This window comes from Callithrix jacchus, chromosome 21, assembly GCF_049354715.1.
Source record: "Callithrix jacchus isolate 240 chromosome 21, calJac240_pri, whole genome shotgun sequence".
NCBI lineage: Eukaryota > Metazoa > Chordata > Mammalia > Primates > Cebidae > Callithrix > Callithrix jacchus.
Window position 1 is genome coordinate 14,256,564 of NC_133522.1, and position 72,089 is coordinate 14,328,652.

The following is a 72,089-nucleotide window of genomic DNA, read 5'->3' on the forward strand; positions in this document are numbered from 1 at the left end:
GAAGAAAAAGAAGAAAGACATAGAGAGAGACAGAATGGAAGAGAGACAGAATGAGAGAAAGAATGAGAGAGAGAGAATGAAAAGAGAAGGAGAAAGAGAAAGACAGAGAGAGAGAGAGGAGAGAGAGCCTGTGCCTGTGTTTAAGTCTGAACAGTAAGCATTTCCTTGCTGCCTTATCATGCCTACTCAGAGCAGAGAAGATTGTTATTTCCACAAAGAACTTCCAGGGGGAACAATCAGATTATCACTGAAAGAGAGGAAGTAAGTTATTGCAGCAAATGGAACAGGAAAAAAAAATGATAGAACAGTGTTTTTTTTTTTTTTTTTTTTTTTTTTTTTGTGAGAGTGAGCACTTAAGTCATGAGCAAAAAGAATATAACAACAACAAAAAAATAAAGAAAATGCTTCAAAATCATAATAAAATTATCTTATTTGAATAATTTCAAAAGGCATTCCATGTGTCAATGATTATAGTATTTGAAGCCTCATACTAGGGTCAAATGCATTGATTCTTAACAAAAATTATCACTGCCTAATCTAAACCTTACTCACAAAGCTAACAGTAGACCAGATGTTTTATTAAAAAAAAATTCCAAGTTTCTTAGAATTTGACAATAATTGAAAACGTTCTTCATTGTACGTTTTTTCATCAAAATTACTACATACTTATAGGTAAAAGTCAAATAGTAGTAAAAGGGTAATAAGTTATATCATCTACTGTTACTGGTTACAAGGTAAAACACACAAATCTGGCTAATATAGGCAAAACGAAAACGCATGAGAAGGGTTTTAGGAAATTCACTGCATTATTGTGAAAGCTGGTGAACTGAGATTAAAAGAAATGCTGGAATCTAAGTACGACGGAAAAATGAACTACAGACAAGGTCATGAAGCCAAGAAAAGTCAATTTAAACCAACCTCATTTCCTTCTAACACCAAGGACATTGCCCTTGGTGAACAGAACTGTTGCTACTGATGGAAGCTGCTTTCATGAATAAATCCTAACCCATTTTGAGTTTAATTCCCATGCATGCACTCTCGAAGCCAAAAGACAGAAAAAGAAGAAAGTTCTAGCCCCTCAACCTCAGTCTCCTGGCATGCTTTGCCCCTTCTTTTTCTTTTCCTTCTTTTTGGAACTACTATTAGACTATTTTTATACTGTATTTTTTTTATCATCCTTCCCTCTATCTGCTTTATTTTGGGGAATATTTCGCTTTGAATTATAGCAAGTTTTTAAAACTTTTAAAGATATTTTATAATTTAAAAAAAAATTCTAAAACATTTTGTTGTTGTTGTCTTTGGCTGGCCCTTTTTGGAGCACTTTGTTCTTATTAGTGTCTCTCCATCATCTAACATGAACTGACCAATGATGTAGAGTGTTGTTTATCACCTGGTTACCTTTCTGTAGGTGATTGGCTAATGAGAAGGCCAATTAATTAAAGAATCCCCAAAATGTCAGCATATGCAGATCTTTTACTAGGTATGTTATTTTACTTCCAGTATGGATTCTACAGTCTTCAACACTGGGGATTCTACTTCTACCTGCTAGAATTCTAGGAGCAGGGCAAGCTAGTTGGCTGGGTAACACTATTGTGTGAAAGGACAGGTTTACAGCCTTATTCCATGACCATCTACCTTTTCACATGCCCAGAAATTCATATTCTTTTCATTCAATGTCTCCAGAAAAAAAAAAAAAAGCCATTATTCTGCCTGAATTTTTTTGTGCAGAAATGTATTCAAAACTCCTGTGTCTAAATGTTTCATCTCATCCTCATCTTTTGCAGTCCCTGGTGCCTGGATGCCCTGATTTTCTCAGGAATTCTTCAAGAGTATTTGGTAGTTTCATATGGTTGTTTCATGCTGCAGGTCCTTTAGTTTTCTGCTTACTTCTGGTACAGTTGAGCAATTCCATATTCATTCATTCGCTCATAAAATATTTGTATAATTCCTTTTTCACTGATATCCCTTTCCATTATATGTTCATCTTTCTTTGTCTGTGAGTAGCCTTGCATAAGCAAAATAGGTTGTTTAAAGATATTATGTTCATACATGTGCCGGGAAGTTTATAGGAAACATCAAGTGTCTCAGGGCTACCAACAGCCAGGAAAGTGTATCACTCAAAAGTAGTGCTGACTAGATTAATGGAGCTCAAAAGAGGTGCACATCCTAATCCCTGGAACATTTTGCCTTGCAGGGTAAAATGGATATTGCAGGTGCAATTAATTTAAAGACCTTAGAACAGGGGAGATTATCCTGGATTACCCAGTGTCCAATCTAATTACATAGGGCTTTAACAGCAGACAAGTTTTCTGGCCCACAGTCAGAGGGAGAGGTAACTATGGAAGAATGTTTATAGAGACAAAACATTGCAGGTTTTGGAGATGGAAAAGGGAGGCATGAGACTCTAGAAGCTAAAATAGGAAGGAAAATGCAATAATGCACAGAACCTCTAGAAGAGAATGCAACGCTCTTGATACCTTGATCCTGGTACAGTAAGATGTCAGGAATCTGATCTACAGGATTATATGCCAACACATTTGTGTCATTTAAAGCCACTATATTTGTGGTTGTTTGTTACAGAAGCAAAAGAAAACTAACACAAGAACAGAATGGGCAAAGAGAAAGAGAAATTGGTGAGAGCTGTGGCTCACACCTGTAATCCCAGCACTTTAGGAGGCCAAGGCGGAAGGATCACGAGGTCAGGTGATCGAGACAATCCTGGCTAACATGGTGAAACACCGTCTCTACTAAAAATACAAAAAATTAGCTGGGTGTGGTGGCGCGTGCCTGTAATCCCAGCTACTAAGGAGGCTGAGGCACAAGAATCGCTTGAACCCAGGAGGTGGAAGTTGCGGTGAACCAAGATAGCGACACTATACTCCAGCCTGGCGAGAAAGCGAGACTCTATCTCAAAAAGAAAGAAAGAAAGAATAGAAAAAGAGAAATTGTTAGAATCCAGAGAACTGTCTGTGTCTCTAATGAGAATTTCCCAACAGAATCTGCCACATTCAGTGAACTTGCTAACTCACAGACACATAACATATATGAGGTTTGGGAAATAATACCCAACTTCGCTCTTCCTTATTACAATTTATTTATGTTTCTCCAATGGTTAGAAAAAAACAACAACAACAAAAAAGAAAATCAAAAGGCAAAAGAAGTAATTCACAAATGGTATAGAGAAAAGTGGAATGTAGATATAGAAAAGTAAATGGAAAATATCTGGCATACATTTGTGCTTGTTTTCTTTACTATTATTTTTAGTGCTGTCTCACAAAGCAGGAAAGATGAATGTGTTTTCAGTACTACATTCAGTATTATAAACAGTACTTATATCTTGAAAACATAAACAAATGTATTCATCTATATGTTATGTTATTAGATATATTATTTAATATCTAGATATATTATTTAATAATCTCTAATAATAGATACAATGTTATTTAATAACAATATTGAATAATCATACCTAATAATACATCTACAGAACACTTTGGCTTGCCAGACATACTGGCAAGTGCTTCCTATTTATCCATTTACTTAATGTTCAACACAGACTTTAAAGGGAGTTACTAACCTTACTATTCCTCTTGGGTTGCTTTTTTTTGGTTTTAGAAGAAGAAATTCAGACAAAGAAAGTAAAATAACTGTAAGTGGTACAGTCAAGTTTTAAACCCAGGTAATCTGGTCCCAGAGTTCTTGCACGTGGCAGTGTTTCATGCTGAAATGCTATATCGATAATCTATATTAAATAAATTATATGTGATGATGCACAGAAAGTATTCCATGTTTCATAAATGAAAACAAAAAGAAAATTAAAGATCTTTTCTAGAGACAATAAATGTTACAGAAAAGTTTCTCCTAGCCTTGTTTGCCTTGACTACTTTTTTTCTCCTATCCTTTAGCATTTGTTTTGTGTGGGTGTGTTTCTAATTACCAAAGGGTAATTATTTTACCTAAAGCTCTTAAGTAGAGAGAGTCAGCCAGGAAAGCTTATTGACTTCCCCGGGTGTAAAGCACTGTTCCAGAAACTAACAGATTAGTGAAAGAGAAGAGTCTTCACAATAAGTAAACAAACAATTGCAAGGCAAAGTGGTGAGTGTAATGAGTGCAGAGTTAGAAGAAGGGCACTTTACTTATTTGGAAGCCTGGGATAGTCCAGGTGGACGTGCAGGAGATGGTGACCACAGGAGTGAGGGTTTTGATGACTTTCCAAGGACAAAGTGACTAAGGCAAATGGTTCGGGAAAGGTTTTCCAGGAAGGGAAAATACCATGTCAAAAGAGAAGGGGATGAAGGACACCACTATGTACCTAGAGGCTAATAATACTTCCATTTGATTGAAGCATGGAGACGTTGAAATAGCATTCAATAATTTCCAAAACCTCTCAAAGTCTGAACAAAAAGCCTGATATTTCCAATAATAAACAGTAGAAACTTAGACTGAATCTATACAAGCATTATGCTGAGCAAGATGTATATTCTTTGCCTATCTCTATTTCATGTCCTCAATTTAGTCTTTGCCATTTCCTCTTCTCTTCTCCCTGACTATCATTTGACCATCTATCAAAGAGAAACAGATAACAGACAGCAGTGATAGCAGCTTTTTTTTAAGAACTTTCATTTTTCTAGAATTGAGCTAAATTAGAGCATACATAAGCTTTCTGTGCCTATTAAGCTTTCTTTCTGTGTGCTTGTAGCATTAGTGTCCATAATATCCATGATAAAAGCAAGCAGTTAACAACTGACATGTAATGGAGAATTAGATGTATAGGCTCCTTTCTGTTCTTTCCTTTTAGCATTTTCAGTTATTTACTCGCAGTCACACTTGCCCTGTGAGCAGGGATGTCAGCAGCTTGCTCTCCCTTCTAGTCTTTGCTTGAACTGCTTAACATCCTAGGGGCTTCTTCGTTACCAAGATGGCAATGCTCACGCTTGGCTTAGGGGAAATTCAGTAAGAGCAGTCCATTTGTATTGCTGCTGGTGCCAAATGGCATCACACCTTTAAGTCTGCCCATGCAGAGCCGCTTTTCCTGAGCTGCAGGGATATTCTTGTTAGTTTGCATTATGCCAGCCAGCATATGATCCAGTCACTTTAAAACATCCCTTGGCTAAAGTAGAGAAACATATTCACCCATTTCCAAAGCGCAACCATTGTATTAGTGTGAGTAGGTCCAACAGCTTTCCTCCCCACAAATTTCCTAAATTCCAACCCTGTTTATGGGTTATTAGTCCAGCAAGCCTTAATAAAGAATAACGGGACCATTCAAATTGGTACAGTTATTTTACTGCAGATAGGTGTAGATGGTGACTGTGGGACACATGTATGTTAGCCATTGTGATAACTCTCTAAGCTAGGGTTTGTCAAACACAGCGCTGTCAATGTTTTGGACTAGATAATTCTTTGTCATGTGGGACTGTTCTGGGCACTAGATGCTTAGTAGCATTCTTGCCCTCTATGGAGTAGATGCCAATAATAACATGGTAAAGAGAAATTATTCTTAAACACTATATTTTTAAAAATTCACTGGTCCATGCTCTGTGCCTCACACTTGTAATCTCAGCACTTTAGGATGCCAAGGTGGGTGGATCACTTGAGGTTAGGAGTTTCAGAAAAGTCTGACCCATGGTGAAATCCCATCTCTACTAAAAAATACAAAAATTAGCCAAGCATGTTGGCAGGCCTCTGTAATCCCAGCTACTCAGGAAGCTAAGGCAAGATAATTGCTTGAACCCAGGAGATGGAGGTTGCAGTGAGCTGAGATTGTGCCATTGCACTCTATCCTGGATGACATAGAAAACTCCATCTCAAAAGAAAAGAAAAGAAAAGAAAGAGAGAGAAAGAAAGAAAGAAAGAAAAAGGGAAAGAAAGAAAGAAGGAAGGAAGGAAGGAAGGAAGGAAGGAAGGAAGGAAGGAAGGAAGGAAGGAAGGAAGGAAGGAAGGGAAGAAATTAAATGCTTGTTAAAAACAGCAATAAAAATGTTATCTAAGGATATTATAATAGAGGCTAAGACTATTACAATGGAGAAGAGAGATTGAACTAAACTCTGAATATTCTGAAGATAGCTCGAGATTTATAGCTAAGGATCAGAGTGAGGAGATCAGTAGATAGAAATGTACTAATAATCAATCACTTGATTAGATATCAAAGATAGTGGATATCTAATTTTTGTCAAAGAGACTCAACTAACAGGCCAAGCACATAGAACACCAAGGTGAAGTCCTAGTTGAAAAGAAAGCTCAGGGGAGCCTGACTAATGTTTGCTCAAGAAGGGAGTCTGTCAATCCACTTAACAGAAAATGGTGACAATAACAGAATTTCCAGACACCCCCAAATGTTTCTTGTGAAGGACAAGATTACCTGCCATTGAAAACAATAGTTCTAAAAGATTGTGTTAGATGTTTTTGTGCCCATAATTTCACGACCCTAGAGCTAGGCTTTATTTATTTCTTTAGGCAAAACATGAACATAGACTTTCAAAATTATACAGAGAAACTAAAGGCAGTGAATGCCAGCGGTGTGACATGCCCCCGCTCTCATTTCATAGGAGAGTTTTTGGGATCATAACCTTCTATTGTTGTTTTTGGTAATTTTATATTGAAAATCAATATTACTCGATATTTGCCATTGATTATTTTGGTGAGTTTTACTTGTTTGCTCTTCCAATAGTGTCCAAAACTTAATAGAATTTTAAAGGAGAAAAGAAAATGATAAATATAATTTATAAATTATTGTGTTAAAACTATTTCCTTTACAAGGAGACATTATATTTATGCCCTTGATATCTCTCTGGTGGACTTGTTGAAGAATTCTCAGGAAGTACAATAAGAGGAAACAATTTGATTTGACTGTTGAAATTTTCACATTTTAATTGCTTATGTGTGTTATTTACTTTAACAATCTACATACATGTGGCTGCGTTCTAATATATATTTTTCATTTTTTCAGAGAATATTAAGACTTAGCAATTCTAATAGGATAGGGACCAATGCTATAACTTCTACAATTACTATTTCTAGGAAAAAAAAATCATAAAATATACTTCAATTAACACTATACTTAGATATTGAATATACTAGAAAACATATATCATTTAAACAGATTTATCAGCAGGATAATTAAATAATTAATTTAAAAGCAGAAGCATTCAGCAGTTATAACAAACTATAAATTTATTAATATATTCTTTCAGTCTTCATTTAACTTCTCATATTTAATAAAATGCTTAATCTGGAAACCATCATTCTCAGGAAACTGACACAAGAACAGAAAATCAAACACCACGTTTATGAGGGACTGTGTTAACTTCTCTTTCCTGATTCACAAGGGATGTGGTTTCAAAAGCAAGAACTTTCCAGAGCCATGTCTTCATCCACCTCCCCATCACGGAACCTGGAGTTCTTTGTCTCACTTTCCCCAGCGTGGGCTAGGTAAAATTCCAAGTGAACTTCCTTTGTTCAGAAAGCCCACAAAACTCCTGGAAGGAGGGGCTCTGTTGCAGGCCAAGCAGCCAATCCAATACCAGAGTCAAAGATCAATCACTCCAGAGGAAGTTTGAAGGAACTCCTCTCAGTGGAGGAGAACATGAATGGGGAGGGAATAACTTCAAAGTTAAAACACCACTGCACCTTACCCATGTGGACTCCTTCTCCAGATCCCCTCCCAAGGCAACATGGGAGCTTTCTCTCCCTCTCCACCTGTACGAATTTCCCTCTCTGGGATCACCTCCAACAACAGCATGGGAGCTCTCTCTACTTCTCTCTCTCTCTCTCTCTCTCTCTCTGCCTAATAAATCGCTTTCTGCAAAACTCTTTGGGTCTGTGATATTTATAGGAACAGAAAGCCACCACACCTCCAGGGCTTCTTTCCCCATTCCTGGATCAGGGGAGGCCTAGAACCTAGGACACCACGTTATATCCGTGGCAAGCCAGCCAGGGGAAACGTCATGAGTGGCTGTGTTACTTCGGAGTGGTTAGTGCCTTGGACCCCTTTGGCTTGCTGGAGTCTGTCCTATTTACTTTTCTTGAATCTGCCGTGGGGAGAGCACTGGGCATGCCTGTCCTGCGTGGGACTGCACACAGTCCTGGAGGTGGGACCAGGCAGATGCCTCTGCAGAAAGCAAGTGGCTGGGCCTGCACTGGGCCCACACACAGCATCGGCTGGGCTGGATGGGCATGCTCTGAGCAGCCACGGCTGGGTCAGGCTGGCGTGGTCTCTGATAAGGCTCTGCCCAGCCTCTAAATAGTGCAGGCCAGCCAAATTTTAAAGGCACAGCACCCGGCCTTCTCCAAGCCAGCTTCCTTTTCTGGCTGTACTGTGTCTGATTTCAGATGGTGATACTTTTCCCAAGGCAAAAGCTCCTTTAAAATGTATCCTGGACAACTGGGACCAATTCTACACACAATCTTTAAAGAAGAAGCAGCTCATATTTCTCTGCAAAACAGCATGGCCATTGCAATAACCTCTGCTGAGTGGAGAAACCTGGCCTCCTAAGGGAAGTATAAATTACACCACCATTGTACAATTAATTCCATTCTGTAAAAGTTAAGTAAATGGTTTAAGGTCTCCTATGTGCAAGTTTTCTTCTCTCTAAGGAATAATCCTCAGCTATGTAAGGTCTGTACGCCACTCTCTACCGGCCCCTCCTCAGGACTACTCCCACATTTAGGACTCCCTATACCTCCTCTCTCCACTGAAGCTAACCAGGTCCCCTCAGCTCCTGCCACCCAAGAGGAATCACTGAAGGCCAAAGCTGCCCAGACACCTCAACTACTGGGGTGCCCCACCCTGCCCCCTTCAGGCAGTAGGAGAATTTGGCCCGACCAAGGTACATAGTCCCTTTTCACTTTTTGACTTGTAGCAAATCAAGGTGACCTTAGGAAAATTTTCAGATGACCTGGACAAGAATGTAGATGTTCTGCAGGGCCTGAGTCAGTCCTTTGAATTAGATTGGAAAGATATCATGTCACTGCTTAGTCAGACCCTAACCAGCAATGAGAGAGAGACTGGTCTGGCAGTGGCTCAAGAGTTTGGGGACATGTGGTACCTTAGTCAATTACATGACCAAATCACGCCAGAGGAAAAGGATAGATTTCCTAAAGGTAAACAAGTAGTCACTAGCATGGACCCTGGCTGGGATCCTGACTCAGACAGGGGACTGGAGTCATAGGCACCTATTAACCTGCATACTTGAGGAATTAAGGTGAACTAGGAAGAAGTCCATGAACTATGCAATGTTATCCACCATAACTCAGGGAAAGGATGAAAACCCAACCACCTTTCTTAAGTGATTATGGGAGGCCTTAAGAAATATACTCCCCTCTTTTCAGACTCCATCAAGGGTCAGTTAATGCTAAAAGACAAACTTATTATGCAATCAGCAGCAGACATTAGAAAGCTCCAGAAGCTGGCCCTGGGGCCAGAACTGAACCCAGAATCATTACTGAGTCAGCGACTTCAGCGTTCTATAATAGAGACCAGGAGGAACAGGCTGGGAGCAACAGGAGAGACTGAAGAAAAGCCGCAGGCCTAGTCATGGCCTTCAGGCAAGCAGACCCACCGGGCTCAGAGGAGCGAAAGGCTTGGGTTAGCCGCCAATCTGGCAAAGCTTGCTACCACTGTTGTCTAACGGGACACTTTATAAGAAATTGTCCCCAGATAAATGAATCACCACCTTGTCCTTGTCCACTGTGCCAAGGGGGTCACTGGAAGGCACATTGTCCCAGGGGATGAAGGTTCTCAGGGCCTGAGGTGACTAACCAGATAACCCAACAGCAGGACTAAGGGTGCCTAGGGCAAGAGCCGGCACAAGCCATCACCTCACTGAGCCCCTGGGTAAAGATAGCCATAGAGGGCCAGGAGATTGATCTTCTCCTGGACACTGGAGTGGCCTTCTTAGTTTTAATTTCCTGTCCTGTATGGCTGTCCTCCAAGTGTAACTGTTCGAGGAGTCCTAGGACAAGCAGTCTCCTGATATTTCTCCCAGCCCCTAAGCTGTAACTGGGGAGATATACTCTTCTCCCACGACTTCCTCATTGTGCCAGAAAGTCCCACTCCCTAACTAGGGTGGGACCGGTTACCCAGAGCAGGAGCCATTATCTATATGAGTATCATCAGGGAGGAAATCCCTCTCTCCTGTGCATTATTTCAAGAAGAGTTTAATCCTAAGGTTTGGGCAATGGACGGACAATTTGGATGGGCAAAAAAGGCATGACCAATTCAAATAAGGCTAAAGGATACCACCTCTTTTCCTTACTAAAGACAGTACCACCTAGGACCAGAAACCAAAAAGGGGCTACAGGATATTGTAAAGAACTGAACAGCTCAGGGTCTAGTAAAGTCCTGTAACAGCCCTTGCAATACTCCAATTTTAGAAGTACAGAAACCCAATGGACAATGAGGACTGGTGCAAGATCTCAGGCCTGTTAATGAAGCTGTGATCCCTTTGTACTCAACTGTATGCAATATTTACACTTTGCTCTCTCAAATACCAGGAAAGGAGCCATGGTTTACAGTCTTGGATCTTGAGGATGCCTTTTGCTGTGTTCCATTACATCCTGACTCCCAGTTTCTTTTTACATTTGACAACCCTTTAGTCCAGAATTCTCAGCTCACTTGGACAGTGTTATCACAGGGCTTTCAAGATAGCCCTGACTTGTTTAGCCAGGCTGTAGCTCAGAGCCTTAGTCATTTTTCACATCCAGGTACCCTGGTTCTTCAATATATAAATAACTTACTTTTAACTGCAAACTCAACAACCCACTGTCAGCAGGCTACCCAGGACTACCAACTTTCTTGTCACTTGCAGATGTAAGGTTTCCAAACTGAAAACCCAACTTTGTAGGCAAGAGCTAAAATACCTAGGACTTGTCTTGTCTAAGGGCACTCGGGCCCTTGATAGAAACCTTCTCCAACCCACATTGGCCTTTGCTCATCCAAAGACCTTAAAACAATTGTGGGGATTCTTCGAAATAATAGGTTTCTGCAGATTGTGGATTCCCAGATATGGTGAAATAGCAAAACCCCTCTATGCTCTGATTAAGGAAACCCAAAAAGCTAACATGCATCCAATACAATGGAACCCTACAGCTGAGGCAGCTTTTCAGATCCTAAAGCAGGCACTACGGCAGGCTCCAGCTCTAAGCCTTCAGACAGGTAGTGACTTCTACCTCTCCTATATGTTACAGGAGAGTCTTGGGTGGCAATGGGGGTTCTCGGGTGAGAGCACCGTAACCAGTGGCTTACCTAAGTAAAGAAACTGATGCAGTAGCAAAAGGCTGGCCACACTGCTTGTGAGTCATAGCTGTGGTGGTTATACTGGTGTCAGAGCTGTTAAAATAGTGCAAGGGAAAGATCTAATTGTATGGACTTCACATAATGTAGCTGGAATTCTGGCTTCTAAAGGAGGCTTGCGGCTATTCAACAACCACTTACTCAAATATCAGGCCTCAGTGCTCAAAGGGCCTGTACTTCAGCTGCACACATGTGAAGCCCTCAATCCAGCTACTTTTCTTCCTGAGGAAGGAGTAAACATAGAACATGACTGTCAGCAAGTTTTAGCCCAGAACTATGCAGCTCAAGAGGATCTCTTAGAAACTTCTCTAGCCAATCCTGATCTTAACCTATACACTAACAGAAATTCATTTATGAAAAATGGAGTTTGAAAGGCAGGATATGCAGTAGTCAGTGATCAAGCAGTGCCTGAAAGGAATTTCCTTCCTCCTGGAACTGGTGGCCAGCTGGCAGAACTAGTAGCCCTCACTCGACCTCTAAAGTTAGGAAAAGGAAAGAGAATAAACATGTACACAGATTCCACATATGCTGACCTGGTTCTGCAGGCCCATGCTGTCATATGGAAGGAAAGAGAGTTCCTACCCTCAGCAGGAGCTCCCATTAAATAGCATAAGGAAATTTTAGACTTATGACAAGCTGTCCAAGAAACCAAAGAGGTAGGAGTCTTACAGTGCTGAGGTCACCAGAAAGGAGGTGAGAAGTCAGCAGAGGGCAATCGCCGAGCTGCCTAGAGGCAAAAAGGGCAGCTAGACAAGAATTTACAGAAGGACCTTTAATATGGGGGAACCCTCTGCAGGGAACTAGACCTCAATAGTCATCAGAAGAGGTAGAGTGGGCAATTTCCCAGGGACATAATCTTCTTCCTTCAGGATGGCTAGCTACTGAGGAGGGAAAAGTACTCCTACCTGCTGCCAGTTGGTGGAAAGTACTTAAAACCCTACATCAAACTTTCCATCTGGGTATAGAGAATACACATCGGATGGCCAAATCTGTATTTATGGAAAACGATCTCTTCAAGGCCATCCGACAAATAGTCAAACATGTGAAATATGTCAGAAAAATCATCCTTTGGCACATCACAAAGCTCCTCCTGGGGAACAGTGAGCAGGTCATTTTCCAGATTCAGACTCCCTCGCTGTCTTCAAAACGATAATGGCCCTACCTTCAAAGTTGCTGTGACCCAAGGAATTTTCATGGTGTTAGGAATACAGTATCCTCTCCACTGTGCTTGGAGGCCTCAGTCCTCAGGGAAAGTGGAAAAGATGAATGAATTCTTAAAAGACACTGGCACAGAAAACCCACCTCCTGTGGACTTCGCTATTACCAATAGCACTCTTAAGGGCTCAAAACCCTCCTCAGAAAACAGGACTCAGCCCCTGTGAGATGCTTTATGGATGACCCTTTCTTACTAATGATCTTGCATTAGACAAGGAAACAGCAGACCAAACAAAAGATTAACCTCCTTGGCTAAGTAAAAATAGGCTCTTAGGAGACCTTACCTGAAGTACACCCTAGGGAAACAGGGAAAGAGTTGTTCTTCCCTGGAGACTTGGTGCTTGTTAAGTCTCTCCCCTCAGACTCTCTCTCTAAGCCCATCGTGGGAAGGACCACTTTCAGTTCTTCTGTCTACCCCAATGGCAGTTAAGGTGGTGAGAATTGACTCGTGGATTCATCACACTCGGCTGAAGCCTTGGACACCTCCTGAAGAAAATCACAGGCCCCCCACCCCATAGCCTGAAGTTCCCAGAGACAACCCTTCACATACCTGTGAGCCTTTAGAGGATCTAGGTTTGCTCTTCCAACGAGATCTCCAGGTAAGTAACTATTCATAAGTCTAACGTACATCCTGGCATTAACAGGATATCACTCTTAACTTTGCTATCTACAACTGAACTCTCCAACCCCAGTTATCCCTTTCATAGTGGAAGGGAGGCCTGGAAAAGTAGGACAAATTGGCACCAGCATTAGAAAAGTTACTATCTCTAGTCAGTTACTATAAGCTGTATCAGGAGTTAAATAACATGAAAAGGTTGCTGATTCGCTCTGCAAAGGCAGAAACAGCTTAACTCTTTAGCTGCCGTAGCTCTTCAAAGTAGAAGGGCCCTAAATCTGCGAACAGCAGAGAAAGAAGGACCCTGTCTCTTTTTAGGGAAAGAATGCTGCTACTTTATAAACCAATTGAGTGTTGCCTTAAACAAAGTTAAAAAAAAAAAAAAAAAAAAAAACTCAGGGACCAAATGAAACACTGGGTTAAAGTCCTTCAAGAAACAGAATCATGGGGCTTGTTTAACAACTGGCTGTCATGGCTCTACCCTCTTCTAGGCTCATTTATAAACATTTTATTATTGCTGGCCTTAGGGCCTCTCATCTTTAACCTTCCTGTCAAATTGGTTTCTTCTAGAATTGATGCCATAAGGACACAAAAGATCCTGCAAAGGGAACCCTGGATGTCTTTAGCTCATGAGTTCTATCGTGGACTTCTGAATCAACCTGCACCTCTGGAAGACCCCCTCTGGAGGAAACCTCAACTTCAGGGCCCCTTCTATGCCCCAATTCAGCAGGAAGTAGATAAAGAGTGATGGACGCCCGTGTCCTAACAGTTGTTGGACTTTCCTGTTCACAGTGGGAACTGAGGGACTGTGTTGCATTCTCTTCCACGGTCCACAAGGGGTGTGGTTTCAAAGGCAAGAACTTCCCAGCACCATGCCTCCATTTACCTCCCCATCCGGGAACCCAGAGTTCTTTGTCTAACTTTCCCACCTGCAGGCTAGGTAAAATTGCAGGTGAGATTCCTTTGTTCAGAAAGCCCACCGGAAGCCCTGAAAGGAGGGGCTCTATTTTGGGCAAAGCAGCCAATCCAATATCAAAGTCAAAGATCAATCACTCCAGAGGAAGTTTGAAAGAACTCCTCTCACTGGATGAGAACATGAATGTAGTGGGAATAACTGCAAAGTTAAAACTCCACTGCACCTCACCTGTGTGGCCTCCTTCTCTGGACCCCCTTCCGTGGCAATGTGGGAGCTGTCTTTCCCTCTCTACCTGTGTGGATTTCTGTCGCTGGAATATTCTCCCACAACAGAGCGGGAACTCTGTCTACTTCTGTGTCTTTCTGTGCCTAATAAATCACTATCTGCGAAACGCTTTGGGTCCATGATATTCATAGGAACAGTAAGCCCACCTCACCTCCAGGGCCTCTTCCCTCATTCTTGGGTCAGAGAAGGTCAAGAACTCGGGACACCTGGCTACAATTTCACTCATAAGTGGGTGTTGAACAGCGAGAGCACATGGGCACAGAGAAGGGAACATCACACAACAGGGGTTGGGGGAGGAATAGCATGGGGTAGGGGTATTGGGGAGGGGTAGCATTAGGAGAAATTCCTAATGTAGATGTCAGGATGACAGATGCAGCAAACCAACATGGCACATGTATACCTATGTAACAAACCCGCACGTTCTGCACATGTACCCCAGAACATAAAGTATAAGAAATAAATAAATAAATGCTTTGTAGCTTTTTTTTTTTCTTTGGTCTAAATGGGTGTTTTGGGTTTATATTTTCACCAAGGTAAACTTAAGATACATTAAATTGGAAAGCCTGATTTAACTTACTTTACAATATGTACTGCAATTCGGAGTGCTATATGACAGTAACTTGCACAACTTGCTCCACACATAATCTTATCCCAGTTAACTATTATACATTTGCATGGAGAATGTACAATCACTATAGATATTAATTAAAAGATGAGTTAAGATAAAAACCAGAAGAAACAAAACTCATCATTTGACTTTACAAATGTCTTTCAAAGTAGTATTTTCTAGTATTAGTTAATTAATTGCACTGCAGAGGGATGGGAAAAGTGACTCAAAAAACTGTTTTTAAAATAAAATGCAAAATGGATTTTGAAATAGACTATTTGTGAGCAAATGCTGCAACTGATTAAAATGAATTAAAATCGTATTAAACAGGCAACATTATTGTCATTTTAAGGTATCTAGTCATCGTGTATGCATCTTAGTAATGTTAATTTGATTTTTCATTAGATTTTTTTGTACACTTTAATTTCCTATTTGGAAGTAATAAAAAAAAAGTCCAGAATGAGGGTGGCATTATATTACTGAAGAGTTAACAATGTACTTCCACCAATAGTGACTGGATGGTAGCAGAATCACTAGGAATTTCTCTTTTAAAGCTGTCCAGAGGTAATATTTTATTTATATATTATGGGCAATATCATAAAATAAAACAAAACATAATTGCATCTGCTCATTAAACTTGCTGAAGTAGCAATTTGGTATTTCCGTCCTCTCATCTAGTAATTCAGGAGTACACAAGTAACACAGGATGTTACCAAGTTGCTCATTAAAGAATGTGTTATTTTGAGAGGGAGAGTCACTGGGTATGCAATGGAGAATGACAGGTCAATATTGATTTATTTTTCTTTTTAAATGACAAAGATCATCTAAGAAATCCCAATGTTCCAAAGATGACAAAGACATAACAACTCAGACACATAAACAACAATGACTTCAATTAATGACGGCGGTCAGTGTACATTTCGTTACTGTTGCTTAAAGAATTCGCCAGGATTGTCACGTTTTGATTTTATTCGAAGCAGAGCTATTGACATTACTTTGCCATATGTTACAGCTTGAAACTGGGTAGAATCACAAGTTGATTTGGATTCTTTTTTTTTTTTTATAATATAACCAATGTTAGGGAAAATTATGCTGGGAACATGTTATTTTTCTAAACTGACTTCACAAAAGCTTCTTAGAAAAAATGACTAGTTTGTGCTTAGAAGTATTTCTCTAGTTACTTCACCTACTACATAAATGCGTTCTTTTTAAAATTAAATTTATTCATTTCCTTTTTGAATCTAATGTTTTCCAGTGATTCAGAAACCCAAGAGTACCAAAAAAGGGACAAAGTCAAATCTTTCTCCTAATGTCTTGTCCATTTTTCATTTCCTATACCTTGTACTCAAAATAGCTACTGTTAGTGGTGTTTATGTGCTTTTCAGAATATTTTAATATATGTAAATGCAAAAACTAATGTCCAAATTTTCATATTTCTTGTTGAAGAAAGAGATGTACATTTAGAAAATTTATCTTTTCTGTTATATCCTGAAATAATGCCTCCAATCTATTTCTTACTGTTATTTATGCCTCTCCATGTTCTCTTATATGGCTTTTGCCCAGTAATAAATATTTTTGGGATTACACATTACTTGGAATCTGAAGATTAATCTGCTTCCTATTTAATGCAAAACTGAGTTTGTAAGTTCTTACTCTTCTTATGATTATTGTTGTTTTTGTTGTAAATAATTTTCATAAAAGGGGAAAATACTGACATACATAACTATGTTTATGCTTGAAATCCAACCTAAATTTATATTTTAAGTTTTCTTTATTATTCTCAGACCTGTAATCCTTCTTTCCAACATTACACTTTAAGTGAATATTTCCACAGAAGACTCCATAAAAGAAACTCAAACCACTATCAGATTGGGTACACACATAATTTAGTTATTATACATCAAAATACTTAGATCTAAGTTTTCACAATCACCATTTAAGAATAATAACTACTGGCCACAAGAACTTCTCACATCAAAAAAATCAATTAATTTTTCTGTATTGTGCATATTAACCTTTTTTTTCTATTGCACCCTTTCAATTAGCACTTAATTTCATTTTCTATGCAGCTATTATGCAGATTTTCTTCCCCTTCAGAACCAAACTCCAAAGGAATATTTTACATATTCTCTCTTTCTCTCACTCCAGTCTGGCTTCCACTCAAGCAAGTGTTTATATCTCCTGACTGATCCATCTGTGTGTGTGTGTGTGTATCTGTGTGTATACACACATGCAGTCATGTGTTAATTAAAAGAAGCAGATTCTGAACAATGAGTCCTTAGGTCATGTTTTCATTCTGTGAAAATCATAGTGTATTTACACAACTCTAAAGAGTGTAGCATGCTATACCTCTAGGTTACGTGGTATAGCCTATTGCTCCGACGCTAGACATCTGTACACCATGTTATTGCACTGAATACTGTAGGCAATTGTAACACAGAAGTAAGGGATCTGTGCATCTAAATATGTGTAGCTAAACCTATAGAAAAGGCACAGTGAAAATAAGTTGCAATAGACTAAAAAAAATGGTACACCTATATTCAGCACTTATCATGAATGGAGCTTTCAGGACTGAAAGATGCTCTTGGTAAGTGAGTGGTGACTTAGTGTGAAGGCCTAGGTCATTACCGTACACTACTGCAGACCGTATAAACACTGAATACTTTGGCTACGCTAGATTTATTTTCTTAAATTTATTTTTTACATGATAAATTCATCTTAGCTTTCACTTTTTTATTTTAGAAACTTTTATGTTTTAAATTTTTTGACTGTAAAAACACAACTTCAAATACAAACATATCGTACAGCTATGCAAAAATATTATTTTCACTCTATCTTTATTCCACTAGCATTTTCCTACTTTTAAAATCATTATAGTTTTTAAAAGATATTTGGTTGTTAAAAACCAAAACATAAACCCACACAGTAGCCTAGCCCTACATGAAATCAGGATCATCAATGTCACCACCTTTCCCTTCCACATCTTGTTCAACTAGAAGGTTCAGGAGCAATAACAGCCATGGAGCTGTCATCTCCTATGATAACAAAACCTTCCTCTGGAATGCCCCCTAAAAGAGCTGCCTAAAGCTATTTTACAGGTAACTTTGCTCCTTTAAGTAGAAGGAGAACACTCTAACTATATAATGTATAGTATAATAAAGACATAAACTAGTTAGATAATAGTTTATTACCATTATCAAGGATTATGTATTGTACATAATTATATGTGCTAGACTTTCAAATGACAGCACATTAGGTTTGTTTACGCCAGCCTCCCCGCACACATGAGTGATGTGTTGTGCTACAGGTTTATGACAGCTGTGATATCAGAAGGTGATAGGAACTCCGAAGCGCCACAGAAATCCTATGGTACCCCTAGCATATATGTCATCCATTACTCAAGAAAGTGTTCCTTGTATAGCACATGACTGCAAATATACAATCTGTGTATGTGCCCATATATATACAGAGAGAGTGAGCAAGTGAGAAACAATTGGGGGCCAGTAAGCCCAAAGTTTTGAGGATAGGTCAGTAGCCATGCAACTTTTGAGAAAGGGTTAAGGCTGCAGTGTTTAGGAAGAATTTCTTCTTCCTCAGGGAAACCTCAGTGTCTGCTTTCAAGCGGGTCTTTTAACGGATTTGTTGAGGTTCATCCACGTAATTGAGAATAATCTCCTTTACTAATAGTCAGCTAATGGTGGCACCAATGACATCTGCAAAATGCCTTCACAGCAACAACTAGATTAATATTACATTAAATAAGCAGGTACTAGTCTGGCCACATTTTCACATAAAACTATCACACAACCAAAGGAACTTTTGATTGAATCTTAATCCATCTCAGCTGTTATCACAAACGACCATAAATTGGGTAGCTTACAAATTACAGACATTTATTTCTCGAAGCTCTAAAGGCTGGGAGGTCTTCACATCAAGTCCTGACAGACTTTTGTGTCTGGGAAAGGTTCACACTCTGAATCATTGAATGACACTTTCTCACTCTGTCCTCCCATGGTGGAAGGGATGGGTGAGTTACCTTGCACCTATTTTATACAGGTACTAATCCAGTTATGAAGGCTCTACACTCATGTCCTAATTATCTCTCAATAGGCCTTATTTCTTCATACCATCAACTTAGGGGTTAGAATTTCAACTTAGGAATTTTAGGCAGACACAAACATTAAGACCATATGAAATTGCTTTATTAGTAACCTCAATAACTCCATGTTTCTTATTTCAATTAGGATTTTTTCACTTTTCTCTTGCATAATCTCAAAGCATTATTCAATTCTGCTAATGACTCTTGCCTTCCAGTAATGTTCCTTCATTTTGTTTTCGTGAAACTATAGCACCCAGTTTGTTGTTGTTTTGGTTTTGTCTCTTTTTTTTTTAATGGTTGTTTGTTCCTTGTGACCCTGTTTTGCTTTAGTGTCTTACCTCTCTATTGTAATCGCTCAATTTATTATTTTACACCAATTTTTTTTTTCTTTTGGTGAGATGGTGTTTCCCTCCTGTTGCCCAGGCTGTAGTGCAATGGCACAATCTCGGGTCACGGAAACCTCTGCCTCCGGGTTCAATTGATTCTCCTGCCTCAGGTTCCCGAGTAGCTGGGATTACAGGCATGTGCTCCCGTGCCTCGCTAATTTTGTATTTTTTCGTAGAGCTAGTGTTTTACTATATTGGTCACTCTGGTCTTGAACTCCTGACCTTAGGTGATCTGCTTACTTTGGCCTCCCAAAGTTCTGAGATTACAGGCATGGGTCTACCAATTATTTTTAAGGTAGAATTTCTCAAGATCAGGCCATAAGCATTAATCTCCTTTCTTTTCTTTTTTGATTAGATATTATCGACATCCATATTGTATAGTATCATTTTATACAAATTACTCGCCTATTTATTTACTTGGGCTAAACAGTTTCTTTCAATTCCAGGTATATATCTATGTTGATGTTTGAAAAGCACCTAAAACTTAATGTGTATAAAACCAAATTTGTATTTTCCTGACTATTGTTTGCTTGCCTAACACTTTTTCTCTTCAAGAGATATCAAATATACAAGACAAATCTTTGAAAATTCCATTTCTTTCAATTGCCAAATAAAATCTAGCACCACAATGTATTCATTTTATTTCCAATACAATGTCTCAAATGACCATTTCCCCAGCCAGCATTCAAATCCAAACTATGATCACCTCTCCTACTCACTGCTGCTGTTTCCTGTTCACTAATTTCCCACCTCAGCTGTCACCATCTCTCATCTTCTCTGTATTCTGTAATCAGAAGTGGTGGTTACATATGCAATCAGATTACACCACTTAACTAAAAACATTATCCTTGAAGGACAAAGACTGACATAGTTTAAAATTTCCTAAATTGGGTCCTACTTAACTGCGTCTGAGTCCATAAGAACCAGGAGAGCCAATAATGGTAAAATCAACTCGATCCTGGGCAGAAGGACTGAGAACCAGGAGAACCAATGAGGTAAATTTTGAATCCAAAGGTCCAAGAACCAGAATCTTCAATGTCTAAAGGCAGGAGAAGAGGGATGTGTCCTAGCCAAGAAGAGAGGACAAAATCCATCTTTACTCTGCTTGTTTGTCCTATTTGGCTTTCCACAGATTGAATAACATCTGCCCACATTGGTTGTGGTGGTGGAAGAAGAAACTTCTTCACTCAGCCTACTGGTTAGAATTCTAATCTCTTCTGGAAATATCCCCACAGGCACAACAGAAACAATGTTTTGTTGTATAAATTTAAAGGATATACATGTAGTTTTGTTACATGGATGTATTGCATAGTGGTAAATCTGAGCTTTTCGTATGCAATTACATGTATGAAGAAGATCATAACTGCTTAAGAGTGTAGCTAAAAAAATATAGTGGGTATGAATGGTGTTTGTATTATGAAGTAATTTTCAACTGAGAAAGATACTTCTGGGCTCCATACTTTTAGGGTCCCACCCTTCCAAGTCGTCAGTGACTATTATTCCACATCATATTCACGTTTACATCTTATTTAGCCCCACTTTTAAGTAAGAATATATGCTATTTGACTAGCTGTTTCTGAGCTGCTTCATTTAGGATAATGGCCTCTAATTTCATCCATGTTGCTGTAAAATACATGATTTATTTATTTTTTTAAATGGCGGTATAGTATTCCATTGTGTATGTACATATATTATATGTATGTCTATTACATAGATAACAATTTATATATATATATATAAAATACATATATGCAATATATATATGTCAAATCATATAGTTTGATTCCATATATTTGCTATTATGAGTAGATACCTGCACTCATATATTCATCACAGTAATAATGTTTCATCAGTTATCTGGGTAACCCTGAACCCAGTAAAGTTGACATAAAAGTTTAACCACCACATTCATTTTATTGCCTGTTACAACAACATGTTCCATGATGTACAACTTGATGTACAACTACATCTAATATAAGATGTCTAGGGTCAAAATTAAGGATTTAAACAGGTTGTTTGTACTAAATAAGAGCATCAAACTCTTTTACATTTGTTTTCACCACATAATGCTCTCAGAGTTGTCCTTACCTCCTTACCTTAAGTATAATGAGAATACACCTTTAGCATCCAAAAGTGTTAAAGTGACTTACCAAATCATAATATATCTCAGAAGCTTCAGAGCTTATGTTTTAGGATAAAATACCCTGATATAATTCATATAGGGAAATAAAAACCAAAGTAATGAAGTGTTATCTAAATATTTTATATTAGAAAATATACTTTTCTAGGCAAAAATAGAATTTGGCACCTAAATTGTACATAGGCTAATTTACTATTTGTATTGCTTCATTTTTTCTAAATGAAAGATGTTATTCTTTGGACTAAACACTTTGTGTGTGTTCATTACATTAAATTTTTGTTTGTTTTATTTTTTAACTTTTGTGGTTATATAGTAAGAGTATATCTTTATGGGGTAATTGAGAGGTTCCAATACAGACATGCAAGGTGAAATAAGCACCTCAAGGAAAATGGGGTATCCCTCCCTCAAACCTTTATTCTTTGAGTTACAAACAACCCAGTTACAGTCTTCGAGTTATTTTGAAATGTGCAATTATTATTGATGATAGTCACTCTATCATGCTATCAACACTATTATTCATTCTTTCTAACTTACATGAACAGAACAATTATGACAACATTTATCTAATGGAGAACTGAAGTAATTGGTTATTTTTGTGTATATGTAATTTCATTATGAAAAAGATCGTAAATGCTTAAAAGTGTAGCTAAAAAAAATAGTGGGTATGAATGGTGTTTGTATTATTAAGTAATTTAAACTGAGAAAGATACTTCTGGGCTCCATACTTTTAGGATCAAATATTTCTCAGTGTAATAATTACAGCAAGACATATGGGCAATCCAGTCTCACATGAATTGCTCCTCAGTTAAAGTCAGGCATTTTGGGGAGTTGAATTAGCTCTTTCAGGTCATTAGACACCATTTAGAAAATCACTTCTTTTTGCAATAATGGAAAAGTGTAAACGAAATAAGTCCATTAGGTTCACGTGCCACCTGATGTAACTGGAAAGTGTAGCAGAAGCATGCTAAAAGGAATGTGGATTCCCCTGAGAAATCAAGAGCTAAAAACACTAATGAATCAGATTAGATTGTGGGTCGTCAGTATTGGTTGGATTAATGATTTTCTTTAAATCAAGAAACAAGTTACTATGCTCTGCTAGCACCCATTTAACCAAGTAAACAAAAAACAATCCCTAATTATAGAAGAAAGAGAAACATTAAAAAAGCACTAAGTCAAAGCATATATTTGTTGTTAACAAGCTACGGAACTATTAGTACATAAAAGTGTCTCTGTTTGAATGTATGCATACGCAGTAAAAGAAAATAGGCCACAGGAGTGAAAGAAAAGCACTTTAAACTTTCAGCTTTGCGTAGTTTTCTGTAGGAATCATTAAAATTTTACATCAATAGAATACACAATGTTGAGTTTATGTCTTATTTAGAAAGATAACAAAGCCTTGAAATGTTTGAAAGAAGTCAAACGTAGTTTTGAATTATTTGTCAATTATCAGATTACAGTTTTTCAGAATCACCCAGCTATGGAGAAGCATATTTTACAACATACTAGAAAAATCGAATTCATATATATATATAATTTGATGAAAATCAGACTGTCTTCAGAATTCAGGTCTATAAATTAACTGATTATCATCTTTGGCACCTTCTTTCTATATACAAAATGCTATTTTCCCATATTCTTTCCTGCCCGATTGTTCTACATCTTGTAGGTATTGGCATAATGTCACTTTTTCCAGGAAATTGACTCCCAGTGACAAAAGCGGATTAGGTATGTGTATGATAATCTCTAATTTCAGTCTTTACTTTGTCTTTAGAGCTTATTGCACTTTGTAATCATGCAAACATGGTATATGCTCAATAATTCCCTAAATGAGGAGAAGACCACAAAGAATAGAAAGGTAGAAATAGTATTCAATAGCAGACTGAAAGTGGTGCATTTGAAATGGACATTCTCTTGTCAAAATTCATCATGTAGCTATTCAGCAATGCTCTCTTGAAAGGAAGAGAGTGGCATTAAGTAGATTTTAATACTTCGCTATTTTCTGTTCATTTTGATTTTTTTTTTTTTTTCCTGAGACAGAGTCTCAGCTCTGTTACCCAGGCTGGAGTGTAGTGGCATGATCTTGGCTCACTGCACCTCCATCTCCCAGGTTCAAGCGATTCTCCTGCCTCAGCCTCCTGAGAAGCTGGGATTACAGGCACACACTACCACACCTGGCTAAGTTTTGCATTTTTAGTAGAGACGCAGTTTCACCATATTGGTCTGGCTAGTTTGGAACTTCTGACTTTGTGATCTGCCCACCTTGGACTCCCAAATTGCTGGAATTACAGCAACTTCACTGTTTTCATATGCTTTCTAATTGGTATTTATAAAATTATTAAATCATAGGACAATGAATACTTTTACATTATCATAATTGATGAATCATTTTGATGTATACTTCTTTCCATATGTTTCTTTATATTGAAATTCATTTGCCAAATTAATCACTCCATAATAATTAAATTCATGATTCGTAACTATTAATTGTGTTCTAATTGGATCACCTATAAAACATATTTTAATATTTCAAAAATGTTTGTGGGAGGCACCAGTATGGAGGACATTAATGTTATTTTCAAATTTCTTTGTAATTTAACTGCACTTTTTAGTTGTAATTGAATGCCTTTTCTTTTATGAGAAGACATCAAATTTTATTCAAACAACTATGTGCTATTAAGAAAACAGTGAATTAGCAGAAAAATTGTGGCATTAGTAAAATTTAAGTTCTTCATGTAATAAACAATAACCTTTCTACCATGACATTGAAATTTAACATTTATTAGAGAATTATTATCTATAGTTAAAATAGATTTCAGTTATGCTCTTTTATTACTGTTATAATAATGATTAAATTTTAGCTATGGTTCTAATGAAAAATAATAAACAATATTTGTGAAAATATGCAGATAGAAATCTCAGCATGTTTATAAAATAGTTCCTCAAAAACAGTATATGGAAGAAATTTTCGCACAAAATGGAAAATAGGCAAAAAGATGCATATATGTTTTAAAATATGTTATGTTTTGGGCTGCACACAATTTTATTGTTACTAACCATTAAAGTCACCCTTGTCTAATTCACCTGATTATTCTGTGGTTTTTAATCTGTTTTACCTAAACACTACATTTATCTCAATTGTCTTCTTTGTATATGAGACTCAGTGATAGGACTGTAGGTATATTTATATTATAAATAGACAAGAAGAGTTATGATAAGCATTAATATTAAACAAAAACAAATTATATCATGCCAGGCTCAAAGGTACACCACCAGCCGCTTTTGATCAGCTTAAGATGATGAGACTATTTGAATCCTATTTGTAGAACCAAGACTTTAGAAGGCCTGCTCTCTACAAACAATCCAATCCAATCTCGCAGCCTAGTCCATTTTAGTCACTATCAGATTGCCCATCATCAGAAGATGGTTATATCTGTGCTTTGCTCATATTTCTTATTTTGACCTCATTTTCCATTCTCCTTCTACTTTTAAAAATATTTTTCTATGCCTCTAGAAATTGGCATCCAGTCGTCAACAGTCACTCTATATGTTTAAATATTTTAAACACGTTTTTCTTACCTCCGTGCTTCCAACTGACACTTGCCATCTCTTGTGAACATTTTCTTCTACAGCCCTTTAAGGTCATGGCCATCAACACACACACACACACACACACACACACACACTCCTTACACAGCTCCTTACACAGCTCAGATACTCAAAGGAACAAAATAGCACTTATTATGATTTCAGTGCTGAATTTCTCACTCGTACTTTTTTTTTTTTTTTTTTTTTTGAGACAGAGTCTAGCTCCATCGCCAGGCGCCAGGCTGGAGTGCAGTGGAGTGATCTGGGCTCACTGCAACCTCCGCCTTCTGGGTTTAAGCAATTCTCTTACTTCAGCCTCCTGAGTAGCTGGGACTACAGGTGTGCACCACCACACCCAGCTAATTTTTGTATTTTTAGTAGAGATGGGGTTTCACCATGTTTGCCAGGATGGTCTCCATCTCCTGGCCTCGTGATCCACTGCCTCGGCCTCCGAAACTGCTGGGATTACAACTTGTACTTTTAAAAATTCAAATCCATACGTTTGATATAAATCTTGCCTATTTTCTCATTAATGACTCAGTATTTAGCTCTTCCTTTTTCTCTCCCTCTTTTATTTTTCAGAAAAATCTCAGCCCTGACTATAACTAAATGTTTATGGACTTGAAAAGATGCAGCTGAAAAGCTGAATATTGCTGAAAAAATATTCAGCAATACTGAATGCATTGTCTTAAATATTAAGATAACAAACTTTAAAAAGTACTCAAAATTTTTAAGTAATCTCTTTATCTTCCTGTAGTAATATCAGTTTTTCTAAAATAATTTCAAACCTCCTCTCCTTTCTCCAACATCCCCTAAAGACTCTTCATTCTTTGATGATGACTTTACCAAATATTTTACATATAAAAGTAACTGCTACAAAAAAAGTCCTTTATCAATTTCACCATCTCACTTACATCTGTACTTAAATACCTTGTACTTCCCATTGAAATAATAAAGGGATTTTAATTGGCAACTCTGCCACTGAAGCCCTAGTGCCAACGAGTTTGCCTTCTCGAGGATGTGGCTCTCATACTTTTGTTTGTTTCTCCTGCATCTTCACTTTCTGCCATTCACTGGGTCATTTCCATTAAAATAAAAAGAGGTATATTTTTATCCTTCCAAGAGAGTATTGCTGAATAGCTACATGATGAATTTTTTTTTAACAAATCTTCCATTGCTTTGTTCTATCAGACACTGTGCCATTCTCCTACATAACCACCCAGCAACACTTCTTCAGATGTGCTTGTTTGTACCTTCGTGTCTCCCATTATCACCTCTAACACTCCAAGACATTCATGCTTCTACTGCAATAAAATAGTTTGCATCACCATCTATTATGTCATCATCTCACCAAATTCTCAACAGCATTTCACCTTCTTTCCCACTTGAAAGACTTTCTTCTTTAGATTTCTATGGTATCATAGCTGTTCTTTTACATCACCACTGCTTCTTCTCAATCTCCTTCGTTGGATTCTCTTTCTATATCAGACTTTTAAAAGCTGCAAAGTTCTAAATCATTTTCTCCTCACTAGGGGTGACTAGACAATTGCACGATTTTAATAACATTTATATGTGAGTAAGTCTTAAATTTGTATTTTTCAACAACGCACTTTCTCTGAACACCAAAGCTGCTTTCTTGATAAATTCACGTTGATTTGTAATGGCACTTTCAACTCAACATGACCAAAATCAAACACTTAAAATGGTTTTCTAACCATCTTAATGCCTCCTTAATCATTACGTAGCAATGGCATACATTTCTGGACAACTTTTCTCCACACCCAACATTAACCACATCAGCCATTCCTACTTTTTCAACATAGAAATTTTATCACAAATCCATCCACCTCTTACCATGTCTATTACTAGTCGAAGCCACCTCATCTCTCACTCAAAAACCTGTAGCAAGCTTGAAATTGATCACTTTGCTCCGAATCTTTTCTCCTTCATGGTCTGTTCTCCCCAAAGCACATAGTGTAAACTTTCAAAAGATCAAGTATGATATTGTAACTCTCTTGATTAAAGCCTTCTGACTTCTTCTCATTATACTTAATAAAATAAAAAAGCCTTAGCATAGATTTTCAACTGGCCTTTCTTGATCTGGCCTGCACTTCCCCTCTCCTCCTCATTAACTGTGTTCTAGTCACACCTGTCTCTATCTCATGACAGTCACAGTTGTTGCTTCTACCGCTTGGCAGGCACCGATGTTCTCCTGGCTGTTCTCTTCACAGCTCAAATGTACCATCTTCAGAGAGGCTATCACTACTGAGTTTAACTAAAATGCTGCCTCCCATGTTCCCTTATGAGTCACTCACTTAATCAAGACCACCTTCACACTCTCATTGCTATGCAATCTTCATTACAAATTTCAGTATTCTAAATTGTCTTAACTATGTATCGGCTTCTTATTTATTAACTGACTTATCCTTGCAGAACATAGTTTACGTTGGACATAGACTTTTCATAGATACTGCTTTTTTCCCAGTGTGCCCAGATCAGTGCCTGTCATATGGTAGACAATACATGTTTGTGTCATTGTTAACTGATTCTTTTAATGTGCCCACATATAATCGTTTTTTTCTGATTGTGTCATCATCATCACCATCATCACTATCTTTTTTTTATTAAAAAGACACATTTACTCAGCATCATGATTTCACTATTACATTTAGCAATCAATAGCATTGGTGCAAAAAATATATATCTTAAAAGTCTTTGTTGTAAAGCTTTACACTTTCCACAGAGTGAGAACTAAAATAACATGTTATACAAGTAGTCAAATATACAGTCCTCTAGATTTTTTCCCATAAACATGAGTATTTGTCTAAAATATGGTTTTCTTTTTTTTGTAGCAGCTAGGCCCTGCCACCACTGTGCTTGGCTGAGTTAACAATTCTGTGGTAACCTGTAGCTTCCCTGACACTTCTCTGGCTCTTCTTTCCTGCTAAGCTTTGTTTCTTGACAGTAATTAAAATTTTTTGCCACTATCTTAGCTACTGCTACTACTGAAACCATCATAGGCCCCTTGGTTTCATGGTTTGGCAAAGTATTGGCCTTCAGCACCACAGGGGTCAGAGATTCTGTCTCCAAAGTTTCCTTCTTTCATGGGTCCAAAATTTGAAGGCTGATTGTTATAATTGCCAAAATAATTGTAGCTTCCACCACCACCAAAATTGCTTCCACTAACACTGCCAAAGCTGCCTCTGCCTCTATTGATATAGCTGTCATAGCTGCTATCCTGCTACAGCCACTGCCCTGGTTTTCATCACCCTCTTTCCACCACTTTCGTAGCCTCTGCTCCCTCCAGAGTAACCAGGTTTACCTCCCCCATAACTTCCATCATTACCAAATGGTTCTTATCCCATTGCTACCATATTCACTACCACCATGGCTGCCACCAATACCACCAGGCCCACTTAAGTTTCCTCCATACCACATTGTCATTACAACAAAAAACACCTTCACGGCCACCACCAAAGTTTGCAGAACCACTCCGATCTCTTTGCCTGGAGGAAGCACTAGCCATCTCTTGCTTTGACAGGGCTTTCCTAACTTCACAGCAGGGCCATTCACAGTACAGTATTTCTGAATGACAGTCTTGTCCATGGTCATCAATGGTTACAAAGTTAAAGCTCCTTTTCCTGCCACTGCCTTGGTCCGTTATGATTTCAGTCACTTCAACGGTTTCACACTGTTTGAAATAATCTCTTAGGTGATGTTCTTCAGTGTCTTCTTTAATGCAACCAACAAATATCTTTTTCACAGTCAAGTGGGCACCTGGTTTGTGAGAATCTTCTCTTGAGACAGATCTCTTTGGTTCTACAGCTCTTCCATTCAACTTCCGTGGTCTTGCATTCATGGCTACATCCACCTCCTCCACAGTGGCGTAGGTGACAAACCCATTACCCCTAGAGCGCTTGGTGTTTGGATCTCTCATTACCACACAGTCCCGGAGACTTCCTCATTGCTCAGAATGGCTCCTCAGGCTCTCACTGGGTGTATCAAAGCTCAGTCCTCCAAGGAAGAGCTTCTGTGCTATTCTGGATCGTTAAGAGACTCTGACTTAGCCATAATTGCAGAGAAGACAGACTATTATGGTGCTTCCTTGGCAGCATCTATGGGCAGCATACCTATTATTTAAACTCCAATTTTCTAATTGTGTTAGAAGTCAGAACAACATAAGTAAATAATATAGTTTCTGTCCTCAGAATGTATTGTCTGAAGGATGACATAGGAATCAAGGAGAAAATTATAGTATAATCTTTTAATCTTATAAATGTATTCCTATACCAGATATTCATTGGAGGCCTAATACATGTCCCAGGCATTGGTCTACATACTAAGATTACAGTGGTCAATAAAATAGTAAGTATGTTCCTGTAGGTAACTCAAATCTTATGGTGGTAATATGCAATATATAACAATAGTAATATAACATAATATAAACTTGAAATGTTTACTCTGTATATTCATGCATTTATAAATCTCTTATAAATTGTGATATTGCAAGTCATTTCAGTTAACTTATCCATCTTTGGATAAACTAATAGTCTCAATTTAAGGAAACACAAAACTGAGAATAATGCCCTCCTATGCAATAGCACATAAAGCTATTGGTACCATCCTGGGCTTCTACCTAGTTTTCTTTTTTTTTTTAAAATCTTCAAACTGCTGCAGCAATTTTTATGGAGTCATACAATTTTATGACCAAGAAAAACATTTTTTATCATAAGTAATTGTTTACTATGAACTCTTTGTAAATTATCTGGACTCACTAGATATCTAGTAGACCACCAGGGAAATACATTGTAGCACAAGAATGTTTTGAGATGGACAATATGAGCATATTAGTTGTATTCTTAGGGCACCATATACAATAATGAATAGCCTAAGCAGGTCTGCACAATAGGGTGGCAGTGGGAATTACCCATTCAGGATTCAATGCAATGCACATGTAATGCACATAGCAGAGAGCAGACTGAGAACTGGAGAAGACAGAAAAGCATTTCTAGAAGGTAATAATGTCCTTTTTTACATTTTCTTTACTTCATGCCTTGTCTTTCCATTTTTTTTAATGAAAAGAGTATGCATTCAATAACAGGAGGGAAAGAAGGAAGAAATGACAGAAGGAAAGAGAAGGGAAAAAGAGTAAGTAAAATGAGAGGTGAAGAGAATCTTTAAGAAAATCTCAATGCTGAGTTGTAAAATTGATACCTTCTTTTTGGTTGCTAATTTGCAGTATTATCTAGAGACAATGGACATAGATAATTGTAGTTTTAAGTGGCAGTGTTATTGTTGTAGGTAATTTTGTTAAACATACCTATCTATGATGTATCAGAGTATGTGTTCACATTGAGATGATTGCAAATACAAGCTGCAGGCCACTGTAGGTGGTGGGTAGAACACAGGGGTAATGTTGCTGTATAGCTTTCCTAGTTTTTGTTGACTTTATGTTCCTAGACTCTACTCCATAAAGCCACTTATTAATACATTACACCCTATGAATTATAATAATGTAAGGTAAATATTTAGCAGTAACACCAACCAGAAAACAATGCTGACACTCAAGTTGTTTATTTACAAATGAGGTTTAGAGGGTTCTTACACTAAAAGTGCTTTCTGAATCTCTATTTAATTTTCCGATTGTAAAATGTCATGCTAAAAAGTGAAACCCTTCTAATCAACTTAAAATTAGAACTAACCTCAGTCCATGACAGGATCCAAGATGGTGGTTTAGGAGCAACTCAGGATTGCAGCTCCCAGTGAAAGCACAGAGGGTGAGTGGATGCTGCATTTCCAGATGGTTATTTACTGCCCACAGACCAGGAGACTCCCAGGCAGAGGAGCCCCACGGGAGTCAGCGTGGCTATCTTGGCCAGCGCAGCTATTTTGCCAGCACCCCAGCGAGGAGGTTCTCCATACAGAAAACACTGGTCTGGTTGCCCTTTTAGGCTGGTGATTGGAGATCCAGGAAGGCAGAGTCGCACACTCATCTGATTAAATAGGGAGCCAGGCCAGGAGATTCCTGGGCAGCACCATTGTTGCAGCTGGTGCAGTGGGTCGCAGCACGGGAAATCACACAGATCCTGGTGCCTTTTCAACAGGCAACTGAAACACCTGGGAAAGAGTCTACTGTTCAACTTAAAAAAAAAAAGGCTCTGAGGCAGGGAGCCAGGTGATCAGGCTCGGGGGGGGGGTCCCAAACCCCCCACCCAGAAAAACAACAACAACAAACAACACAGCAATTGGAAACGCCCTGGGTTGAGAGTTTCACAGCAAGCACAGCTGAACCCTGGATGGTCCGGCTCTGTCGGGGAGGGGTGTCCGCCATTACCGAGGCACTCCATCCCTTTGGAGGTAGTCCGCCATTGCTGAGGCAGCCTGCCATTGCCAAGGCAACCTGTCACTACAGGGAGAGTTCGTCATTACAGAGGTGGACCACCATTGCCGAGGCAGTTCTAATCACACCCATATAAACAGGACTGTGGGGAAGTTCACATGGCAGTAGCGGGGAGCCCATAGCAGCTCAGCAAAGCCTCTGCAGGCAGACAATGACTAGGCTGCCTCCTTGCTGGGCAGGGAAGCCCTGAAAAAAAAAGGCAGCAGCACAACAAAAACTCATAAATAAAGCCCTAACTCCCCAGGATAGAGCACCTGGGGAAAAATTTAAAAAGGGTTTATGAGTTCTGCTGCAGCAGACTTAAATGTACCTGCCCAGCAGCTCTGAACAACAGAGTTCACAGCTCAGCACTTGAGCTCTTATAAAAGACAGACTGTCTCCTTAAGCAGCTCCCTGACTCCCATATATCCAAAGAGTCATCTCACAAAGGACTGATCAGACTGACATTTGGCAGGCATCATTCTGGGACAAAGATAGCAGAAGAAACTGGTAGCAACCCTTACTGTTCTGCAGCTGCTGCAGGTTATCCCCAGGCAAACAGAGCCTGGAGTAGACCTCAGCAGTCCTACAGCAGAGGGGCCAGATTGTGAGATGGAATAATAAGAAGCAGAAATAACTTCATCATCAACTGGACATTCTCTCAGAGGCCCAATCTGAAAATCAGCAAGTACAAAGACAACAGGTGGATAAATCCACAAAGATGGGAAGAAACCAGCACAAAAAGGAGGAAAACACCCAAAACCAGAACACCTCTCCTCCTACAAGGGATCACAACTCCTCACCAGCAAGAGAACAAAGCTGGATGGAGAATGAATGTGATGAAATGACAGAATCAGACTTCAGAAGGTGGGTAATGAAAAACTTCTGTGAGTTAAAAGAACGTGTTCTAACCCAATGCAAAGAAACTAAGAACCTTGAAAAAATAAATGACAAAATGCTAATGAGAATGGACAACTTAGAGAGGAATATGAGTGAATTGATGGAGCTGAAAACACAACATGAGAACTTTGCAAAGCATGCACAAGTTTCAACACCTGAATTGACCAAGCAGAAGAAAGGATATCAGAGGTCAAGGATCAACTTAACGAAATAAAACAAGAAGGCAAGATTAGAGAATAAAGCATAAAAAGGAATGAACAAAGTCTCCAAGAAATATGAGACTATGTGAAAAGACCTAATCTATGTTTGACAGGTGTACCTGAATGTGACACAGAGAATGAATCCAAGCTGGAAAATACTCTTCAGGATACTATCCAGGAAACCTTCCCCAACCAAGCAAGACAGGCCAGTATTCAAGTCCAGGAAATACAGAGAACACCACAAAGATATTCCTCAAGAAGAGTAACCCCAAGGCACATAATCGTCAGATTCACCAGGGTTGAAATGAAGGAGAAAATGCTAAGGGCAGCCAGAGAAAAAGGTTGGGTTACCCACAAAGGGAAGCCCATCAGACTCACAGCAGATCTCTCAGCAGAAACTCTATAAGCCAGAAGAGAGTGGGGGCTGACATTCAACATCCTTAAAGAAAATAACTTTCAACCCAGAATTTCATATCGAGCCAAACCAAGCTTCATAAGTGAAGGGAAAAAAAATCCTTTGCAAACAAGCAAGTACTCAGAGATTTTGTCACCACCAGTCCTGCTTTACAAGAGCTCCTGAAAGAGGCACTACACATAGAAAGGAATAACCAGTACCAGCCACTCCAAAAACATACCAAATGGTAAAGGCATAAACAAAATGAAGAATCTTCATCAACTAATGGCCAAAACAGCCAGCTAGCATCAAAATGGCAGTATCAAATTCATACATAACAATATTAACCCAAATGTAAATGGAATAAATGCCCCAATCAAAAGACACAGACTGGCAAATTTGATAAAATCCAAAACCCATCAGTGTGCTGTATACAGGAAACCCATGCAAAAAGGGGGGAACATGCTTTCTGGGGTGCCAGAAAGGTCCTAAATTGCTATTGTGGTGGCAGTGTACACATTTGCTAAGACTCACACAATGCAAAGTGAACTCTAAAGATGGATCTATATGATTGTATGCAAAATATAGCTAAATAAAATTATCATATTTGAAGAAGCCCAATGGACTTTCCACCAGATTTGGAGATAATGTAAGGGAGGATCTGCTTTGCCATGAATATAAGCTCATGTGGCAGATGTGGGGTTTATTTTGAATAACTCTGCAAGAGGCAGATGATGGGACGGAGTAGACTTTTTTCTATAGAGTGAGCTGCCTATTCCTTTTAAAGATTTCAGTGAGTTGATATCACATCACTTATTGGAACTGCCATAATAAAAAAAAAGAAAGAAACCCATGTCACACACAAGGATACACAAAGGCTCAAAATAAAGGGACGGATGAAGATTTACCAGGAGCATCCAGATACATAAGGCAAGTTCTTAGTGACTTACAAAGAGACTTAGACTCCCACACAATAATAGTAGGAGACTTTAACACCCCATTGTCAATATTAGACAGATCAACCAGACAGAAAATTAACAAAGATATCCTGGACTTGAACTCAGACATAGAACAAGCAAACCTAATACACATTTACAGAACTCTCCATCCCAAATCCACAGAATATTCATTCTTCTCAGGACCACATCACACCTACTCAAATATTGACCACATAATTGGAAGTAAAGCACTCCTCAGCAAATGAAAAAGAACAGAAATCAAAGCAAACAGTCTCTCAGACCACAGTGCAATCAAGTTAGAACTCAGAATTCAGAAACTAACTCAAAACCGCACAGCTTCATGGAAACTGAACAACTGGCTCTTGAATTCTGACTGGATAAACAATGAAATGAAGGCAGAAATAAAGATGTTCTTTGAAACTAATGAGAACGAAGGCACAACATACCAGAATCTCTGGGACACATTCAATGCGGTCTCTAGAGGAAAATATATAGCAATAGGTGCCCACATGAGAAGAGTGGAGAGATCCAAAATTGACAGCCTATCATCAAAATTGAAAGAGCTAGAGGAGCAAGATCAAAACAACTCAAAACCTAGCAAAAGATAAGAAATAACTAAGATGAGAACAGAACTGAAAAAGATAGAGACATAAAATCCCTTTAAAAAATCAATAAATTCAGGAGCTGGTCTTTTGAAAAGATCAACAAAATGGACAGACCACTAGCCAGATTAATAAAAAAGAAAAGAGAGAATAACAAAATAGATGCAATAAAAAACGATAAAGGGGATATCCACAGATTCCACAGAAATTCAAACCATCATCAGAAATTATTACATACAACTCTATGCACATAAACTAGTAAACCTGGAAGAAATGGAAAAGTTCCAGGACACTTGCCTCCTTCCAAGCCTAAACCAGGAAGAAGCTGAAACCCTGAACAGACCAATAACAAGATCTGAAGTTGAGGCAGCAATTAAGAGCCTACCACACAAAAAAAGCCCAGGCCCAGATGGGTTTACAGCCAAATTCTACCAGACACACAAAGAGGAGCTGGTACCATTCCTTCTGAAACTATTCCAAATAATCCAAAAAGAGGGAATCCTTCCCAAATCATTTTATGAGACCAACATCATCCTGATACCAAAACCTGGCAGAGACTCAACGAGAAAAGAAAACTTCAGGCCAATATCCATCATGAACTTAGATGCAAAAATCATCAATAAAATACTGGTAAGCCGATTGCAATAGCACATCAAAAAACTTATCCACCATGATCAAGTAGGATTGATCCCAAGGTTGCAAGGCTGGTTCAACATATGCAAGTCTATAAACGTAATTCACCACATAAATAGAACCAAAGACAAAAACCACATAATTATCTCAATTGATGCAGAGAAGGTCTTTGGCAAAATTCAGCAGCCCTTTATGCTAAAAACCCTCAATAAACATGGTATTGATGGAATGTATCTCAAAATAATAAAAGCTATTTATGACAAACCAACAGCCAATATCATACTAAATGGGCAAAAACTGGAAGCATTCCCTTTGAAATCTGGCACTAGACAAGGATGCCCTCTCTCACCATTCCTATTCAATATAGTACTGGAAGTTCTAGCCAGAGCAATCAGGCAAGAAAAAGAAAAAAGGTTATTCAAGTAGGAAAGGAGGAAGCCAAATTGTCTTTAACTGCAGAGACAATATCTAGAAGATCCCATCATCTCAGCCCAAAATCTCCTGAAACTGATAAGCAACTTGAGCAAAGTCTCAGGATACAAAATCAATGTGCAAAAATCACAAGCATTCCTATACACCAATAACAGACTCAAAGAGAGCCAAATCAAGAACGAACTACCATTCACAATTGCTACAAAAAGAATAAAATACCTAGGAATACAACTAATAAGAACTGTAAAGGACCTCTTAAAGGAGAACTACAAACCACTGCTCAACAAAATAAGAGAGGACACAAACAGGTGAAGAAACATGTTCATGGTTAGAAAGAATCAATATTGTGAAAAAGGCCATACTTCCCAAAGTAATTTATAGATTCAATGCTATCCCCATCAAGCTACCAATCACCTTCTTCACATAAGTGCAAAAAACCACCTTAAACTTTATATGGAACCAAAAGAGAGCCCACATAGCCAAGTCAATTCTAAGCAAAAAGAACACAGGAGGAGGCATCACACTACCAGACTTCAAACTATGCTACAAGGCTACAGTAATCAAAACAGCATGGTACTGTTACCAAAACAGAGATATAGACCAATGGAACAAAACAGAGGCCTTGGAGGCAACACACCATATCCACAACCCTCTGATCTTTGACAAATCTGACAAAAACAAGCAATGGGGAAAGGATTCCCTGTTTAATAAATGGTGTTGGGAAAACTGGCTAGCCATGTGCAGAAAGCAGAAACTAGATCTCTTCCTGACACCTTACACTAAAATTAACTCCAGATGTATTCGAGACTTAAACATAAGACCTAACACCATAAAAACCCTAGAAGAAAATCTAGGCAAAATAGACAAATGGGAACTAATCAAACTCCACAGCTTCTGCACGGCAAAAGAAACAGTCATTAGAGTGAATCAGCAACCAAAAGAATGGGAAAAAATTTTTGCAGTTTACTCATCTGACAAAGGGCTGATATCCAGAATTTACAAAGAACTCAAACAGATTTACAAGAACAAACCAAGCAAGCACATTCAAAAGTGGGCAAAGGATATGAACAGACACTTTACAAAAGAAGACATACATGAGGCCAACAAACATATGAAAAAATGCTCATCATCACTGGTCACTAGAGAAATGCAAATCAAAACCACATTGAGATACCATCTCACGCCAGTTAGAATGGCAATCATTAAAAAAATCTGGAGACAACGGATGCTGGAGAGGATGTGGAGAAATAGGAACACTTTTAGACTGCTGATGGGAGTGTAAATTAGTTCAACCATTGTGGAAGACAGTGTGGTGATTCCTCAAGGCCTTAGAAATAGAAATACCATTTGACCCAGCAATCCCATTACTGGGTATATATCCAAAGGACTATAAATCATTCTACTATACGGACACATGCACACGAATGTTCATTGCAGCACTGTTTACAGTAGCAAAGATTTGGAACAAACCCAGATGCCCATCGATGATAGACTGGACAGGGAAAATGTGGCACATATACACCATGGAATGTTATGCAGCCATCAAAAACGATGAGTTCGTGTCCTTTGTAGGGACATGGATGAACCCGGAGACTATCATTCTCAGCAAAGTGACACAAGAACAGAAAATTAAATATCGCATGTTCTCACTCATAGGTGGGTGTTGAACAATGAGAACACATGGACACAGGGAAGGGAGCACTACACACTGGGGTCTGTTGGGGGAATAGGGGAGGGACAGTGGGGGAAGGGGAGTTGGGGAGAGATAGCATGGGGAGAAATGCCATATGTGGGTGAAGGGGAGGAAGGCAGCAAGTCACACTGCCACGTCTGTACCCATGCAACTATCTTGCATGTTCTTCACATGTACCCCAAAACCTAAAATGCAATAAAAAAGGAAAAAAAGAAGAACTAAAAGGAAAAATGGTTTTGCATTTCAATTTAGTTCATCAAATAACAAAGCAACGGGTGCAAGAGGTAGCATAGATTTTCAACCCACTTCTCACCAATTGAGGCACCAAACCAATGAATGATCGTGGTGCTTCAAAATCAGTACTTTTTTAAAAATTGAAATTTCCCTTCTATTTGATAGGACATGGAATAAGAAGGAAGGTAAACAAAAGACACTTTGACCGAGTCCAGAGAAATAATAAGAGAAGCGTGTTACAAATCTTATATGGGGCAGAAATATTGTATATTAACATAGTTGATATACAACTTCAGATGTAGCAATGATTTTTCATACTAGATGCACATTAGGATCAATAGGGAAGCTTTATAAAATACTGAAATATGGACCTTGCCTCAGATCGTTAGATCAATTAAATCATGGACATGTGGCTATTAAGTTTCAATATTTTGAACACCCATTCTCTCCTGCCATGGTGATAAGATTTGCTCAGTGCTGAAAATCACTGAAATATAATATAGTTAAAAAGTGGCTTGTACTACACATTAGGCAAATAAAAATGTCCATTCCAATTGCTTTTAATTTTACTCATTTTTATTTTAATTGAATATAATATATAATTGAATTAATTATAATTCCAATTTGTTCTAGTTCAGCCCAAAGTTGCATTTAATATTTCCCCAACTTACGCTGAAAGAGTGGTTTTCTGGGTGTAGATGAGGCATAGCACTTAATCTAAAAAGTATAGTTTAGGAAAATGTTTTGGAGCTCTACCTCTTTAAATTGAAGAGCTACAAATGGAGAAATCAACATAAACATATTATTATTATTATTGGCATTTATTTAATAACATTGAATATGGGTCAATGTAGACAAGAAAAGGAGAAAACCATCCATCTATTTACTATATGTACATTTTCAAAAGTGAAAGACAGCCCAATTTGGCAGCTGTATTAACACATAGGCATCTAGTATTGCTAACAGAATAAGAATAGATATGATCCAAAGCTATTATGGATGAGATTTAGAATTTTCAAATATTAATAGCCTGGTTCCACTTCTATTTTATCACATTGCAGAGGTTGGCAAGCAAAAGGACTCTAAACAATGCCAGCCTTTGTGTTTATGATTAGAATTGTTCTCTGTTGGGAGAAGAAAATGTAATGCAGTCACACGTTCAGGGCCCAGATGCTTTGCTGATCCAGGCTTCCCAGACCACCTGTTTTCACATTCTCATAGGCACTATAGTTTGTCATTCACCAATGCCCTATGCACATATTTGGCAGTTTGCTTGCCCAATGCTTTGGCAGTTTTCCAAAGACATGTAAGTACATGAGCCTTACAATTTCCATGTGCAACAGTTTCCAAATTCATTTGAGGCTTTCGCCATCTCTGTAAGCATTATAGAGGCACTATAATCATGGCAAATTGCCTAAGCCAAAACAATTCTACCCAAAATTTTAAATCTGAGAATATTAAATGAGATCACGTATATTTTATAAATGCCTTATGTCAACTTTTTGTCTACAAGACAAAAAGAAATTAAAGGACTTGCTGATATAACCTCCATTTTTCCCTTGATTCTTAGAATCATGAAATATGGAGAACTTGGATAGAATTAATTTTGTGTAGGTTTTAATTATTGGTTAGACTCTACTTCCTCAGGCATCATTAGAAACTCACTGAAAAAAAGTGAACGGTAGCAACTTTTAAATAATTAATCTGTTTTTCTGTTTTCATTTTTAGAGCTGTGACTAAATATGTCCAGATATTCTCAATGAAATCTGAGTTTTGTTTTCAAGAATATGTATGTATCTTAGTGGTTATGCTACTTTTATGTGAAAAAAAATCAAATCCATATGTAATATGTAAAATCTGTTTAAAATAGAATACCTATTGGGACTAATTTGTTTTTGCCAAAAAACCTTTATTATTAAGTATTACCAAAATGTTAGAAATAAAACAAGCTGTTGCAGTTACAGTAAGCAGTTTGATGAAAGAGGTACAGTTAAATAAGTCAGGAATCCTAAAATCATTTGGTAAAACCACAAGGCGCTCAACTCTGGTTTTCCCCAGGTGGGTTAGGGAGCGAACTATTAACAGAATGTTTCACGTAGGGATCATTCTAAAATTAGAGCATGCAAATTGGCTAAATAACTAGCATATACAAAGACCAATAAGAGTAAGATACTGTTCCAAATTCCACTGGGGAAATGCTTGTGTGTACTCATGTAGGCTCAGGCATGTGGACATAAACACAGGCATTTTACATCCATGATGACAGCATAAAAACAGCAGTACATTTTCAAAAATCCACTCTCCTCATTCCAAGTGAGTGAGAGATACAACTTGTATTAAATGTAACTTGCTCAAGCCTGTAATCCCAGCACTTTGGGAGGCCGAGGCGGGTGGATCACGAGGTCAAGAGATCGAGACCATCCTGGTCAACATGGTGAAACCCCTCTCTACTAAAAATACAAAAAATTAGCTGGGCACGGTGGCGCGTGCCTGTAATCCCAGCTACTCAGGAGGCTGAGGCAGGAGAATTGCCTGATCCCAGGAGGCGGAGGTTGCGGTGAGCCAAGATTGCGCCATTGAACTCCAGCCTGGGTAACAAGAGAGAAACTCTGTCTCAAAAAAAAGAAAAAAGTAACTGGCTCTTATTTTAGAAAACACCTTAATGGGCATTTTTACTTTAGTAAACTATGCTTCTTTGGCCCATCTCCCTACTGGGAATAGGATGGGAATGTTTTTCACATGCCCCCAAAATGCACTGCTTAAATAATGAATGAAATCAATGTTTCATTTTTTTCCGTGACTGGTATAAAACACAAGGTTTTAAGGATGAATGAGAGAGAGAATTAGCGTTCGGTTAGAGGATCTGTGGAGAGTGAGTCAGACGCTCTGCTGCTTGACGGTATATGGAGCTCAAAGGGATACACAACAAGTGTGAAATGTATAAAGAGACGACTAAGGAACTCTTAAGAATTGCCATGTCTCCTATGTCCTTTTCAGTCACTGGCTGTGCTTTTCTGAGATATTTCTCTATTTATCTTAAACTTTAAAGGAAGCATATTAAATACAGTAATTATGCCTCTGTTGTGTTTTGCAAAATTGTGCAAATAGCACCTGGCATGTGCTGAAGTAGTGAAGAGAGTGAACAGCAGCTGCAGGATCTAAGGTGGATGGATAAGGCATCGGATCGGTGACAGTGGAGAAGAAAGCTGCTGTACATTCAAAACAGCAGCAGATATGAGATATTCCCTGAAATACCAATGTGAGTTTACACTTGAGCTGGGGCTGCTAAAGGCTGGCAACACATGCCATGAGCTCCATGTGAGCTAAAACATGTAGAGAAGGTAGCAGAACACCATTCCAAAATTCCAGAGAAGGCACTGTGCTTCTTGTAATACATGGAACCAAGGCTTAGTTTTCTTCAATGGGAGAGTTTACTGACATCTGGGATATTAAAATGTATGCCCTCTGATAAGGTATGCAATAAAAGTACAAAGTGTGCAAAGGCAGTGGGAAGAACACAGATGTTTTGGAAACAACTACGTCAGCAATTGTAGCCTACTTTCATTTATGAGCCATGTGGTATTGGGGAAGTGAATGACCCTCTCTGGGACACGTTTCTCACCCATTAAATAAGATTAATAAGGCTAACTTCATTGGATAGATGTGTACAACAAATGTGTTTAACGCACCTGGTATAGCATAGGCACGAAATAAATCTCAGTCCCCTTTCCTAATTGTCCTATCCATCCTACTCTCCACTAATAAATTTAGGAGACAGAAGTATTGCTTCTGATTAGAAGTAAAAAAGTTAAAAAGTGTGGTGCTAGGGGCGGTGGTTCCCGCCTGTAATCCTACCACTTTGGGAGGCTTAGGTGGGCAGATACGAGGTCAGGAGTTCGAGATCAGCCTGACCAACATGGCAAACTCCATCTCTACTAAAAATGCAAAAAATTAGCCAGGCATGGTGGCATGTGCCTGTAATCCTAACTATTCAGGAGGCTGAGGCAGGAGAATCGTTTGAACTTCGGAGGCAGAAGTTGCTGTGAACCAAGATCATGCCACTGCACTCCAGCCTGGGTGATGGAACAAGACTCCACCTAAAAAAAAAAAAGAAAGGTAGGCTTTGAGTTGGGGTTTTGAGTTGGGCCTTGAAAGATACATGTGTAAATCTACTTTCATATATGTATTTATTGAGAAACATAGTGCAATTACAAGATAACTGAATACCACATGTCTGGATGCCCTTCAATGCAATAAGTGTTCATAGAAGAGGCAGCTAGAATATAGATATAAAATGTGTGCTAAGCAGGGTTTTGGTTTCCATAATCTTTGCCCAGTGATGTCATGCCTTGAATATATTAGCTTCTATGATAAGAAAGAGAAGGGCAGAAGTTACTCAGAGAGATACAATGTGAGGACTTTACATACCATTACTGGCAATGAAGAAGAGGGCTATGAAGTTGGAAGAGGTCTCTGAGCCAAGAATACCTGTGACATCTAGAAGTTGAAAAAGTCCCTCAGCTTCCAGCCTGCCAGAAATTCAGTGCCTCAGTCTTACCACTACAGGGAACTAGATTCAGTGAAATCTTGGGAAATATTACATCTTGATAAGTGTTCATTGGTTTTCTAAAAATAAAACTTTCCTAGTCAGTTCTCTGCTATTATTGATGTTAATGTGTTTCTAACTATTTTAAAATAATTTGAGAATGAGTTATGACATTTAATCTTGGAAGTCAAAAACGTAAGCTAATAAAAAAACCTAATAATTTATAGTCACTAGAGGGGCTTTAATTTGTATCTTCCCTTTAGTATAAGTCAGTTTGTGACATAAAACCATTGGATAGGATTGATTTGAATTGTTGAAATGAAAGAGGGGCAAAAGGTCAAACACATGTATCTTCTCCAATGCACATCTTTTCAGGTTAATCAGAACTATTTATCTTTCTTTTAAAATTTTCTTTTTAACATTAGGTAAAAAATGATCACTAAATGTTCCTGTATCTTCCAGAATAATAACCAGACTTTAACATGGGAGTGATCATAGAGATAGAACTTGGTGCAAGCTACAGCAAGAACACAGCAGGTGATCATGGAATTAGCATAGTCAAATTTCCTTTGTAAACTACTTTATCTAGTTGCCAGAGATTGCTTGCCACTCAGAGCTCTCTAACACATTTCTATCCTATTCTTCTCCCTTTTTATGTTTACATATTATTGTAAACATTGCCTAAAGAAGAGCTTCTTATAAATGTGTTCCTTTACTCACTTTCCTTTCCTTCTGAGTCAGTTCCAGTTTGACTCTTTACTCTATTGCCTTTTCACTGATTTGTGATTTTGCTTCTGCCTTATAAAAACAAACAAACAACAACAAAACAACAATAACAAAAACAAATAAACAAATAAAACCTCTTTCAGGTTTCAATCACAATCACATGGTCTCAGATTTGCCAAAGTGCTCCTTCTAAAATTCAAATCTGGAGGGAGGACTCAAGATGGCGCTGTGAGAACAACCCAGGATTGGAGCTCTTCTCATTGAATCCGCAAACGGTGAGTCAGAGTGGCATTTCCAGACTGATCTTTGTTGCCCACAGAACGGGGAAACTCCCAAGTATAAAAAAGACACGGGACGCCAGGCAGTAGGTCTGCCTGGTGAAGCCGGCAGCCGGGGCAGCGGCGGCTGGCCCTACACAGCAATCCCCACAGGGCGCGCTTGTCCGGGTGCCCTGTTGAACTGGCAACCTGAGACTTGAGAGGGCTGGACTTGAGACTGAACGAGACTTGGACAGTAGGCCAGCCCAGGGGATTGCAGGGATAGGGATACCCAGTGGGACAAACAAAACTGCGATTTCAAACTATCCCGAGCAGACGGTCCGAGACGCTCTGTGGGGGAGGGGTGTCCACCACTACCGAGGCAACCCGCCCCAACGGAGATACACGCCCACTGCTGACGCAGCCAGCCATTGCCAAGGCAACCCGTCCCTACTGAGATACACGCCCACTGCTGACGCAGCCTGCTGTTGCTGAGGCAACACGCTACAATGAAGAGACTCTGCCGCAGGGCGTGGCAGAGACCACAGCAGAGCCGGCAGGAACAGCGCGAATCACACAACAGCAGGGCGGAGCTTCGGCAGCCAAACAGTGGCTAGTCTGCCTTCTAGTTGGGCAGGACACCTGATCGGACATCCAAAACTAAAGTCCAAACACCTCAACACAGAGCATTTGAGAAAAAAAAAAAAAAAAGGGTTTTTTAATGAGCTCTGTTGCAGCAGAATAAAACATAGCAGCCTAACAGCTCTGAATGAACAACAGAGTGCACAGCTCAGCAATTAAACCCCTATAAAGTACAAACTGTCTCCTCAAGCAGCTCCCTGACCCCTCTATATCCAAAAGACTGACATTAGGCAGGCATCATCCTGGGACAAAGAGAGCAGAAAAAGAAACTGGTAGCATCCCTCGCTGTGCCACAGCTACTAGAGGTGCACCCCAGACAAGCAGGGTCTGGAGCGGACCTCAGCAGTCATACAGCGAAGGGGCTAGACTGGTAGAAGGAAAACCAAGCAACAGAAATACTTCATCATCAACATTCTGGGTGTCCACTCAGAGACCCAAACGAAAAGTCAGCAACTACGCAGACGACCAGCAGACAAATCCACAAAGATGGGAAGAAACCAGCGCAAAAAGGAGGAAAACACCCGAAACCAGAACACCTCGCCTCCTAGAAAGGACCAAAACTCCTCACCAGCAAGGGAGCAAAGCCGGATGGAGAATGACTGTGACGAAATGACGGAATTAGACTTCAGAAGATGGATAATGAGAAACTTTTGTGAGCTAAAAGATCATGTATTAAATCAATGCAAAGAAACTAAGAACCTTGAAAAAAGATTTGAAAAAAGATTCGAGGAAATGATAACAAGAATGGATACCTTAGAGAGGAATATGAATGAATTAAAGGAGCTGAAAAACACACTACGAGAACTTCGCGAAGCAAACACAAGTTTCAATAGCCGAATTGACCAAGCAGAAGAAAGAATATCTGAAGTCGAAGACCAACTCAATGAAATAAAACGAGAAACCAAGATCAGAGAAAAAAGCACAAAAAGGAATGAACAAAGTCTCCAAGAAATGTGGGACTATGTGAAAAGACCTAACCTACATTTGATAGGTTTACCAGAAGGGGACGAAGAGAATGAATCCAAGCTGGAAAATACTCTTCAGGACATCATCCAGGAAAATTTCCCCCACATAGCAAGACAAGCCAACACTCAATTGCAGGAAATTCAGAGAACACCACAAAGATATTCCGCAAGAAGAGCAACCCCAAGGCACAAAATCGTCAGATTCAACAGGGTTGAAATAAAGGAGAGAATACTAAGGGCAGCCAGAGAGAAAGGTCGGGTCACCCACAAAGGGAAGCCCATCAGACTCACAGCAGATCTCTCGGCAGAAACACTACAAGCCAGAAGAGAGTGGGGGCCAATATTCAACATTCTTAAAGAAAAGAACTTTCAACCCAGAATTTCATATCCAGCCAAACTGAGCTTCAGAAGTGAAGGAAGAATAAAATCCTTTGCAAACAAGCAAGTACTCAGAGATTTTGTCACCACCAGGCCTGCTTTACAAGAGCTCCTAAAAGAGGCACTACACATAGAAAGGATCAATCAGTACCAGCCATTCCAAAATCACACTGAATGCTAAAGAGCTTCAACATAATGAAGAATCTACAACAACTAACAGGCAAAACAGCCACTTAGCATCAAAATGGCAGTATCAAATTCACACATAACAATATTAACCCTAAATGTAAATGGACTAAATGCACCAATCAAAAGACACAGACTGGCAAATTGGATAAAAATCCAAAACCCATCAGTGTGCTGTATCCAGGAAACCCATCTCACATGCAAGGATACACAAAGGCTCAAAATAAAGGGATGGAGGAAGATTTACCAAGCTAATGGAAAGCAAAAAAAAGCAGGAGTTGCAATTCTCATCTCTGATAAAATAGACTTTAAAGCAACAAAGATCAAAAGAGACAAAGAAGGCCATTACATAATGGTAAAAGGATCGATACAACAAGAAGAGCTAACGATCCTAAACATATATGGACCCAACACAGGAGCACCCAGATACATAAGGCAAGTTCTTAATGACTTACAAAAGGACTTAGACTCCCACACAATAATAGTGGGAGACTTTAACACTCCACTGTCAATACTAGAAAGATCAACCAGACAGAAAATCAACAAGGATATCCAGGGCTTGAACTCAGACCTGGAGCAAGCAAACCTGGTGGACATTTAGAGAACTCTCCACCCCACATCCACAGAATACACATTCTTCTCAGCACCACATCACACCTACTCTAAAATTGACCACATAATTGGAAGTAAAGCACTGCTCAACAAATGCAAAACAACTGAAATCATAACAAACAGCCTCTCAGACCATAGTGCAATCAAGTTAGAACTCAGAATTCAGAAACCGACCCAGAACCGCACAGCTTCATGAAAACTGAACAACTGGCTCTTGAATGTTGACTGGGTAAACAACGAAATGAAGGCAGAAATAAAGAAGTTCTTCAAAACCAATGACAACGAAGACACAACGTGCCAGAACCTCTGGGACACATTTAAAGCAGTCTCTAGAGGAAAGTATATAGCAATAAGTGCCCATATGAGGAGAATGGAGAGATCCAAAATTGACACCCTATCGTCAAAATTGAAAGAGCTAGAGGAGCAAGATCAAAAAAACTCAAAACCCAGCAGAAGACAAGAAATTACTAAGATCAGAGCTGAGCTGAAGGAGATTGAGACACGAAAAACCCTTCAAAAAATCAATAAATCCAAGAGCTGGTTTTATGAAAAGATCAACAAAATAGACAGACCACTAGCCAGATTGATTAAAAATAAAAGAGAGAACAACCAAATAGATGCAATAAAAAATGATAAAGGGGAAATCACCACAGATTCCACAGAAATTCAAACCATCATCAGCGAATATTACAAACAACTATATGCGCATAAACTAGTAAACCTGGAAGAAATGGATAAATTCCTGGACTCCTGTGTCCTCCCAAGCCTAAACCAGGAGGAAGCTGAAACTATGAATAGACCAATAACAAGGTCTGAAGTCGAGGCAGCAATTAAGAGCCTACCTCACAAAAAAAGCCCAGGTCCAGACGGGTTCACAGCCGAATTCTACCAGACACACAAGGAGGAGCTGGTACCATTCCTTCTAAAACTATTTCAAACAATCCTAAAAGAGGGAATTCTTCTCAAATCATTTTATGAGACCAACATCATCCTGATACCAAAACCCGGCAGAGACCCAACGAGAAAAGAAAACTTCAGGCCAATATCCATGATGAACATAGATGCAAAAATCTTCAATAAAATATTGGCAAGCCGATTGCAACAGCAAATCAAAAAACTTATTCATCATGACCAAGTAGGATTCATCCCGGGGATGCAAGGCTGGTTCAACATACGCAAGTCTATCAACGTAATTCACCACATAAACAGAACCAAAACCAAAAACCACATGATTATCTCAATTGACGCAGAGAAGGCATTTGACACAATTCAACAGCCCTTTATGCTAAAAACCCTCAATAAACTCGGTATCGATGGAATGTATCTCAAAGTAATAAAAGCTAATTATGACAAACCAACAGCCAATATCATACTGAATGGGCAAAAACTGGAAGCATTCCCTTTGAAATCTGGCATTAGGCAAGGATGCCCTCTCTCACCACTCCTACTCAATATAGTACTGGAAGTTCTAGCCAGAGCAAACAGGCAAGAAAAAGAAATAAAGGGTATTCAAATAGGAAAGGTGGAAGCCAAATTGTCTCTATTTGCAGACGACATGATAGTATACCTAGAAGACCCCATTGCCTCAGCCCAAAAACTCCTGAAACTGATAAACAACTTCAGCAAAGTCTCAGGATATAAAATCAATGTGCAAAAATCACAAGCATTCGTCTACACCAATAACAGACTTAAAGAAAGCTAAATCAAGAGCGAACTGCCATTCATAATTGCTACAAAAAGAATAAAATACCTTGGAATACAACTCACAAGGAATGTAACGGACCTCTTCAAGGAGAACTACAAACCACTGCTCAACGAAATCAGGGAGGACACAAACAGATGGAGAAACATTCCATGTTCATGGTTAGGAAGAATTAATATCGTGAAAATGGCTATACTGCCCAAAGTAATTTACAGAATCAATGCTATCCCCATCAAGCTACCATTGACTTTCTTCACAGAACTGGAATAAACCACCATGAACTTCATATGGAACCAAAAGAGAGCCCGCATAGCCAAGTCAATTCTAAGCAAAAAGAACACAGCGGGGGGCATCACACTACCGGATTTCAAACTATACTACAAGGCTACAGTAATCAAAACAGCATGGTACTGGTACCAAAACAGAGATATAGACCAATGGAACAAAACAGAGGCACCGGAGGCAACACAACATACATACAACTATACAAGCTTTGATAAACCTGACAAAAACAAGCAATGGGGAAAGGATTCCATGTTTAACAAATGGTGTTGGGAAAACTGGCTAGCCATGTGCAGAAAGCAGAAACTGGACCCCTTCCTGACACCTTACACTAAAATTAACTCCAGATGGATTAAAGACTTAAACAATAAGACCTGGCACCATAAAAACCCTAGAAGGAAATCTAGGCAAAACTATCCAGGACATAGGAGTAGGCAAGGACTTCATGAACAAAACACCAAAAGCATTGGCAACAAAAGCCAAAATAGCCAAATGGGACCTAATGAAACTCCACAGCTTCTGCACGGCAAAAGAAACTGTCACTAGAGTGGATCGGCAACCAACAGAATGGGAAAAAATTTTTGCAGTCTACCCATCTGACAAAGGGCTGATATCCAGAATTTACAAAGAACTCAAGCAGATTTACAGGAAAAAAACAAACAAGCCCATTCAAAAGTGGGCAAAGGATATGAACAGATACTTTATGAAAGAAGACATATATGAAGCCAACAATCATATGAAAAAATGCTCATTGTCACTGGTCATCAGAGAGATGCAAATCAAAACCACATTGAGATACCATCTCACACCAGTTAGAATGGCCATCATTAAAAAATCTGGAGACAACAGATGCTGGAGAGGATGTGGTGAAAAAGGAACACTTTTACACTGTTGGTGGGAGTGTAAATTAGTTCAACCATTGTGGAAGACAGTGTGGCGATTCCTCAAGGCCTTAGAAATAGAAATTCCATTTGACCCAGCAATCCCATTACTGGGTATATATCCAAAAGTCTATAAATCGTTCTACTATAAGGACACATGTACACAAATGTTCATTGCAGCACTGTTTACAATAGCAAAGACCTGGAATCAACCCAAATGCCCATTGATAATAGACTGGATTGGAAAAATGTGGCACATATACACCATGGAATATTATGCAGCAATCAGAAATGATGAGTTTGTGTCGTTTGTAGGGACATGGATGAATCTGGAGAACGTCATCCTCAGCAAACTGACACAAGAACAGAAAATGAAACACCGCATATTCTCACTCATAGGTGGGTGATGAAAAATGAGAACACATGGACACAGAAAGGGGAGTACTAAACACTGGGGTCTATTGGGGGGAAAAGGGGAGGGCCAGTGGGAGGGGGAGGTGGGGAGGGATAGCCTGGGGAGAAATGCCAAATGTGGGTGAAGGGGAGAAGAAAAGCAAAGCACACTGCCATGTGTGTACCTACGCAACTGTATTGCATGCTCTGCTCATGTACCCCAAAACCTATAATCCAATAAAAAATTAAAAAAAAAAATTCAAATCTATGATGCAATTACTGAAAACAAAAACAACCTCATTTCATTTCAAATTCAGTCCTAACAGCATGTATACAAATATAATTTAAAATTTTATCTTTTCTCTCTCTTTGTTCTCACTTCCAATTAGTCTCTAGATCCATGTCCTTTTAAATGTTGTCACATCAAAGTGACTTATCACTAAGATCTGGAGCAAGACAAGCATGCCCTCTTTTACCACTTTTATTCAACATAATACTAGAAGTCCTGACCAGCGCAATTAAGTAAGATCAACAAATAAAGGGCATCCAAATTGGAAAATAAAAGTCAAAATAACCTTGTTTTCAGATGACATGATCGTAGACCTAGAAAAACCTGACAACTCCATAAAAAAAAAAAAAATCTGTTGGAAATGCAGGATGCAAAATAACATACAAAAATTAGTAATATTTATAAATTCCAATAGTGAACCGTAGGAAAATAAAATAAAAAAGCAATCCTATTTATACAAGCTGAAAAGAATATAAAATACCTAGGAATCAATTTAACCCCAAAATGAAATATCTATGCAATAATGACTATAAAACATCCATTGATTTGCATTCAGTTGGTGAAAGAAATGGACGAGAATACAAAAAAATGCAAAGCTATTCCATGCTCATAAATTAAAATAATTAATGTTGTTAAATGACAATACTATCCAAAGCAACTTATAGATTCAACGTAATTTCTGTAAAAATAACAATGGCATTGTTCACAGAGATACAAAAACATTTCTCAAATGTATACATAACCAAAAAAGACCCAGAATAATCAAAGCTGTCCTGAGCAAAAAGAACAAAGCTGGAAGGATCACACTCCCTGACTTTAAAATTTATTACAAAGCAAAAATACAAAATCAGCGTGGCACTGACATAAAAACAGACACATAGGTCAATTAAACTGAATAGAGAACCCAGAAATAAATCCTCACATTTCCAGCCAACTCATCTTCAACAAAATCAACAAGGACACACATTGGAAACATTACAGTCTTTCAATAAACCGTGCTGGAAAAACTGAATAACTATATGCAAAAGAACAAAAGTAGACCTATGTCTCTCACCATATGCAAAAATGTAATCAAAATAAAGACTTGAATCAAAGACCTGAATATATGAAAACACTGGGGAAATGCTCTTGGATATTGGTCTGTGCAAAGATTTTTTTTTAGTGTAAGTCCTCAGAAGCACAGGAAATCCACGCAAAAACAGAGAAATTACATCAAGTTAAGAAACTTCTGCACAGCATAGGAAACAATGAGAAAGTGCAGAGACAGCCCACAAATGGGAAAAATGTTTTCAAACTATCCACCTAACAGGGAATTGATAATTAAAATATATAAGAAGCACAAACAACTCAATAACAAAAAAAAAAAAATCAATTAAACAATGGGCAAAATTTATACATAGATATTTCTTAAAAAAGGCTCAACATCATTAATTCTCAGAGAAGCCCAAATCAAAACTGCAATTAGATGTTATCTCCACCTCAGTTAAAATATATTTTATAAAAAACAAAACAGTAATAACTGATGCTGGTGAGGCTGTTATACTCGTGGTGGGAATATAAAGTTGTTACAACCACTATAAATAACAAAATTGAGGATCTTAAAAAATGAAAAATAGAACTACCATATGATCCAGTAATTTCAGTGATGTATATATATCCAAAAGAAAGAAAATCCATATATCATATCACAGAGATAGATATACTCCCATATTTATTGCAGCACTATTCGAAACAGGCATAGTAGATATCAACCTAGGTGTCTATCACCAGATGAATGGATGAAGAAAATGTAGAATACATACATAATGAAATATTATTCAACCATTAAAAAGAATAGAATCCTGTCACTTGAAACAACAAGAATGGAACTGGATGTTATTATGTTAAATATAATAAGCTGTGAACAGTAAGACAAAAATCACATATTGTAACTCATAGGTAGGAGCTAAAAATGTGGATCTCATGAAGATAGAGAGTAGACTGGTGGTTTCCATAGTATAGAAAGGTGAGGGGAAAGGAGGATAAAAAGAAGCTGATTACTGGGTAAAATTATACAGTTTAGTTAGTAGGGAGACAATACTTTACAATAATTTATTGTACATTTCACAGTAGCTAGAAAAGCATAATTTGAATGTTTCTGCTATAAAGAAAATGCAAATATTTAGGATGATGAATATCTCAAGGACACTGATTTGATTTTTACAAATTATTCAAATGTATCAGATTATCATATCTAACCTGAAACTATGAAAATTAGTTATGACTCAATAAAAACTATAAAGAGAACGTTAATAAACAGGTCAATCTGGGTAATTTCCTTGACACAATCTAATGGAATTCAAACCAATTACATATCTTAATAATTTCAGTATCAGGTGACTTAGCATGAAACTCTGCCAAAGCATATCCTGAATGTTCAATCAATTCTTGTTATACTTGATGCTGGATTAGCAGTTTTATAAAACCATTTCTTCATTAGCATTCTGGGAATTCTTCATTAGTGTTTTGGGAATACTTCATTAGAGTTTCTTCATTAGCCTGGGAATTTTTATTTACAGTTTCTCCATTATGTATTCCAGGAATTCTTACCTAGTCTAATAGCATAGCCAAATATCTATGAATTCCATATATATATATGTGTGTGTGTGTGTGTGTGTGTGTGTGTTCCAGAAGATTGCATGAAATTCATAGAAATTTATATGAATTTCATATATGTTACATAAGATTATGTAAAATTCATAGAAATTTGGCCATACCATTAGACTAGGTAAGAACTTCTGGAATACTTAATGGAGAAATTAAAAATAAAAATTTCCAGAAGGAAATAGATTTATAAATATGATGTATATATATACACACATATATAACATATATGTAACATGTTATATATAATATATATGTATATGTTATGTATATGTTAAGTATATGTGTATATATCATATATAAATATATAAAAAACAAATATATATGTATATATCATATATAAAACAATATATACTATATATTATTGTATATATAATATATAGAAATATATATACAAAACATATATATATATATATATACACACATATATGCATGCACACGTATATACAAATATTTGTTGTGCTTTTTTTGACACTGAGTCTCCCTCTATTGCCCATTCTGGAGTGCAGCAGCACTATGTCAGCTCACTGCAACCTTCACCTCCAGGGTCTAAGCTATTCTCCTGCCTTAGCTTCCAGGGTAGCCTGGATCACAGGCTCCTGCTATCACGCCCAGCTAATTTTTCTATTTTTAGTAGATATGGGGTTTTGCCATGTCAGCCAAGCTAGTCTCAAACTCCTGACTTCAGGTGATCCGCCCACCTTGGCCTCTCAAACTGCTGGGATTACAAGTGTGAGCCACAGCACCTGGCCTGGAACATATATTAATAAGACATCCATACAAATTAACTCAAAGCTGATTTAGCATTACTTATTATTTGACAATGCTTCCCATATAATTTAATATGTTAAATAAACCCAATTAATTTAATCTCTGGTTTAAATATATGTGAAGAGATATCCCTTTGCAATCTTTTAAAGGCCTATCTGGAAAATGTCAAAGTTAATTCAAGGTCAAGAAAAAAGGCTATATGTAGAATTTGATTTAGGGACATTTGTAAAAAAAAATCAAGCATACAAAGTACAAGATCAAAATAGGATTGCAGGTCATTATAAAATAATGATCATTTATTTAACTGGAGTGATAATTAAAAGACTTCAAGGAAAAATGCAGAAAATTACATAGTTTTATAACAATGTCACTCTTTTAATAGAAAAGCCTCAGTGTTCTTAGGTGATCAGAGCCTAGTAAAGACAACATTACACACAAGAAATTATTAGTAAAACACAGATTCTTTGTTTGCTGTGTCAATTCTCTAAATGAATTTTAAAAATTACAATATTCTGTCAGGATTCATAGGCCAATCTCCATGAAACTCTTCTGTTTTAACCTAGGAAACAAATTCTAGTTTTGCATCATTAAGGGTTTTAAAGAAAACACTTAAAAATACAGGATCTTCTTGATTTATGATGGGGTTACATCTCAATAAGCCCATAATTGTTTGAATATAAGTCTAAAAGGTGTTTAATGCTGGCAACACAGCAGTCTCTTACTTATGATGGTTCAACTTATGATTTTTCCATTCTATGATGGTGTAAAAGTGATATGCATTCAGCAAGAGCTGTTACCTTACAGTAAGTCAAAAGGAGCTCCAGGACTTATAATGGGATTATATGTCAGTAAATCTATCATAAAGTCAAAAATTATTCAAACCATTGTAAATTGAAAAACATCTGCAATTCTCCTGTATTCTTAGCCAGTTTGATCACACTTAAAACCAGACAGGACATTTTTTAAATTGTATATATTTTCTTCATTGATATGATTGTGTATATAACACCAGCACATTCTTTGGTGCCCACAATTTGTCCTTTCTCTTTTTTCTCCACTGCCATTTTGTTTGATGTTATAAATTTTTAACTTTTATTTTAAGTTTAAAGGTACATGCACATTGTTTGTTACATAGGTAAATTTGTGTCATGGGAGATTGTTGTAGAGATTTTTTTCATCGCTCAGGTATTAAGCCTAGTACGTATTAGTTATTTTTCTTCATCTTTTTCCTTCTTCCACTCTTGACCCTCTGATAGACCCCAGTGTGTGTCATTTCGCTCTCTGTGTTCATGTATTTTCATAATTTAGTTCCCACTTATATGTGAGAACATGCAGTATTTGGTCTTCTGTTCCACATTTAGTTTGCTAAGGATGATGGCCTCCAGCTTCATCCATTTCCCTGCAAAGGACATAATTTTGTTCTTTTTTATGGATGCATAGTATTCCATGTTGTATATGTACCACATTTTCTTTATCCAGTCTATTATTGATGATAATTTAAGATTGATTCCATTTATTTGCTATTGTGAATAGTGCTGCAATGAACATATGTGGACATGCATCTTTATAACAGAATAATTTATATTCCTTTGGGTACATAACCAATAATGGAATTTCTGGGCCTATGACCACAGCAATGCTAAGCAAAAAGAACAAAGCTGAAGGCATCATGGTACCCAACTTTAAAGTATACTACAGGGCCACAGTAACCAAAACAGCATGGTACTGGAAAAAAAAAATAGACACATAGAGCAGTGGAGCAGAATAGAGAACCCAGAACTAAGACTGCACACCTACAGTTTGATCATCAACAAACCTGACAAAAGCAAGCAACAGAGAAAGCATTTTCTATTCAATAAATGGTGCTGTGATAACTGGCTAACCATATGAAGAAGACTGAAACTGGACCCCTTCCTTACAACATATATAAACATTAACTTAAGATCGATTAAAGACTTGATTGTAAAAACCAAAACTATAAATACCCTGGAAGACAGCTTAAGCAATATTATTCAGGACATAGGCACAGGCAAAGATTTCATTATGAAGACACCAAAAGCAATTTCAACAAAAACAAAAACTGACAAATGGAATCTAATTAAACTAAAGGGCTTCTGCACAGCAAAAGAAACTATCATCAGAGTGAACAGACAACTTACAGAATGGAATTACATTTTTGCAAGCTGTGTGTCTGATGGTCTATATCCAGGATCTATGAGAACTTAAACAAATGTACAAGAAAAAATAAACAACCACATGAAAAAGTGGGAAAAAGACATGGACAGACATTTTTCAAAAGAAGAGATACCTGCAGTCAACAAGCATATAAAAAAGGCTCAATATAACTGATCATTAGAGAATTGTAAATCAAAACCACAATAAGAGGCCATCACACACCACTCAGAATGGCCATTATTAAGAAATTAACAAAAAAACTAAAAACAAAAAACAGATACTAGTGAGTTTGTGGAGACCCAGAAACACTTATGCACTTTTGTTGGGAGGGTAAATTAGTTAAACCATTGCAGAAACTAGATGGTGATTCTTCAAAAACCAAAAGAAAAATTCTTATAAATATGTTTCTAAAAATGTTCCAAGTATTGATTAGACCGATTTAGACATAGGGACATTTTAGACTTGACTTGATCTCCTGGCAAAGAAATATTAATTTTTCTCTCTGAAAGATTTGTTGATTATTGTCCCAGGAGTTAAGGCTCTGGAGGCTTTCTCTAGTGAGAAAACAGTTCCAGCCAAAGGGATTGGGTCCACCAGATGGATGGTGTAAAGTGAAAAATTTCTTTTCTGATGGGCTAGCTGTTTATAACAAAGACAGACCTCTCATGACACAGTGTTCTTTTTTTGAGTTTAAAATATGTTCAAGGAAGTCTTGTAGTCTGTGAGGCAGTTGTATGTTTCACCCATTTCTCTGGAAAAAAATAAGACCAGGATCCATAGTTCTTATACATAAAATTATATGTATAAGCTGGGGAAGTTATAGAACCTTTTGATTAAAATGAATGCATAATAACTTGTCTTCTGGTAACCTTATTTACCTACTGAATCCAGTCTAGTCTCTGCAGGACCCAGTCAGACATCTGACATTTCCCTACAGGAAAAGTTTTGTTTCTGTTGTGATAGTAGAACTATTCCCAGAGTAAAAATGCTCAAATGAACACAGAGAGCTCAAAAAACAAATGTACAGAGCTCATATCTGAGAGAAAAGTAACCATTCAGATGCCGTAAGAGAGCAATGGGCATGATGGGCCTTTTGGATCCCATTGATGAGTCACTGGGCACTCCTGGTGATTGCTGGAGATCTACTTCAGATCCCATATCTTATGTCAACATTTTTAAAGAAAAACTGTAGAAAAATTAAATTTAGCAGAATTTCTTTGAGGAAAAAAACAATTCAGAAATTAGGCCATATCTTGTACCAGTAGAGGTTCAGAGCACTCCATATAGCATTTTGAGCATAAATCATTTATAGATAGAAAAAAAGAAGTAACACAGAAACAGTTTGATTTGACACAGCATAGCCTTTGCCTTATTTGGGCATGGTGTGATGATGCATTTGCCTTAAACGGAGACTGCCTGATAAGTTGGAAGTCTGTGATTGGTTAAAGTTCGGCTGCTGTGATTGGCGGAGATTCAACTATCTGTTAAAAAGAATATCTTCTTAAGTAATAGTTTGCATACATACTTAGGGTGGAGTTTACAACATGTGGATGTAGATTTACACCAAATTTAATTTAATTCAACAGTTCTTAATACAAAGCAAACAACAACAAACAAAGGGGAACTATTGAATATGCTGAAGATAACAATCTCACATTATTTTCCTTGAATGTGTCAATATTTCTTTAAAATCGAATCCTAAAGTCTATGGCTAAACTGTTTTCATTTCACTTTCCATTATTTTACTTTTTGGTTTTGTTAAACAAAAGATCCAATCATATGTTTTGTTTATTATTGTTTTTTTGTAATTGCAGTGTGCCATTTCCATGTTCCAAGTGTCAATCATATAATATAGTGCTTGAGTGTAACTCCAGTCATGGTGGATGATAAGAAACAAGACTCAGAAAAATAAAATAAAATAAGGGAAGTGTTACATGTGCCTTCAATGTTTATATAAAAATAACCGAATCCTTACCATCTTGAAATTTAGAATATCTCAGATCTTTACCAAAAGTACTCATTTTTGAATGTTTCTGTTTCAGAGTTAGCTGAAAAAAATACTACTATTGTTCAGAATAGAACTGAAAATATTGAAAAATAGAAAAATAGAATTGAAAAATTTATCTCATAATTTTAATCTCACTGAGCTGTATAAAATGGCTGCATTTCAACTACAGTTGTAAGAATGCTCAAGTAAAAACACTGTGCATTTTAAAACAGCTTATAATTATATAGGAACATATTAAAAAAGAAAGTTATTGCAACACTGTTAAGTCTACATATGCATTGTATGTCTGAGTCAAAACGTCTGAAAATCAAGCAAACAAAAATTTTAAATATACAAAATAAATAAAATTGGCCTGAAATGTTGACTAATACACACTATGACAAACAACTGATAAAATCAAAATCAAAATGCACATATAACTTCAATAGTATTTTAAAACCCAATTTTTATGAAAGGGGAATTGCCAGAGTAAAATAAATATCATTCATTTTTAAGCTTTTGTAACTAAAGATGGTATATATTAAAAAAAATTCTAATAGGCATTTATTGAAGATGTTGTATGCGATATTTCCTTTTATCACTTATCTGTAGTCAAAACTGGGAACTTACAAATACAGTAAACAGTAAGTTAAATACAGGTTTACTTTTATTATTTACCGTCATATTTTGTTAGTAAACTCCATTTGCTGATGGATGTGTTTAATAAGTCACCATTTTAACGAAAATGTATTTTGAAAAATATATTATTTTTAGATATCAATTTTTATATTTTTAAACACAAATTTGAGGCCAGATAAGATTTTAAAAGGTGATAGGAATAAGGCTTAGATTCAGAGAGGGACTATTTCCAAGGTTCTCAAAGTGAATAATAAACAGAATCAAAATGGGGATCATCAAAGAGAATGATAGATTCAGGGGGAAAGATTTCAAAGTGAATCCTCAAACAAAGGCAAAGCGGTCGAAGACTGAACTCCACATTTAACAAAGCATTAAATTAAACTGCTTGCCTCACAAAACTTTCCCAATCTACACAACCATATTTCTTTAAATGTTATCTAATTCACTTTTGGCACATACGGAATAATAATAAACCTCTCTTATCTTTAATGTTGCTTTATGCAATTTACTTACTAAAGTTTTATATCTAGTTCCTATTTTAGTTGAGTTGTCTGAGACTTTTGCTTCCGGTCATGCTAAAGAGACAATGATATGAATCACCCTCATACAGTAATTATAAAATTTGATTTTTTCAGTTTTTTTTTTTTTTAATTTTGTGCATACACGATATAGTCTGACTTTGTATCCCCACCCAAATCTCATCTTGAATTGTAATCCCCAGGCGTTGAGATAGAGACCTGATGGGATGTGATTGAATTAAGGGGCCATTTCTCCCATGCTGTTCTCATGATAGTGAATGAGTTCTGACAAGATCTGATGGTTTTGCAAAGGGCTTTTCCCAGTTCGCTTCACACACACACTCACTCTCGCATTTATAGGTAAATGCTTTCATGTAAGACATGCTTGCTTCCCCTTCTGCCATGACTGTCAGGGGTCTGAGGCCTCACCAGCCATGTGGAACTGTGAGTAAATTAAACCTCTTTTCTTTAAGAATTACCCAGTCTTGGACAGTCCTTTATAGCGGTGAGAGAACTGACTAATACTTACACAGTAATTGTATATATTTATAGGTAAATGTGATATTTTGATACAGGCATACAATATGATCAAATTTGGTAACTGAATATTCATCAGTTCAAAACTGGATAAATTATGCAACACAATTGTTTTTGCATATTGAACAGAAGTCAGTGAAGTTCTGTGATTTCTGTGAGAAGAAAATTAAGGTGAGCTTAAAAAATAACCATTTTCTATCTGGAGGATTTTTTTTAGGATAGAATAAAAATGTCCTACAGGATCTTTTTGAATAGAAGACACAGAGATCAGAGCTCAAGAAGCCTATGCAACTGGAAACTGAACAGCAGAGAGTGGGAATCTGTACAGAAAAAGAGCTCCAGGAATCCACATTGGCTACATATTGAGTGTTTGCTGAATACAGGCATAACTCATTTTATTGTGCTTCATTTTACTGTGCTGTGCAGTTGTGCCTTTTTTAGGCAAACTGAAAGCTTACAAAATCCTGCAATGAGCAAGTCTACTGATGTCACTTTTCCAAAATCAGGTATTAACTTCATGTTTCTATGTAACATTTTGATAATCTTTGCAATATCTCAAATGTTTTCAATATTATTATATCTGTTATGATAGTAGGTGATTAGTGGTCTTGATGTTATTATTGTACTTGTTTTGGGGCATCACAGGCCACACCCATATGAGATGGCAAACTTCATTCGCAAATGTTTTGTGTGTTCTGACTGCTTCACAAACCAGCCAATATGAGGCTGCTTAGCATACAGTGAAAAATGTTTAGTGTTGCTGTCCTCATCAGTGAACTTAGATGGATCTTCCAGATAACTTTCTACAACTTGTAATTTAGGACTTGCTGCTTCACCTTATATTTTTATGTTATGGAGACAGCTTTTTTCCTTAAACTTTAAAAGCCAACCTCTGCTGGCTTTCCATGTAGGTCTTTTATACTGCTCTCAGCCTTCACAGAATTTAAGAGTTAGAACCTTGCTCTGGATTAGGCTTTGCCTTAAGTGGATGTTAAGGTTGTTTTGGTCTTCTCTCCAGACTCTTAACATTTTCTCCACATCAGCAATTAGGCTGTGTCTTGCTTTGTTATTATTCTTGTATTTATTCAGGGAGCACTTTTAACTGTTTTCGAGAACTTTTCCTTTGCATACACAATTTGGCTATTTTGCACAAAAGGTCTAGCATTTGACCTATCTCAGCTGTTGACATAGCTTCTTCTATCAAGCTTAATTGTTTTTATATTTTTGTTTACAGTGAGAGACATGGGACTCTTCCTTTTGCTTAAACACTTATAGGCTATTGCAAGAAAATTAATTGGCCTACTTTTTTTTTTGAGACAGAGTCTTACTCTGTCTCCAGGCTGGAATGCAGTGGTGCAATCTCAGCTCACTGCAACCTCTGCCTGGGTTCAAGTGATTCTTCCGCCTCAGCCTCCCGAGTAGCTGAGACCACAGGCGTGTGCCACCACGCCCGGCTAATTTTTGTATTTTTAGTAGAGACAGGGTTTCACCTTGTTGACCAGGATGGTCTCGATCTCTTGACCTCGTGATCCACCCGCCTTGGCCTCCCAAAGTGCTGGGATTTCAGGCATGAGCCACCGCGCCTGGCCGGCCTACTTTCAATATTGTTGTGTCTCAGGAAATATGTAGGTAAGAGGAGCGGGCATTTAGAACACTCCATAAACTTAGTTGACAAAGCAGCAGCAGAGATAGAGAGGATTGACTCCAATTGGGAAAGAAGTGCTACCGTGAGCAAAATGCTATTGAACAGCATCATATACCACAAAGAAATCTTTCGTGAAAGGAAAAGTCAACTGATGTAGCAAATTTTATTTCTGTCTTAATTTAAGTAATGGCCACAGTCACCGAAACTTCAGCAACCATGACCATAATCGGTTAGCAGCCATCAACAGCAAGGCAAGGCTCTTCAGCAACAAAACACATTATGACTCACTGAAGACTAAAATGACTGTCAACAGTTTTTAGCAATAAAGTATTTTTAAATAAAGTATGGATATTTTTTCTTTAGACATTTGCTATGGCATATCTAGTAGACTATAGTATAATGTAAACATGACTTTCTATGCACTAGGAAACCAAAAATTTGTGTGAATCACTTTAAGGCAATATGAACTTCTTTGCAGTTGTCTGAAACCAAAGCTGCAGTATGTTTGAGGGATGCTTTCACAGCCTGCTGAAAGGGAGACATTCTGTGAGGGCAGACAACAAATGACCACATTAAATAAAAGTAAACAAAGTTCAGATAAGTTTGGAAATTTCTGGGCTCTTTCTAAAAATAATAGAGAGTTGTCCCTAATAACCTGGGTAATTAAGTCCCTACCTCAAAAACACCACACCTTAAAAATATATATATATAAAATGTTCTTAGATTTAAGGCAATTCTAAAACAAATTATAGCACTGGCAATTAGTTAAAAAGACAGCAGAGGTGATACTCAATAAGTTTAAATTTTGTTAGAACAAAGCAGAGCACTCTTTAAAAGGTAGAAATCAAAATACATATTTTCTACATTACAGAGGTCCTCTGATCAAAAATCACCTGGCATGCCAAGAATAAGAAAATGTGTTTCAAAGGTCAAAGAAAAATCAGACAAAAAAATTACAAGAAGTTATACAAAAGAAAAAATTAAGAGGTTTGAGCTTTTTAAACTATGATCAATATACTCAAAATTTTCAAAAATTAAAAGTACAATGGTATTATAGACTGAATTATGCCACCCCAAATTTGTATATTGAAGCTATAATCCCCAACATGACTGTATTTGGAGACAAGGCTTTTAAAGAAGTAATTAAAGTAAAACAGGGTTGTAAGAATGAGATTCTAACCTAAATAGAACTAATGTACTCATAAGAGATAGAAACACTAGAAGTGCAATGTGCAGAAGGAAGGTCCTGTGAGGGCATAATGAGAGGACAGCCACCTGCAAATCAGGAAAAGTCCTCAGCATATACCATCTCTGCCAGTAGCTTGATCTTGGGTTCTAGCCTCTAGAATTGTGAGAAAATACATGCACGTTGATTAAGCCCCCTAGTCTATAACAGCCCTAGCGGACTACTATGAAAGGGTAGAACTATGTTGTATAAATTCATACTATTTGAATATTTTCCAAATCTCACTGTTCATTGAGTTCTAATGTAATTGTCCGTGGACTAAGAACATATAATTTGTGAATGCAGTCTTTCTATTTTGATTGAGATTTTTTTTAATGCCCATTATGTAGTCTTTTTTGGTGACTGCTGTATGAGCACTTAACAGAATTCTTGTTTAGGGGTTGTATGGAATACACAGTATATGTTAATTAGATCAGTTTGGTTGATAGTGTTGCTTAAGTCTTCCACTTCTTTACTCATTTTCTGTCCACTTATTTCATTTATTAATGAGATAGCAGTACTGAAATCTCAAGTAAAGTTGTGGATTTGGCTGTTTTTTATCAGCCTGTCAATTTTTGCAGCTTATTTCGAATCTATCTTGTGGGTTGTATATACAAACAGGTTGTACAAAGAAGATCAATTAAACCAAGAGTAAGTAAAAGAAAAGAAAGAATAAAGATAAGAGCACATGTCAACATAAAAGAGAAGGGCAACAGAAAACAATGAAATAAGATACTGATTTTTTGAAAAGAAGTAGGGCAATGAATCAACAAAAAGAGGGAGGACACAAATTATTACTATAGGAATAAAGCTAAAGTAATACAAAAATCTAAGAAAAAATAAGAAAACAAGTTTATTTTCCTCGAGTGTAGGCTGGACCAGTGAATATTAGAAATATCACAGTATCATTTAAGCTGGAACTTCAAAGAGATGCTCTCATGCTGGGCTCTAGGAGAATGAAAACATTTATTGCACTGATCTTGTATAATTTAGACCTTCACATATGTAAATACACTGTATACTAATGATGAAGTATAAAGTGGTTTATTACAAGCACACTGAAAGGTATGATTCATTCTGTCCTCTGAATGACAAAAAATATGATTATTTTTCTAATTGCAAAACACATGCCTATTCATTGTAAAATATTACCTATTCCCTAAATGTATGGTGAAGAAGGATAAATTGTAGTCTTGTGTAAACCAAAATAGGCTTTAAGACAAGAGTAAAAACAAAATCATTTTAATTAAAAAATGAAAATCTATTCATTTGTGTAAAGAAGAACTTAAATATATTACCTATTTTCTTTAGCTTTGAGGTCTTACAAATCTTTGTTCTTCTCTGTTCACTTCTATAGTTACAGCTCTGTAAAGTCTAAGGTAGAATAGTAAATAGAAAACATAAATAAATTTGTAAAGAAAGAACCAAAGCAAATTATATCTCTTGTAACTAGAAATAAAAAGTTGAAATGCTTCATGTTTAATAGCAACCAAAACAAAAGTTAAATAAGAATATATCAAACAAAAGATACTTAGGCTATGTATGGGAGGTTATTTTAAAAGTGATTGAAGGAAATAAAAGTAGTCATAAGTAAATGGAGACACAAATCAAGCTATTTATCAGAAAAACTAAATATGGTAAAACAATGTCAATTTCTCCATATTTATCTACAGCTTTAAAGGAATTGTTTATTGCATATTGTTTTCAAGAAAATTGATGAATTGTCTATAAAATTTAAATATAGGAGCAAACTTCAAAAATACCCAAGATACTTCTGAGGAAAAAATGTAAAGAGGAGCAGAATTAAGGAAAATAAGAAGTTAGAGAGGAGGTTAAAAAAACTGTCCTTTGTCTTTAGCCCAAGACGTTCGTTTTCCTACCAACATCCATGGACCTGTGGAAGCTAACTTGTTAGCCTGCAATTACTCTTGCAGTTACCCACAGTTCTTGGCAGTTCTGATTACAAGGACATGAAAGTGACAGATTCATGGCTTTCTGAAAAAGAAAGACAAAGACCTTCCTGCAGGCTGAGTAATGGAATTTCATAGAAGTCCTTGGAAATATGCAGTGGGCTTATTGCCAAACCGCATGGTCAATCAGGCAATAAATACTCCTCCACTATGTTGCCTGTTAATGGAGAAGTGCTTGCATACTGAGTATCAGAAAGTAGGAACAAAACTTGTATGCTGTACTGGTTGTTGGTAATTCTTCTCTGGGTTTGTGTGGGTGAGGGAGAGAGGGCAGTCAACAAGCAAACTAACATAGCAGTAAGTGTTATCAGCTGGTGATATGCTTTATGCCAAAATAATATATCCTGCTAGTTTTTTCATTAAAATATAAATTTGACTGACATCCGTCAAAATGAATTATATCTTTTAACAATAAAGCATAATTTATGTACTTAATTATTGATCTTTTTTCTTGGGTAAGGGGCTCAGAATCAGAATCAGACTCAGAAACAAATTGGAGCCTCAACTGTGTCATATGTCATCTTCTCATTTTACGCAGCTGCTACATATATTTTTCTTGATCTTTCATTTTATTCTGGTTTACATTTTCGTAGTTCTAAATTTATATATATTTTGAACTTTTGTCTTTTATTGGATGAAATTTTGTAAAGTTTTCTCTTGTTTCTGTTGTACAAAATCTCACAAAAAAACATAGCTAATAAATAAGTGTGTGTGTGTGTGTGTGTGTGTGTGTGTGTGTGTGTGTGTATATATACTCTTTTTACTGTAAGAGGCCATATTCATTATGAGGACATGTTTTAGAGCAGCCTGACTGAAATTTCTAGAGTAGATGACAAGAAATATCAGAGAGTATGATTCCTAAGAAGGGGAGAAAATGAGTGACAGGGACAAGGGAAGGGAAATCAACTCCTTAATGGACACCAGCTGCTTCCTAAGTGTTGCTCAAAGTTGCCAGCTTCCTATTTTCAGTATTTAAAATGATGTTGGTACATGCCTCTAACTCTAGGATTTGGGGAGGCTGAGGTGGATGAATTGCTTGAGCTCAGGATGTTGAGCAGCCTGGACAACATGGCAAACCTCCATCACTACAAAAAAAATTACAAAAGTTAGCCAAGTGTGGTGGTGCATGCATGTGGGCCCAGCTACTCTGGAGACTGAGCTAGAAGGATTTCTTGAGTCTGCAATGTCCAGTCTACAGTGAGCAAATATTGTGCCACTGCACTCCAGCCTGGGCAACAGAGTGAGACTGTCTCATAAAAATAAAACAAAACAAAAAATAAAAAGATACACTTTGGATCTACTGTCTCTCAGTTCTGGAACCAAAAGCTCCGCTGGCTATAAGATAGGAAGGGAGAAAACTGCTCTTTTATTGGGTACCATGAAAAATTAGTAAATGCAAGGAAAAAGAGGGAAGGAAGAAGAGAGACATTTTTGTAAGCATGATGGGTGCCGTGTAAACCACAGAGTTTACCTCCCGCAGCAGCTCCCCTGTGCAATCTGTATCATGAGGTTCCTGTTACATTGGAGCATACTGAGATTCCAGAAGTAGGTCATTGCTTATTGTTGCAATCGAATAATTTCTGGAGTCAAGAATGTATCTGTCTGTTCCTCCCCATAGAAATACACAGTGGCAGTAAGAATTTGGATTTTATACAGAAGACAAGTCAAGGGAAAAATACAATAAATATTATGGTATAAAGTATCTTTTGATGCTGAGATGAGAATGTGGCCAGGCCCAGAGAAGAAACAAAAACCTTGGAAAATAATGTGAGAAAGAAGTAGATAATAATCTCTTTTTCATTTTTCATTTGCTTGTTTTGTTGTTACTGTTATTATTTTTAACTGCTTTTCTATGACATCTGCTTCTATTTCTTTTTTCCTGTCAAGTCCAGCTTACTCTTTATCTATATCCACAAGGCAGAAGATTCCAACATAACATCTCAGATAATATATCCCCTGCTTGCAGAAAACTACTCTTTTTGTGAGAGAGAATTTACTAATAAAAATTTAGATCAAGGTATTTATCTATTCCAATCTACTGTGACAGGAAGGTGTGGATCTCTAAGAATAAACACTGTTGCCAGCACCCATTTAGGAAGCAGTGAAGAGGAAGACCCAGAAGTGGTCCAAAACCCTGTAAGAGCTTTTCTTGTTGCTTTGTTGTTTTACTTTTTGTTTGTTTGTTTAGAAGTACAGACTATTTACAATAGCAGAGACTTGGAACCAACCCAAATAACCATCAATGATAGACTAGATAAAGAAAATGTGGCACGTATACACCATGTAATCCTAGGCAGTCATAAAGAAGAATGAGTTTCTGTCCTTTGCAGGGTCATAGATGAATCTGGAAACTGTCATTCTCAGCATACTAACACAGGAACAGAAAACCAGACATGGCATGATGTCACTTATAAGTGGGAGTTGAACAATGAGAACACATGAACACAGGGAGGGATACATCACACACCAGGTCCTTTCGGGGGTGTGGGACAAGGAGAGAGAGAGCATTAGGACAAATCCCTAATGCATGTGGAGCTAAAACCTAGATGACAGGTTGATGGTGCAGCAAATCACCAAGGCACGTGTATACCTATGTAACAAACCTGCACTTTCTGCGTATGTATCCTAGAGTGAGGAATAATATATTTTTCCTGGAGTTGCAAACATTCAGAAAACATGGTTGGGTAATAGAAAGTATTCACATCTTTAGTGTTGGTAAATTCTTCAGGGAAGAAGTTTTCCTGTGAGAATTCACGTAGATGACAGAAAATTTGGGAACAATTCTAATAATATTTGCACTAACGCTTTAATCCAGCTAGTTTTGTGCTGCCAAATAATTTGTCAGAATTGCCACATAATTTTCTAGCCAAGAACAAAGTATAGTTAAGGAGATTTGGAAATCAGTATAAATGCATCCTCCCTTTGCTTCTCAAGAAAGAAAAAAGTTTTATAAAAATAATATGTTGAAGAAAACAGAAAAAAATATTTATATAAAATAAGAAAAATAATAATGCTGCAAAATGTACACAACTAAATTTCTAGGGGAAGAAATACTATTAAAGGGAACACCATCAGGCTTAGCACTTTTTGTTACTTGAAAGTCTGTAGGCATATGTGGAAGTAAATTCATACAGTATAGAGTAAATAAATAAAGAGTAAAAATAAAATTATGAGAATGCAATATGTTTTATTGCTGAAACCACATTTTAAGCCAGAGTACTGCAGGACCAATTATTTCTGTGGATATTACAGATTACAGACAGGAAGAGGTTTCCTGCTGTTAAAGTCCAAAAGTCCCACTGATGCAGGTTATTTCTTTATTTTTGATAAGAAATATCTTTAGCAGCTGATCCCAGTTGGGTTTCAGGGTTGCGAATTGCTATTTTCATCTCTTTTCGAACCACTTCACACTATACCACAGGAGAGTGGGCAATACAGAGAAAAGGTCAGTGCTAATGTAGAAAGAAGCCACTGAATGAAAGAGTATATTTTAAGTTGGGAATATTAGATCCCAGGCTCCCATTCTCAAAGTAGCAAATGCTCACACTTGTTAATATTTGCATCATTTTGCAGAGATTCCAACTTTTTACATTATCATGATTTTATTTAATGTTAGCTAGAGTTAAACATTTTAAAAATGATTGCATTTTAAAATATTTGACCAAATCATTTATGTGTGTATGTAAGTTGAGATGTAATATGTTTTTATGAAAGTATATAATATTTGGTAGGGGAAATATTTACATAGTCTGAGATAAAATATCTTCAAGAAGACTATGCTGTATTTATTTATGTAAATATAAATTTAAAATTCTGATGTTGACCAAAATGATTAGTTGGTATTTAGAATATAATTATCCTACATATGTATTGATTATATTCAAATACATATTTGCAGAGAGTATAGCTGTCTCTAAAGTTCTAAATTGCATTTTTTAAATAATTATAGTCTCAGATCGACTCTAAAAAGTTTACATCTGAAAGTCAAAGGGCTTTCACAATAAAATAAATTCAAGAAATTACCTGAAATCAACATATCATATGCTTTGTTCTTAAAAAGTGAAATCTACAAATGGAAGGAGTTAATAATGAGTATTATGGGATTTTCTTTGTCCAAAAGAAATTAAGACACTTTTCTGTATTCCTGCCTCCTGTTGTTGCTGATTGAACTCCCAAGACGGATTTGGAGTATCCACGTTTCGTATGACTAACAGTCTTGATTTGGAAATTGGTATACTGGGTTGCTGGGCCTGTCCAATTATAAGTCATGTAGCAGAACCTCCAGAGATTCCCAACTGAATATTATTTTACCATTATCCACTCCTGATACATCTCAAGGTTTACTGGGCATACTCATTCAGCCATTTAGGTTTACACAGGGAGCCCTTCCTCCACATTGACAAAACACACAATCAGCAGCAAAAAATAAAATATTATCACAGTAGTGTATAAGTTATGTCCACTTTGTGTTTGATAAATGGTGTGGAAAATGGTGATTTTGTACTTTTTTCCTTACATTAACAACAAGATTATCATGTAATGGGTATCTTCCAAGGAAACCTGGGCATTTGATTTATTCACATTTTTTTCTATGAATGCTATCACTAACTTAGCAGATTTATCTGTAAAATGATTATAAATCCAACACAAGTCTCACATTAAGCGAATTGAATTTTAGGATATGCTTTTGTAAGTGACCCAGTCACCACATTTTTAAATATTCTCAAAGTAGCAAATGCTCACTCTTGTTAATATTTGCATCATTTTGCAGAGATTCCTACTTTTTACATTATCATGATTTTATTTAATATTAGCTAGAGTTAGACATTTTATAAATGATTGCATTTTAAAATATTGGATCAAATCATTTATGTGTGCGTGTAAGTTGAGATGTATTATTTTTTATGAATAATATTTGGTAAAGGAAACATTTACATAGCCTGAGATAAAATATCTTCAAGAAGACTATGCTGTATTTATTTGTGTAAATGTAAATTTAAGTGAAATTCACATTTCACACTAGTCAAAATACATCTCCTCAACAGGAATCACCTTATAACAACCCAATATTCACCTGTTTAATTATTATCTGAAACTGATTTTATCATCAGGTCCTCGTCTGGCCTCAATTATTAGTATTTTCCCTTTGTATTAAAACCAATTAAAAAATCTGAGAACTTACCTCAGAGAGGTAACATTCACCGCAGTTAGTGAAGAATAATAAATTTGTATTTTTATATACCTATAATTTATCTGTTAATTAATTAACTTAAATATTTATTAAATGCTGTCTTTAATTTTAGTATCTGTGGGAGATTTGCTCTTTTACTTAAAAAAATAAAATAAAAAGATGAATTCAGTGGTTACTTCAGCAGCATAGTATTTTAAAATATATTATTCTAGCTCTACAATGCTATTTAGGTGGAAAAGATACAAAATGTGATTAAGTCTGAGAATAATCGTTTATGACATTGTCACTCCCTGTCCCTGAGGATTGATTCACATATTAAATATACAGGAAGATTTCTCCTTCTCTTTTAAGAACCTACACATGCCTTTTCCAAATATCTATTCTCATCTAGAGAATAAATTTTTTAGAAAGGGGATGATTCATTTATTTGGAAAAGATCATAGGGAAGAAAATTAATAGAACATATAAGAGGCGTTTGGTCTGATAATCAAAAAGATGTGTGGTGAGAGTAGAGATGCAGATACATTTACAAAGCAAATTAGAAATTTCAGCATAAGCGAATATATAAGATCCTTTGTAAGAAAAATTGTAAAAAAGATTCTCAGCCAAAATATTATTCTGCAGATTAACATAATTATGAGAAATTGAAACAAGAAGATTCTGAATTTTCAATTGTAACTGATGTGCTGGAAAACTAAAAATTAAGCTTTTTACCAGCAAAATTTAAAATGTTTAAACATAATGAAGCTTATTCATTAAACTATATCCAGTTTTATAAATCCTTGTTTTTATTAGTTATCCTTATAAAGACTCTGCCAATATTTTTGTGTGTAGAGCCAACCAGTTTCACACTTAATACCACTCGGAAAATAATGTAAGAGAAAACATGTTACTTAAAAATATTATATAGTCCAATGATTTTTATATTACATTATTTTCCAAAATAATATTTTAGATGTGAGGTTTTGAGTCAAATGAGGAATAAGCTAGTAATAACAAATCAAGTTGTTACTAATTCACGGGCATGTAGACTGATTATCTTCTTTCCCTTCGTGCTTCCATCCTGGAACGGATCTATACTCTCTACACATTGGACACGTACTGTGGGTTCCAATTAAGACCATGTTTTGAACAAGCAAACCATATAAACATACTTTTATGATATATTTAGTAAATAATAAAAATGTTGCATTACAGAACTTTTTTGATTTCTATATGCTGCATTTTTATTTCAATATATTAACAAAAATAGAACAATTGGGATTTACATTTGGTTCCCCATGAGCAATAGCCTTCTTGGAGTAGATTTGAAGAACTCTTGGAACACCGAGAATTCCGTTGCAAGTGCTACATTTAGTAAATGCGCCAGGAGAAGCCAGCGAGACAATGGAGGAGGCAAGATAGTGAAGGGGAAAGAAACAAAGCAAGTTTCATTGTGATGCCAGCTGCTCTGTAAAGCTCTGAAAAGTGAATTATCTCATGGAGACTGTCTTGACATCTCAAGTCAAAGGAGCTGGTTTTTGTATTTCCCTAGCAGTCAATCATTGGCTACCGACCACCGCAGCACTGGATTGGAGAGTATATAAACTCTCAGTCACTTCATGTGGACCAGGTGATTCCAACGGTCTGTGAATAAATGTGAAGATCACAGTGTAAATAGTAGAAAACTAGTTGATGATGTGACAGAATGGACAAGCAAACATGGTGAAAGGAATCCAAGGAGACATGGATTAAACACTTTCAGTGTCCCATACTTTCAACACTTGCTAAGATCCTTTTGCTTTTCACATCAAGTTTATTCAACCCTGGTTTCTTTAAGTTTATAGTTGGCTACAATTTGGAGTCGTTTTATATGGATGATACCCTACCCTCTACTGCTGCAGTTGTTCCTAATGTCATTACTTATGCTTATCATCTGTTTCCTCTACCACCCATACTAGAGACCTCATCCTTGGCTAGTGTGTCTAATAGTCTAAAAGCCTTTCTTAATGGGATTAATCAGAGTTTCATCCCTAAGTTATCTGAATGTCTAGGTACTATACTTTTGTACCAAGCTAATGACGTTGGTAATTTTCAATTAACAGTAGACATGGGCATACCACATGATGCCACATCGGAATAATAGGAATGCCATTTATGATGTAGCAATTCTGTCTCTTCATAACAATTGGCTCAGTGATCCTGCTGATATTGTAACTTTCTTTGCCTTCATGTCTACTACCATGAGGGACCTAAAAAACCTGGGTGGTATCTAAATGTTTGTATTTAGTGGAATTCTAACTGTATTCTCTATTCAGAGTATTGGGAAGCAGACTATCTGGACCCATAGAGCCAAAACTGTAGGAATGGAAATCAGAATCTCCCAAATGACTCATTAGGAGTTATAATAAACAGTCTACTACTGCTCTCACCTGTTTGATCCACATTCACATGATCTACCTATGAGGGACATAGAATCATGTAAAGTATATTGATTTAAGATGTCCACAAAATATTAAAGAACATCAACTCAAACTTGATTGGTGGTGTATGCATGCTGGCACCACATCCACGACCTTCAAAACTAATTCCAATAATCTTCTGAGGCAGCGGCCATTGGCTGATACAGTTTGCTGCAGAGCCAGTAGATTCCATGGTTATATGCTCAATCTATCATAAAGTAAATGCCTTGGGAGAATATGATGTGGTATTCCAGTAAATGAGACACATTTTGAGCCCTTGGTTTGTGATGTTAGACAAAACACTATGGGCAAGAAAGGCAAACCAGAATGGAAATATGTTTCAATCTTACTTTGTAAAACCTCAGAATGAGGGTTTCAATGTAATCAACTTGTTTCCTAATGCCTTGTTACTATTCTTAAATGAAAGAATTAAGGGTTCCCTATTGGTTTCTTTTGGCGGCAGATCAGATATATACAGAGGCAATGATTACATCCCTTCGGTGAGTGGCAAATCATGCAACAGCCTTCATTTTTCCCACCATGGTCTCCCCATTTATGACTCTATCACACAATCACTGCATTGCTTGAGGAGGACACCAGCAGAAGGATGGTCTCTACCTGATTACCACCCATGCCATCTACTCACTTAGAGTATCTTGTTTTTGTGTACCTCAAGGTGTAATACAAAGATCTTCACATTTTATACCTACTCCCAAAGATCCAGCTATTTGTTTTATTTTACAATCTCTTTGCCCTTAGTTTTCAGTCTTTTTTTTCTAAATCACTGACAACTAGCCAAGCCATTCACCCCAGAGTTCACATATATTTATAGCTGTGTCATTTATTGCTTTATTCAAAAATGATGACCAGGTGTGCTGAAACTCTGCCATAAGGGGAGTTGTGCCATTCACAACTTTCTT

The 72,089-nt window shown here is 37.2% G+C and overlaps 1 pseudogene; it reads right to left on the reverse strand.

Annotated features, from left to right (window-relative positions):
* Nucleotides 1-28,110: 28,110 nt before the first annotated feature.
* On the reverse strand, nt 28,111-29,213 carry LOC128930382 (heterogeneous nuclear ribonucleoprotein A1-like; annotated as a pseudogene).
* Nucleotides 29,214-72,089: the final 42,876 nt, after the last annotated feature.